Source organism: Triticum urartu, chromosome 4A (assembly GCF_056163025.1).
Source record: "Triticum urartu cultivar PI428250 chromosome 4A, HENAU_Tu73, whole genome shotgun sequence".
NCBI lineage: Eukaryota > Viridiplantae > Streptophyta > Magnoliopsida > Poales > Poaceae > Triticum > Triticum urartu.
In genome coordinates, this window is record NC_141876.1 from 488,396,892 (window position 1) to 488,468,980 (window position 72,089).

A 72,089-nucleotide genomic window follows, 5' to 3' on the forward strand; every position below is an offset into this window, starting at 1 on the left:
AGACGAGCTCATTTGAGAGGGGCTAAGGCCCGAACTGCAAAAATATATGCGGTGGTTATTTTCTCAGAAGAAAAAGATGGCATATCTGTACTATTAAAGTATTTCGGGTCACTTACGACTCACGGGAGAATTGATCCCCCCGCGGACTTTGTGCGGCAATAGCACCCCCCAAGGTAGGACCCTCTGTGGGAGACTTCTTCTCCCGTTTGGAAGCTTCGGCTTCCGAATCCCCGGGCGCAGTCCTTTTCCTCTTCTGGTCGTCTTCCTTCATGGAGACGCTCGCTCCCTCGGTTAGAATGGGCAGCATTGGGGCCCCGCGTCTGCCCGTATTATCCTCCACAGTATCTTCTTTCAAGGGCTCCGGGCAAGGTGCGGTCTGGAGCATCTTTTCCAATACTGGATTTTCCAAACCCTTAGGGAGGGGGGCCGAACACTGAATCAACTTCGCTTTGTTAGCCAGTCCTGGTCAAGAAGCGAACTCTTAGAAATAACTTCGTAACAAAGGAGAGATAGTATGTTTGGCCGGAAGATGCCTTACCTGTTCGGCGGCACGGTTACTACTCAGGCCCACGTCCTCGGTGATTTCTGGACACTCCACCTAAGGCCCGAAGAATGACTTGTACATCTCCTCGTGCGTCAGGCCGAGGAAATTTTGAATGACACGCGGTCCCTCGAGATTGAACTCCCACAAGCGAAGGGGCCAGCGTTTGCAAGGCTGGACTTGATGGACCAGCATAACTTGTATTACCGCAACCAAACTGAAATCTCCATTAAAGAGATCTCGAATGCGGCTTTGCAGTATAGGCACGTCCTTGGATGGACCCCAGCTCAGTCCTCTGCTAATCCATGACATCAGTTGTGGTGGAGGGCCCGAGCGGAAAACAGGGGCGGCCGCCCACTTGGCACTTCTAGGAGCCGTGATGTAGAACCACTCCTGTTGCCACTATTCAGACACCTCTGGAATGGAACCTTTGGGCCATGAAGCTCCCGTCATCTTGCGTATCGAGGCACCTCGATCATCTTCGTCTTTACTTCAAAGGTCTTGAGCCATAGGCCAAAGTGAGGGGTAACCCGGAGGAAGGCCTCGCACACGACAATAAATGTCGTGATATGAAGAAAGGAGTCCGGAGCTAGATCATGGAAATCTAGCCCGTAATAAAACATCAAGCCCCTGACGAAAGGATCCAGAGCAAGGCCTAGACCTCGGAGGAAGTGGGAGACGAACACGACGCTCTCGGTGGGTTCGGGGGAGGGGACGGCCTGCCCCCGGGGAGGCAGCCGATGCAAAATCTCGGCGGTCAGATATCTGGCCTCCCTCAACTTTTTGATGTCTTCTTCCGTGACGGAGGAAGGCACCCATCGGCCTTGAAGGCTAGATCCGGACATGACTGAAGGTTCGGAGCGCCTGACCTGAACTTTGGGCATTTGAGCTTGAGGCGGGGGAAGGATTCGATTGAGCATGGGAGGGAAAAATAAAAGCCTTGTCCCTTTATAAAGAGGGTGAATATCAAGCGTCCTCTCCATGTCCGTTTGGACTTGCCTATAATCTAGGAGTCCTAGAAGTGGTTGGGTTACCCACACTCGTATTGATGAGAATCCCGGAATAAGGGGACACGATCTCTTCTTTAACAGGACGTGCCAAGGAAACCGCCTCGCATGACGCGCTGAGGTGGGATAATGAAACGACTCGGATAAAGGCTTGGCCGTGGTGTGTCACACTACGGAATACGTCAGCAGATTAGATTTGTGTAAATATTATTCTCTCTATGGCAATATGTGGAAACTTATTTTGCAGAGCCGGACACTATCTTTGTGTTCAAAGTCTTCTATGAAGTACTTGGAGGAGGAACCCGCCTTGCAATGCCGAAGACAATCTGCGCGCCGGACTCGTCGTCATTGAAGCCTGGTTCAGGGGCTACTGAGGGAGTCCTGGATTAGGGGGTGTCCGGATGGCCGAACTATACCTTCAGCCGGACTCCTGGACTACGAAGATACAAGATTGAAGACTTTGTCCCGTGTTCGGAAGGGACTTTCCTTGGCTTGGAAGGCAAGCTTGGCAATATGGATATGTAGATCTCCTACCATTATAACTGACTTTGTGTAACCCTAACCTTCTCTGGTGTTTATATAAACCGGACGGTTTTAGTCCATAGGACGACATACACAACAACAATCATACCATAGGCTAGCTTCTAGGGTTTAGCCTCTCTGATCTTGTGGTAGATCTACTCTTGTACTACCCATATCATCAATATTAATCAAGCAGGATGTAGGGTTTTACCTCCATCGAGAGGGCCTGAACCTGGGTAAAACTTCGTGTCCCTTGCCTCCTGTTACCATCCGGCCTAGACGCACAGTTCGGGACCCCCTACCCGAGATCCGCCGGTTTTGACACCGACAGCCAGCATTCAAGTTTTCAGCAAAGATTATAACTAAGCACACTCGCAATAACGCTTAGGTCTCAAGTTTACTCATATCAATAGCATAATCAAGTAGCAAGCAATAATAATAAATCTCAGATGAACACTTTCTCAAAACAATCATAATATGATATAACAAGATGGTATCTCATTAGCCCTTTCTGAGACCGCAAAACATAAATGCAGAGCACCTTTAAAGACCAAGGACTTACTAGACATTGTAATTCATGGTAAAAGAGATCCAGTCAGGTCATACTCAATGTAAACTAACAGTAATGAATGCAAATGACAGTGGTGCTCTCCAACTGGTGCTTTTTAATAAGAGGATGATGACTCAGCATAAAAGTAAATAGATTGGCCCTTCGCAAAGGGAACCAGGGATTTGTAGAGGTGCCAGAGCTCGGTTTTGAAACAGAGGTGAATAATATTTTGAGCGGTATACTTTCATTGTCAACATAACAACCAAGAGATGGCGATATCTTCCATGCTACACACATTATAGGCAGTTCCCAAACAGAATGGTAAAGTTTATACTCCCCCTTCCACCAACAAGCATCAATCCATGGCTTGCTCGAAACAACGAGTGCCTCCAAATAACAAGAGTCCCAGGGGGAGTTTTGTTTGCAATTATTTTGATTTAGTTCGCATAAAGCATGGGACTGGGCATCCCGGTGACCAGCCATTTATCTCGTGAGTGAGGAGCAGAGTCCACTCCTCTTGAGAATAACCCGCCTAACATGGAAGATACAGACAGCCCTAGTTGATACATGAGCTATTCGAGCATACAAAACAGGATATTTATTTGAAGGTTTAGAGTTTGGCACATACAAATTTACTTGGAACGGCAGGTATATACCGTATATAGGTAGGTATAGTGGACTCATATGGAATAACTTTGGGGTTTAAGGGATTGGATGCACAAGCAGTATTCCTGCTTAGTACAGGTGAAGGCTAGCAAAAGACTGGGTAGCGACTAGCTAGAGAGCGACAACAATCATGAACATGCATTAAAATTAATCAACACCGAATGCAAGCATGAGTAGGATATAATCCACCATGAACATAAATATCATGAAGGCTATGTTGATTTTTTTTCAACTACATGCGTGAACATGCGCCAAGTCAAGTCACTTAAATCATTCAGAGGAGGATACCACCCTATCATACCACATCACAACCATTTTAATAGCATGTTGGCACGCAAGGTAAACCATTATAACTCATAGCTAATCAAGCATGACACAAGAAACTATGATCTCTAGTTGTCATTGCAAACATGTTTATTCATAATAGGCTGAATCAGGAACGATGAACTAATCATATTTACAAAAACAAAAGAGGTCGAGTTCATACCTGCTTTTCTCATCTCAGTCAGTCCATCATATATCATCATAATTGCCTTTCACTTGCACGACCGAATAGTGTGAATAATAATAATAGTGCACATGCATTGGACTAAGCTGGAATCTGCAAGCATTCAATAAACAGGAGAAGACAGGGCAATATAGGCTCTTTTGTCAGATCAACAAGTATGCATATAAGAGCCACTTCAACAATTTAATTATGGTCTTCTCCTATCGACCCCCAAAGGAAAGAAAAGAAATAAAACTATTTACACGGGAAAGCTCCCAACAAGCAAAAGAAGAACAGGAAATATTTTTGGGTTTTTCTTTTTAATTACTACTACAAGCATGAAAATTAAACTAACTAAAAGCTACAACTAATTTTTTGGTTTTTCTTAAGGTTTATTAAACACACAAGAAGAAGCATGGGAAGTAAACTAATTAAAAGCTACAACTATTTGTTTTGGGTTTTCTTAAGGTTTATTAAACACACAAGAAGAAAGCATAAAAAGGAAAATAAACTAGCATGGATGATACAATGAAAAAGTATGAGCACCGACATCTAGCAATGAGTGTGTGAACATAAATGTAATGTCGGTGGGAAATACGTACTCCCCCAAGCTTAGGCTTTTGGCCTAAGTTGGTCTATGGCCATGGCTGGCCTGGCGGATATCCATAATAGTAGTTGGGGTCGTACTGTGATGCAGCGGCTATCGCCTGCTGAGCTGCAGCGTGGCGACGAGCGGCCTCCGCTCTCCTCTCGTACCCATCTGCCTCCTCTCTGGTAATAGTATATCTTCCTTTTGCCTGATGATCAAAGAAGGCAGGAGCAGGGAGAGTAATATGGACAGCACGACGTCTGTCAAAGATTAGTCGATACTGGAGAGGTGATTCATTCCTGTCGACAAACTGGTGGTGAACCATAGCATTAAAGTCTAGGTAATCATGAGTTAATTCAATATCATCTTCGCGTATGGCTATACCAAGAAAATTAGCCATGCGGGTTGCATAAATTCCTCCAAAGAAATCTCCATTAAATCTATTAAGATGCAATCTACGTGCAACAATGGCTCCCAAATTATAAGATTTGTCTCCTAACACAGCACTCCTAAGAATACCGAGGTCAGGGACACACATGTGACATGCCTCATCTTTACCATTAATGCATCTACATATGAAGAGAGCAAAATAATGTATACAGGAAATTGAATGCTCCCTATAGTGGCTTGTGTTATATCTCTAGATTCTCCCACAGTTATACTAGCAAGAAAATCTCTAAATTCAGATTTGCGAGGATCCCTTATACTACCCCATCGTGGAAGTTTGCAAGCAGTGGTAAAATCCTCTAAGTCCATAGTATAAGAATTTTCATAAAGATCAAACAGGACAATTGGAGAATTACGTGAAGTTGAAAATTCAAACCTCCTCACGAAGGAACTAGTGAGCTGGTGATACTGGCTGCACTTCTCTTCCTCGAAGCTCACAAGATCGGCGTTACGCAAATATGCGTTGAATTCTTCTTTAATTCTTGCTCGATCCATAAAATTTTCAGAAGGCCACTCACAAGGACGCACTGGAGCGTCTCTTAGTGGCTCCTCATTAGCATCACGCATTGCAAGCCTGGGTCCTTGCTTCCTTGAGGAACCACCTTGGAACATTTTCCTAAGCATTTTTCTTCCTCTGAAAAATTCTGAAATTTTTTAGTAACTTCAAAATAAAAGTAAACCAAACTCAATAATATTGATAGCAACTACTCCTACAAGTGCCTAGGGCCTATATCATGCATCAAAACTACTTTTGACCATATAACTTTGACATGCAAGCTCAAGAACAGGGTCACCTAAGCAGCAAAATTTTGCAATGAATAAAGCACTAGAACAAAAACTAATTGGACCAATGGAGGAGTCACATACCAAGGAACAATCTCCCAAGCAGTTTTGTGAGAGGTGCTTTGAGCAAGGAGATCGAAAATGGCAGCAAGATGAGCTAGAACTCGTGCTTGAGATGGATATTCGTGTTTGTGGGAGGAAGAAGGAGTGTATGGGTGAAAGGATAAGTGGAGGAGGGCCACCATGGGCCCACGAGGCAGGGGGGCGCACCTAGGGGGGTAGGGCGCGCCCTCCACCCTCGTGGGCAGGTGGTTTACCCCCCTGTTGTGTTCTCAGTGCCAATACTCTCAAATATTCTAGAAAAAATCATATTTAAATTTCAGGGCATTTGGAGAACTTTTATTTTCGAGGTATTTTTATATTGCACGGATAATCAGATAACAGACAAAAAAATATTTATTTTTATTTTATTTAATATAAATAACAGAAAGTAAAAGTGGGATACAGAAGGTTGTGCCTTCTAGTTTCATCCATCTCATGCTCATCAAAAGGAATCCACTAACAAGGTTGATCAAGTCTTGTTAACGAACTCATTCTGAATAACATGGAACCGGAGAAATTTCGAATAACACTATGTTACCTCAACGGGGATATGCACATCCCCAATAATAAGAATATCATATTTCTTCTTGACAGTAGGAAGAGGAAATTCAAAACCTCCAAATATAATCGATGGAATTTTTCCAATATAGTTGATACTATGAACTTGAGGTTGTTTCCTTGGAAAGTGTACCGTGTGCTCATTACCATTAACATGAAAAGTGACATTGCCTTTAGTGCAATCAATAACAGCCCCTGCAGTATTCAAAAAGGGTCTTCCAAGAATAATAGACATACTATCGTCCTCGGGAATATCAAGAATAACAAAGTCCATTAAAATAGTAACGTTTGCAACTACAACAGGGACATCCTCACAAATACCGACAGGTATAGCAGTTGATTTATCAGCCATTTACAAAGATATTTCAGTAGGTGTCAACTTATTCAAATCAAGTCTATGATATAAAGAGAGAGGCATAACACTAACACCGGCTCCAAGATCACATAAAGCAGTTTTAACATAGTTTCTTTTAATGGAGCATGGCATAGTTGGTACACCGAGATCTCCAAGTTTCTTTGGTATTCCACCCTTAAAAGTATAATTAGCAAGCATGGTGGAAATTTCAGCTTCCGGTATCTTTCTTTTATTTGTAACAATTTCTTTCATGTACTTAGCATAAGGATTCATTTTAAGCATATCAATTAATCACATACGCAAAAAGATAGGTCTAATCATTTCAGCAAAGCGCTCAAAATCCTCATCATCCTTTTTCTTGGATGGTTTGGGAGGAAAAGGCATGGGTTTCTGAACCCAAGGCTCTCTTTCTTTACCATGTTTCCTAGCAACAAAGTCTTTCTTATCATAACGTTGATTCTTTGATTGTGGGTTATCAAGATCAACAGCAGGTTCAATTTCTACATCATTATCATTACTAGGTTGAGCATCATCATGAACATTATCATTAATATTATCACTAGTTTCAGGTTCATTACCAGATTGTGTTTCAGCATCAGAAATAGAAATATCATTTGGATTCTCAGGTGTTTCAATAACAGGTTCACTAGAAGCATGCAAAGTCCTATCATTTTTCTTTTTCTTCCTTTTAGAAGGACTAGGTGCATCTATATTATTTCTCTGAGAATCTTGCTCAATTCTCTTAGGGTGGCCTTCAGGATACAAAGGTTCCTGAGTCATTCTACCAGTTCTAGTAGCCACTCTAACAATATTATCATTATTCTTACTATTCAATTCATTGAGCAAATCATTTTGAGCTTTAAGTACTTGTTCTACTTGAGTGGTAACCATAGAAGCATGTTTACTAATAAGTTTAAGTTCACCTTTGACATTAGCCATATAATCACCCAAGTGTTCAAGCATATTTGAATTGTATTTCAATTGTCTACCAAAATAAGCATTAAAATCTTCTTGCTTAGCCATAAATTTATCAAACTCATCTAAGCATGGGCTAGCAAACTTAGTAAATGGGATTTCAGCTTTATCATATCTATAGAGAGAATTTACCTTTACTACCAGTGTAGGGTTATAAAGACCATGATTTTCTTCAATAGGTAAGGGATTAAGATGATATGTTTCTTTAACAAGCGGTAAATTAAGACCATGTATTTCTTCAATAGGAGGTAAATTCTTAACATCTTCAGCTTTAGTACCTTTTTCTTTCATAGATTTCGTTGCCTCTTGCATATCTTCAGGACTGAGAAATAGAATACCCCTCTTCTTCGGAGTTGGTTTAGGAATAGGCTCAGGAATTGGCTCCGGAGGTGTCCAATTATTTTCATTTGTCAACATATTATTCAATAGAATTTCAGCTTCATCCGGTGTTCTTTCCTTGAAAACAGAACCAGCACAACTATCCAGGTAATCTCTGGAAACATCGGTTAGTCCATTATAAAAGATATCAAGTATTTCATTTTTCTTAAGAGGATGATCAGGCAAAGCATTAAGTAATTGGAGAAGCCTCCCCCAAGCTTGTGGGAGACTCTCTTCTTCAATTTGCACAAAATTATATATATCCCTTAAAGCAGCTTGTTTCTTATGAGCAGGGAAATATTTAGCAGAGAAGTAATAAATCATATCCTGGGGACTACGCACACAACCAGGATCAAGAGAATTAAACCATGTCTTAGCATCACCCTTTAATGAGAACGGGAATATTTTAAGGATATAAAAGTAGCGAGTTTTCTCATCTTTAGTGAACAGGGTGGCTATATCATTTAATTTAGTAAGATGTGCCACAACAGTTTCAGATTCATAGCCATGAAAAGGATCAGACTCAACTAAAGTAATTATATCAGGATCAACAGAGAATTCATAAGCCTTATGAGTAACACAGATAGGTGAAGTAGCAAAAGCAGGGTCAGGTTTCATTCTAGCATTTAGAGATTGCTTATTCCATTTAGCTAATAACCTCTTAAGTTCGTTTCTATCTTTGCAAGCTAAAATAGCTAAAGAAGCTTCTTGATCAAAAACATAACCCTCATGAATAACAAGTGATTCTTCATCATCACTTTCATCAGTATTATCAGACTCAATATTTTCAATCTCTCTAGACCTAGAAATTTGTTCATCAAGAAAATCACTAAGTGGCATAGTAGTATCAGGCATAGAAGTAGTTTCATCATAAGTATCATGCATAGCAGAAGTGGCATCATCAATAACATGCGACATATCAGAACGAATAGTAGAAGCAGTTTTAGGCGTCGCAAGCTTACTCAAAACAGAAGGTGAATCAAGTGCAGAGCTAGATGGCAGTTCCTTACCTCCCTCGTAGTTGAGGGATAAATATTAGTTCTCGGATCTTTCAAGTTCTTCATAATGATAAGCAGATATAAATCCCAAGTGACTCAAAGAATAGGGCTATGCTCCTCGGCAACGGTGCCAGAAAATAGTCTTGATAACCCACAAGTATAGGGGATCGCAACAGTTTTTGAGGGTAAAGTATTCAACCCAAATTTATTGATTCGACACAAGGGGAGCCAAAGAATACTCTCAAGTATTAGCAGCTGAGTTGTCAATTCAACCACACTTGGAAACTTAATATCTGCAGCAAAGTATTTAGTAGCAAAGTAATATGATAGTAGTGGTAACGGTGACAAAAGGTAACAATAGTGAAAGTAATGTTTTTGTTATTTTGTAGTGATGATAGCAATAGCAACGGGAAAGTAAATAAGCGAAGAACAATATATGGAAAGCTCGTAGGCAATGGATCAGTGATGGAGAATTATGTCGAATGCGGTTCATCATGTAACAGTCATAACATAGGGTGACACAAAACTAGCTCCAGTTCATTGATATAATGTAGGCATGTATTCCGAATATAGTCATACGTGCTTATGGAAAAGAACTTGCATGACATCTTTTGTCCTACCCTCCCGTGGCAGCGGGGTCCTTACGGAAACTAAGGGATATTAAGGCCTCCTTTTAATAGACTACCGGAACAAAGCATTAACACATAGTGAATACATGAACTCCTCAAACTACGGTCATCACTGGTAAGTATCCCGATTATTGTCACTTCGGGGTTAACGGATCATAACACATAATAGGTGACTATAGACTTGCAAGATAGGATCAAGAACACTCATATATTGATGAAAACATAATAGGTTCAGATCTCGGGCCCTAGTGACAAGCATTAAGCATAGTAAAGTCATAGCAACATCAATCTCAGAACATAGTGGATACCAGGGATCAAACCCTAACAAAACTAACTCGATTACATGATAGATCCCATCCAACCCATCACTGTCCAGCAAGCCTACGATGGAATTACTCACGCACGGTGGTGAGCATCATGAAATTGGTGATGGAGGATGGTTGATGATGACGATGGCGATGGATTCCCCTCCCCGGAGCCCTGAACGGACTCCAGATCAGCCCTCTCGAGAGGTTTTGGGCTTGGCGGCGGCTCCGTGTCGTAAAATGCGATGAATTCTTCTCTCTGATTTTTTCTCCCCGAAACACAATATATAGAGTTGGAGTTGGAGTCGGAGAGGCACCAGGGGGCCCACGAGGTAGGGGGGCGCCCCCCCACCCTCATGGAGAGGTGGTGGGCCCCCTGGCCTTCATCTTTTGTATGTATTTTTATCTTTTCCAAAAAGTTGCTCTGTGGAGTTTCAGGTATTCCGAGAACGTTTGTTTCTGCACATAAATAACACCATGGTAATTCTGCTGAAAACAACGTCAGTCCGGGTTAGTTCCATTCAAATCATGCGAGTTAGAGTCCAAAACAAGGGCAAAAGTGTTTGGAAAAGTAGATATGTTGGAGTCGTATCATGCCCCACAGACAGAAGGGGTCACTTTATCAGGTGGGCAGAGCCGAAATATGGCGCATCGCCGAGACTGGATACCTATCCGGCACTCCGAAGAAGACGTCCGAAGACTGGCCTTCGGAGTGGTTTTATATGGAGGACGTCCCCCTTCCAGACCCTGTTCGGCGGGGTCTTCCTGAGTTCAACAATGCTCCTCTGAAGAAACGCCGAAGCTGGTGCCCACGGAGCCCCCAGGAGGAAGACAACGGAGAAGTCCTTTACCTGATGAACCGGATTAAAGTGCTGGCTCAATCAGGTTTGACAATAATCGAGGTTATGTCAATATGCATAATGCGGGGAGTGCAACCACTTCAATATCGAGGGCACCCCATGTGGTGTTTTAACGGGGAAGATGATGCCACCCGTTGCGGGCGTAACGGACCGGACTCCGCTGCTGCTTTAGCAAAAATTCTGCTTGAGTTGTTCAAGAGAGAGGAAGAGGAGTTCATCCGTATCAAGCCACGGGATGGATTCTCATGTACAACCCTCCAAGCTGGGTGAGTTATACCTCTTTACTCCCATTCTTCCCGCATTCTTCGTCGTAGGTACTCACCTTGCCATTTTACGGCAAGAACTGCGAAAAGCTGTAAGGGAGGTCAACAGCCCATCTCCACAACCAGAGGACCCTGGTCGGGCCCTCGGTCCCGGACTCGAAGAGGCTCCGGACATATTCATGGAGCTGATAGATAGGCAATTCTTTCAATTGAGCTGCGATGACGCCATGGTGGCCATAACGGCCGACTATCCCGGACTGCTCCATGCGTCGCACATAAGAAAAACCCAAATCCCAACTCCAAAAATAGGATCCGCTTTTAGACACTTCACCTACCGTACACATATGGTGTTTTACAGGGAAGGCATTTGGGACGCCGTGCCGAACCCGTAGCAACTCGCCAACAAGAGGCACCGAAGCCGGGTAGGCCAAAAAGGAAGGCGATCAGGACGGAGACGCCGGCGCAGAGGTATGACACAAAACCTCGCTCCGTGGTTGTCGTCTTTCTCAAAATGTAATGATGTGCATCTTTCTTTAATAGAAAAAACACTTGCCGGACTATATCCGGAGAGGCTGCCGATCACGCCTCCACCAGTCGGGCTCCAGGGCCGGATATAGAGGCGGAAGCCAACATGGGGCGGATGTCGGATGCTCCTCCTACAGAGGATGCGGATGGACTATCCGCTACAAATTCAGAAGTGGAGAGCGCCATGAATCACAGGCGTCGCCGGGCCATACTCCGTGACGCTTGTTTCTCGCTAGAGGCATTTGATGCCTTCAATTCCGGAGACGGGTACATCCGTGCTGCTCAAAATGGTCTAGCCAGAGCCATGGACCAGTATGTAAGGGATATACAGGTAAGCAAATCTGACGATTATATGTATCAGTAGCTCCTGAGACTTGAAACAGTTGATGCAACTGATTTAAGGATCATTATTTGTGCAGGTTCTTACGGAGAAGAATTCCCAATTGTCTCAAGAGCTGGACGAGTGCAAGTCCCAGCAGGAAGCCTCTATTGCCGCATTGAAGGAGTCCAAAAAGGGTCCCCCTGGTAACACTTTTGTCTATTGCAAAGAATATGGGTACCAGGTAGTATGCGACATGTATCCACACCTAACAATAGATGTTGCAGGTGGCCCCGGAGTGAATCCGGAGGCCATGGAGGCGGATACGGCACGTGATGATCGACAGCGAAATGTTGGCGAGCGCGTGCTGACGCGAGTCAGGCAGGAGAAAAATGATCTCCAAGATGCCAATATCTGGCTGGGCGTGGAACTGAAAGATTTCCGAGCCCAGCTTGCAGACTCCGTGAAGGAGAATAAACGGCTTCGGCGCAACATTTTTAGTAAGTGCTTGAACGAACTTTTTAAAGGAGTTCAGCGAAGAAGCCTGCTAACAGCGTTATGTCTGCAGGTATGCTGACGGGTCATCCCGCGGAGGAGATGCCCGGGTCTTCGGGTGATCTTCTACCAGAGCTCTCACAACTGGACGAACAAGTTTGACAGGTGATGCAGAGTATTCCCCAAGCCTTATGGCCATCCGCGTCCCCGCCAGGAGGCATGGGGGAGCTTATAGAGAAGCTCAAGGGAGCGCGGCAGCGCTTCCGATTATGGAAGATATCACCATGCCGACAAGGTGCAAGGGAAGCCTGGGCTATGGTGAAGACACGATATACCAAAGCTGACCCGAACCACATGGCTGAGGTTGGACCTGTGGGGCCCGATGGGAAAGAGATCCCCGTCAGTTTAGTGTATGATCAAGTAGGATTAGCCGCAAAGTATTCCCAATAGGATTGTAGGCTAGACAGCCTGTTGGATGGTATAGAGGAAGATTTTGATCAGTCTTAGTGACTATGTACTTCAAGTGACATATGTAATGTCCCTAGCCGGATTGTAAATCATTTGTCATGGCGGACCTTTTCGCTTCGACCTCTGGACCCGATAGTCCGGAGTGTATCCGAATACCCACCCGGTTATGTAAAAACCGGGGTATGCATGGAAACCAGGCGTAGGGGTCATAAGTGCTTGAAAAGACAAGTACCCAACTAGCTATGTTATATTACATGGATAGTAAGAAACATCTTCCAGGGAGAATAGTTCCGTTAAGGGTTCCTTTCCCTGGGTACGCATGCCCTAATGTGCATGTTCGAACTGCGAGACGCAGGCTAAAAACATCTGGGGGCGTGTAGTAAATTAAATGAAAGTCGTCTTTTATTCACCGACCGAATATTCCCTTAAGAACGCTAGCTTTCGGCTTCACCCAGTCTGAGGTACACATCCGGCTGACCCGTCAGTAACAATCGCAGAGGTGCTCCCCTTATGCCCTAGCCGAATTAACGGGAACGTAGGGCATAAATACAAGAGCCAGGCAACCCAGCTTGGCCAAAACTTATGTCATATCGATGCATATAATGGCAAAAAAAGGTACATGCGGAAGAATAACACATGTGCGGGACATAAATCCCGGAAAGATAATTAGATTAAGCTTTTGTATAAGAAGCCCCTAGGTATATTGAGTGCGGTTAACGCGTCAAGATTGTGTAACCAAGACACAAGTATAGCCTTGAAGGGCCTTGAAGAGAAAAAAAGAGAAAGAAAGAGAGAAAAAACAGATGTGCAAAAAATTGACGGAGGTAAGGAGACGAACATAGAGTCCGGCGCTAGGCGTAGAATCTTCGGAGTCTGGCTGCGTTCCATGGGTTTGGCTCGAGTCGATTATCCGATGCATCCCGCAGACGGTACGCTCCACCGGTCAGAACCTGGTCGATAATGAAGGGACCTTCCCATTTGGGCTTGATCTTGTTCTTTTTCTTCTCCGGCAGGCGTAGAACTAGTTCGCCAACGTTATAGGTTTTGGCCCGCTCTTCTCTGCTCTGATACCTTCGAGCCTATTGCTGATAGAATGTGGAACGAGCTTTTGCCACGTCGTGCTCCTCCAGGGCATCCAAACTGTCCTGCCGATCGAGCTCGGCCTCTCTTTCTTCGTACATGCGCACTTGGGGTGAGTCATGAATTATGTCGCAAGGCAGCACCACCTCAGCGCCGTACACCATAAAAAACGGTGTGTATCCGGTAGTGCGATTCCGCATGGTCTGCAGCCCCCATAATACGGAGTTGAGCTCCTCTACCCAATGCGTGTCTGATTCCTTTAAGGACCGCACTAATCTGGGTTTAATGCCACTCATGATAAGACCATTCGCTCGTTTGACTTGACCATTAGTTTGCGGATGATAGACAGAAGCATAATTGAGCTTGATGCCCATGTTGCTGCACCAAAGTTTCACCTCGTCGGTTGTAAAGTTCATGCCGTTGTCAGTGATGATGCTGTGGGGGACGCCATAACGGTGTACAACCCCGGACATGAAGTCTATCACCGGTCCGGATTCAGCCGTTTTGACAGATTTGGCTTCTATCCATTTGGTGAATTTATCCACCATGACCAGTAAGTATTTTTTCTTATGGGTTCCCCCTTGGGTCTGACCATATCAAGCCCCTATACCGCAAAGGGCCAAGTAATGGGGATTGTTTGGAGGGCGGTAGGTGGCATGTGGCTTTGGTTTGCAAAAAGCTGGTGAGGGAGTCCTGGATTAGGGGGTGTCCGGATCGCCGGACTATACCTTCAGACGGACTCCTGGACTATGAAGATACAAGATTGAAGACTTCGTCCCGTGTCCGGAAGGGACTTTCCTTGGCGTGAAAGGCAAGCTTGGCGATACAGATATGTAGATCTCCTACCATTATAACCGACTTTGTATAACCCTAACCCTCTCCGGCGTCTATATAAACCGGAGGGTTTTAGTCCGTAGGACAACATACAGAACAACAATCATACCATAGGCTAGCTTCTAGGGTTTAGCCTCTCCGATCTCATGGTAGATCTACTCTTGTACTACCCATATCATCAATATTAATCAAGCAGGACGTAGGGTTTTACCTCCATCAAGAGGGCCCGAACCTGGGTAAAACTTCGTGTCCCTTGCCTCCTGTTACCATCCGGCCTAGACGCACAGTTCGGGACCCCCTACCCGAGATCCGCCGGTTTTGACACCGACATTGGTGCTTTCATTAAGAGTTCCTCTGTGTCGTCGCCGTTAGGCTTGATGGCTCTTACGATCATCAATGGAGATGCAGTCCAGGGTGAGACCTTCCTCCCCGGACAAATCTTCGTCTTCGGCGGCTTCGCACTGCGGGCCAATTCACATGGCCATTTGGAGCAGATCGAAAGCTATGCCCCTGGCCGTCAGGTCAGATTTGTAAGTTTAAACTACATGGCTGACATCCGCGGGGACTTGATCTTCGACGGATTCGAGCCACTGCCGAGCGCGCCGCACTGTCATGATGAGCATGATCTAGCTCTGCCGCCTAACAGTGCCCTGGAGGCCGCACCCGCATCGGCTTCGACCCTTAATTCGGAGCCAACTGCGCCGATCGAGGACGGGTGGTTGGATGCCGCCTCGGGGGCTGCGATCCCAACGGCGATCGAGCCGAACACCAGCCCCGCACTCCGCGAGACTCGTGACTCCAAGGAGCCGGACTCCTCTCCGGACTCTGAACCCTCTGCGCCCCTGCCGATCGAATCCGATTGGGTGCCGATCATGGAGTTTACTACCATGGGCATCTTTCAGCACTCGCCTTTCGGTGATATTCTGAAGACACTAAAGTCTCTCTCTTTATCAGGAGAGCCCTGGCCGGACTACGGTCAACAAGGTTGGGATACGGACGATGAAGAAATTCAAAGCCCACACACCACCCACTTTGTAGCCACTATCAACGATTTAACCGACATGCTTGACTTCGACTCCGAAGACATCAACGGTATGGACGCCGATGAAGGAGACAATGAAGAACCAGCGCCTATTGGGCCTTGGAAAGCCACCTCGTCATATGACGTATACATGGTGGACACACCAAAAGATGACGACGAGGAGCGGAAGGACGCACCGAAGGCTTGTTCCCTCGAGAAGCAGTCAAAGCGGCGATGCAAGCCCCGCCCCAAATCCTGCCTCGACAGAAATAACGATCACACAGACCCAGCGCTGGAGCAGGGCGAACCGCCACCGGACAACAGCAATCCAGATAATCAAACCGAACAAACAGAATCTATCAAGGATAATGGTCCGAACGACATAACGCCGGACAGGCACCCAGAGCAGCAGACTGCCCGTAAAAGGCTTGTTGCCACCGCGAGGAGTCTTAAAAAGCAGAAGCAAAGCCTCAAGGCTGCGCAAGACACACTCCAAATCAGATGGAGTAAAATACTCAACACAACAGCGAGGTACGGCGACAATCGCCCCTCCAAGAGCTACCCAAAGCGGAAACTGCTACCTGAATTCAATGAGGAGGTCTCAGACCCCCCACAACCAAATATCAAAGCAGCCACCTGGCCGGATAGATGACCCCTCTACCAACACAGAGCGGCATACAATGCCACTCACAATACAACACGCGACCCATGCGAGGGCTCGCACCCAAAGGACGGCGCAACAAGATCCATCTATGGACCACGCAAGCGCGCCCCAGCATACAATGCAACACAACAAACATCCGAATAAGGCGGTACACCCGGCTACAGGGGTGCCGCACACCCTCTATGTTTCACCGATGAGGTGCTGGACCATGAATTTCCAGAGGGATTTAAACCCGTAAACATAGAGACATACGACGGAACCACAGACCCTGGGTTCTGGATTGAGGACTACATCCTTCATATCCATATGGCTCGAGGAGATGATCTCCATGCCATCAAGTACTTATCCCTCAAGCTTAAAGGGCGAGCTCGTCACTGGCTTAAGGGCCTCCCCGAAAGCTCCATTGGAAGTTGGGAAGAGCTCAAAGACGCCTTTCGGGCAAATTTTCAAGGGACTTATGTCCGACCTCCGGATGCGGACGATTTGAGTCATATAACTCAACAGCACGGAGAGTCAGCCCGAAAGCTTTGGAACAGGTTTCTTACTAAAAAGAAACAGATTGTCGACTGTCCGGATGCCGAAGCCTTGGCAGCTTTTAAGCATAGCATCCGTGACGAATGGATCGCCAGACACCTCGGCCAAAATAAGCCGAGAATGATGGCCGCGTTAACAAACCTCATGACCCGCTTTTGCGCGGGTGAGGACAGCTCGCTAGCCAGATGCAACACCAGCGACCCCAGTACATCTGAAGTTAGAGATGGAAATGGAAAATCACGGCGCAACAGCAATAACAAACGCCAGAATAAAGAAGACAGCATGAAGGGCACGGCAGTAAACGCCGGATTCAAAAGCTCTCGGCCAGGTCAAAAGCCGCCCTCTAAAGGCACCAGGGATGAACTGTCCAGCCTCAACAAAATTCTGGACCAAGTATGTCAGATCCATAGTACCCCTGGTAAACCTGCTAATCATACCCACAGAGAATGTTGGGTCTTCAAGCAGTCCGGCAAGCTCAACACCGTACACAAGGGGGAGGATACACCAAGTGAAGACGAGGACGAGCCTCCCAAGCAAGACACTGGGGAACAAAAAACAATAAACGTGTTACACGTGATCAAGGGAAAAAACAATGCGGCACTCCCAGGAAAATACACCGAAGTGCCTGTCACCGCGAAGTCCTGCCACTGGTCGTCTCAACCAATCACTTTCGACCATCGCGATTACTCAGCAAGTATCCGACGCGCAGGATGGGCTACCCTGGTATTAGACCCAGTAATTGGTGGATATCACTTCACACGAGTCTTGATGGACGATGGCAGCAATCTAAACCTAATATATCAGGATACAATCCGCGGGATGGGTATAGACCCAACAAAAATTCGCCATAGCAATACTACCTTTAAAGGAGTAACGCCAGGCCCAGGGGCTCGTTGTACGGGCTCCCTTCTACTACAAGTTATATTCGGCTCCCCCGATAACTTCCGTCGCAAGCATTTAACCTTCCACATCACTCCGTTCCAAAGTGGCTATCAAGCACTGTTCGGACGCGAAGCTTTCGCTCGCTTTAATGCAATACCACACTATGCCTCCCTCACACTCAAGATGCCCGGTCCACGCGGCATCATTTCAGTCAATGGAAATATCTCGCGATCTCTGCGCGTCGAAGAGAGTGCGGCTGCCTTGGCAGCCGCACACTAAAGGCGCCCGGACCAGTGAAAGCATCCAATAGGTCGTCAAGACCTCAGACACAACTAATCAAGTCCGGTGCTGCTATTTATACCAAATAAATGGTCACACCCCTATTTGTCCATACAAGGGGCTCAACGCATGCAGACAAATGGCAATTTCTTTTCATCTTGAATTATAGATGGTTTCTTTAAAAACTATCTTTTTGCACGACAACTTTTTCACCTAAATTCCTCTCTTTTACAGACGATCATCATGCTACACCCGTCCAGGATACGGCACAACGGAGACACAGGCACAGACGTGCAGCAGGGTCCCGCTCCAAGGATTCTTTTTAGATTAAGACCCTGCATAAACCTTTTTTACTGTCTCTTGTTGATACATATCCGCCGTTGAGAAGGATGCTAGCGTCTTGGCATGTGGCCACGCCAGAACAATGCACGTACCTGGACACAAGGGGCTTCTTACAAAGGCCATTATTTAGGCCCGATTTATACCACAAAGACCGAATACCATAGGGAGTGTTCGGCGTCGCGAGTTTTGCCCTATATGCATCAGCTCCGAATCATTATCTTTGGTCAAATGTTGGGTTTGCCCGGCTCCTATGTTTTGGTGCCTTACGTTCTGCTTTACCGGCTAAGGTAGCACCAGGAGAACTACTGCGATTGTGCCCTGGTTCATTCGGACGAGCACCTCAGTAGAGAAAGCCGAAAACTGACTATCATGATATAGCGTGAGACTGGTCAACCACTCGATGACCTGTTGGAATGTTAGAATTCCTCCGCCTTAACGAAGGGCCGTTTCCCGGCCAGGCATGTATGCACCCCGGGATCGGGAGAGTGTGGAGCCACCAGGGGCTATCAAGTAGCCCCACTGTCAAACTCCTATGGCTAAGTGAAAGTGCTAAAGCATTATAGTCCAGTTGCCTCGCTCGCTTTGCTATCACCTCCTTAATAGGACCAAGACGTTGGGTTAAGTGTGAACACGTGTGTTTTGCGAGCACCTCCGCATTATATGCATGGGGGTTGAAGCCGACGACTGCGATCTTTCAGGTTATACACATGTATACATAAACGGCCGCCCAGGAGGCATCATATTACTTTGAGGCAAAAGTATAAAAATAGCCTTATAAAAATTTATAAACGCATTTCGCTTACAATGAGATTACATATCACTCAAACATAATAATTTTTGAGCACTGGGTCTCTATCAAACGAGCACCCTCAAGAACTTCTTCAAAGTAGTGCTCAGCAGCCATTCGATGTAACACCCCAGATGTAATTTACCTAATATGTACTCCAACTCTTGCTGTTTCTGGCGCTAAGTTATTTTATTTCCTCGGGTTTGGGTTTTTGTCTCCGTGTGTTGTTGTCATTGTCATGCACCTCATATCATGTCATCATGTGCATTGCATTTCCATACGTGTTCGTCTCATGCATCCGAGCATTTTCCCCGTTGTCCGTTTTGCATTCCGGCGCTCCTATCTCCTCCGGTGGTCCTTTCTACCTTTATTTCGTGTGTTGGGATTAAACATTTCCGGATTGGACTGAGACTTGCCAAGCGGCCTTGGTTTACTACCGGTAGACCGCCTGTCAAGTTTCGTACCATTTGGACTTCATTTGATACTCCAACGGTTAACCGAGGGACCGAGAAGGCCTCGTGTGTGCTGCAGCCCAACACCCTTCCAATTTGGCCCAAAACCCACGAAAATTCTCTCCATCATCTAGAGCGTTCGATCACAATCGCGTGGCCAAAAACCGCACCTCATTTGGACTCTCCTAACTCCTCCTATGTATAAATAGGCATCTCCCCCAAAATTCCCGGATCAAACCACCCTAACCCTAGCGTTCGTCCTCCTCCCGCCGCCGGACGCGTCCGGATCGGACCGGACACACCCACACCGCCGCACCCAGCCTGTCACCGCGCGCCACGTGGCAGGCCATTCCCGCCGCCGCCGCGAAGGCCCGCCGGCCCGAAGCCGGCCCTCCCCGCGATTCGCTCGGGCCAGAGGCGCCCTCCCCGCGAGCCGTCGTCTTCCTCCTCCACGGCGCCCGGCTGCCGCCTTCCTCCGCCCGGCGCCCCGCCTCTCGCCGGCAAGCCGCACTCCGGCGAGCCTCCGCGCCGCCCGACGACCTTGTCCGCCGCACCTCCGCCTCGCCGTTCCACCGCACCACGCCGCCCCGACGAGCTCCCTCACTGGCCGGCCTCTCCTCCCCTCAAGTCCCTCTTCGGCCTCCTCCACGGCGACGTCTCCGGCGAAGCTCCGGCGACCTCGACATCCGCGCGTGAACAGTACCCCAGCCAGATCTAGATCTGAGAAATCCGGACGGTTGACTTTCTCCCGAAACCCTAGATAAATTGCATTTTTCATCATGCTATATCTCCGCATCCGTAGCTCCGTTTTGGGCGTGTAGGATATCAAAATGTTCGGCTCAGAGAGCACATCATTTCATCTCATTGCATCTTTTTCATTTGAGCTCGTCTTGATGCCCGAAATGCTGTTGGAAGAGTGCTATTTGAGTTAATTGTCAGATCTGCTGCACCAAATAGCTATTTGTCATTTTTGCCATGATTAATGTGTGCATGATATGCTCATGAGCTCTACATCTGTTTTGTTATATGCCATGCCATCTTTCCAGAGGTGCCTACCATGTATTTTTGTGATATGTGTGGTGACTAGCACAAGCTTTCAAAGTAGTGCATTCGTTAATGCTGATTTCAGGGACTTAGGATTTCTCCAAGTCCTTGATCTATTTTTATCAATATGCCATATGTTCATGTTGTTTCCTAGTGATCCGTGCCTCTTTTGAGGATGATCAGTAAAGATGATTTGTTAATATTGTGGTTCTATATCCATCCATGTCTTTGTTTGCATTTATGGAGCACCCTAGCATAAGTCAATCGAGCTCTACTTTTGCTATTTCGTGAATCTGGGCAGATTGTCTACTTGTTAGCAATTTTGCCGAGGATATTGTTGTTGATCCGTGCATGCTATGTTGTTGTTCTTGCCATGTCTAGCTTATACAATGTGTATTCTTGATGGGTGTATGCTTAGATTGCCATGCCTTGCTCTGTAGTGAGTGCATCGAGCTCGTGAACATGCCTACTCGTTAACATATTTGCATGCTCCAGTTTTTCACTAAGTCTGAGATCTGATTATGTTTTTGCCATGTTCACATGCTTGCAATTGTATTTTCTGATCCCGTTTGGCTCAAGGTCACTAAGGGACTTTTGTTACGCTCTTTGAGTAGCTCCATTCCATGCCTTGCTTTGCCATGTTAAGTTCCTGTAACATCTAGTTTTCATGCTTCAAAGTGTGCTACCTGATCTGAAATTCCAGGCTTGTGTTAATTTCACTAGGTCTGAAATATGTTTACCAATTGCTCTTTTGCCATGCTTGCTTGAACCTGTTAATGGATGAATTGGCCGTAGCTCAGTGTTCATCTTTTGTCAAGCATTACGAGTGCACACTTGGATTTCCAAGTTGAGGCCAGGTTCAATCATTCCTCGTCAAATCTTGCATATGCATCACATACCACATCCCGCATAACATACCATGTTTGCATCTTGTTGTTTGAGCATTGCACGTGGCTGATTGTGTTCCTTTTGCTTGTTTGTCTTGTTTGGGTAGAGCCGGGATACGAGTTCGCTAACGAGGAGCCCGTTGAGTTTGCTTTCGAGGATCCAGTCAACTCTGACGACTTTGCAGGCAAGATAATCATACCCTCGAAATCACTTCTATCTTTGCTTTGCTAGATGCTCGCTCTTTTGCTATGCCTATGCTACGATGCCTACCACTTGCTTATCATGCCTCCCAAATTGCCATGTCAAACCTCTAACCCACCATGTCCTAGCAAACCGTTCATTGGCTATGTTACTGCTTTGCTCAGCCCCTCTTATAGTGTTGCTAGTTGCAGGTGAAGATTGGAGATCGTTCCTTATTGGAACATTATTTTCTTGTTGGGATATCACTATATTATCTTGTTATCTTAATGCATCCATATACTTGGTAAAGGGTGGAAGGCTCGGCCTTTTGCCTAGTGTTTTGTTCCACTCTTGCCGCCCTAGTTTCCGTCATATTGGTGTTATGTTCCCGGATTTTGCATTCCTTACGCGGTTGGGTAATAATGGGAACCCCTTGACATTCCGCCTTGAATAAAACTCCTCCAGAAATGCCCAACCTTGGTTTACCATTTTCCACCTAGCCTCTTTTTCCCTTGGGTTTCCGGAGCCCGAGGGTCATCTTATTTAAACCCCCCCGGGCCAGTGCTCCTCTGAGTGTTGGTCCGACTAAGCAGACTGTGGGGCCACCTCGGGGCAACTTGAGGTTTGGTTTTACTCGTAGGATGTCTCATCTGAGTGTGCCCCGAGAACGAGATATGTGCATCTCCTATCGGGATTTGTTAGCACATTCGGGCGGTGTTGCTGGATTTGTTTTGACTTGTCGGAGTTGTCTTGTAGAACCGGGATACCGAGTCTGATCGGAATGTCTCGGGAGAAGGTATATCCTTCGTTGACCGTGAGAGCTTGTCATGGGCTAAGTTGGGACTCCCCTGCAGGGATTTGAACTTTCGAAAGCCGTGCCCGCGGTTATGGGCAGATGGGAATTTGTTAATGTCCGGTTGTAGATAACTTGAACCTTAACTTAATTAAAATGAATCAACTGAGTGTGTTACCATGATGGTCTCTTCTCGGCGGAGTCCGGGAAGTGAACACGGTGTTGGAGTAATGTTAGCCGTAGGTTGTTCTCTAGTTTTTCGTTCATGCATTGCCTTCTCTTCTCGCTCTCTTTTGCGAACAGGTTAGCCACCATATATGCTAGTCACTTGTTGCAGCTCCACTTATTACCTTACGTTACCTATAAGCTTAAATAGTCTTGATCGCGAGGGTGCAAGATTGCTGAGTCCCCGTGGCTCACAGATTACTTCCAAACCAGATGCAGGGCCTGAAGATTCCGTTCTAGAAGATGCGTTTGAGCTCAAGTGGGAGTTCGACGAAGACTCACGCCGTTACTATGTGTCTTTCCCTGATGATCAGTAGTGGTGCCCAGTTGGGGCGATCGGGACCATGTTGCTTGTTGGGTTTGATCTTTTATTTTGGTACCATAGTCGGACCATGAGTGTATTGGATGATGTAATGCTATTTATGTACTTTGTGTGACGTGTCGAGTGTAAGCTAACTATGTACCTTTCCCCTTAATATGTATTACATGGGATGTTATGAAGATTACCTTACTTGCGACATTGCTTTCAATGCGGTTATGCCTCTAAGTCGTGCTTCGACACGTAGGAGATATAGCCGCATCGAGGGCGTTACATTCGACCTATGGCCGAATCCCGCGTGCAACAGTGGTAGCATCCATCTCCGCCCAGTATGCTTTAACACGGGCAAAGGCCATCCGTGCGCCCTCGATGCACGCCGACCTCTTCATCGCATTAATGCGCGGCACCACGTCAAGGAACTGTTGCACCAAGCTGAAATAGCTGTTTGGCTTTGGCCTTTCCGGCCATAGCTGATCCACAACAGACCTCATGGCGAGTCCGGACAACCTATTCAGTTCGGCCCATTCTGCTAATTGGTCAGTCAATGAAAGAGGACGCTCGGGAGAATGGAATTGTCTCCAAAACAGCTGGTCTACTTCACGGTCCGTCTGACCCTGGAAGTACTTGGCCGCATCGGCAGCGCTCGCCGCCAAATCCATATACACATCCTCCGAACTCCACAGCTGATCCAGAGGGGCATACCGTGGATCTCCGGACTTCCTCCGCAACATAAAGGATTTCCCAGCTACAATATCCCGGCTTCCCGCAGCTCCTCCTTCTTTGCCCTCATAGCAGAGCAGAGGTCTTTTCTCGTCGCAGCAGCCTTCTCAATGTCTGATGCCTTCGCTTGGTTTTCCTTTTCAAGAACCCGGCAACGGTCGGCAGCGGCTTTTAATTCTATGGCCATCTTATCTCGGCTCTCGCCATGCGCGGCCTTCTCGGCTTGCAACTCTTCGGCCGCCTTCAAAGCAGCCGCATTGTCAAACCTCGCTTGTTCCTTGGCTCGGGCAAGTTCTGCCCGCAAGGCCTCAACAGTGGCAGCTCCATCTGCAGTCACAACATATTAAAGATACTGGCATCATGCTGCTCTTACTATATGGCGTTTACCAGATAATGACACTTACCCTATGCCTCATCAAGCCTTTTGTTAACAAGCTCGATGTCGGCGTCTGCCTCATCCAACTGCCGTTTTAAATGGGCAAACTCGCTAGTCCGGCTAGCCACCGGAGATTCCATCACCTGCACATAGAGGCAGTATGGTTATTACCTGGGAATATGATCCTTTGTTTGTCGTCGTTTTCGACGACAACCAGAGTCTCAGGGGCTACTATATACACAGGGCACACCTAGCATGTGCAGGACTATTATACATTCTTTTACGTACCTCAAAACCTCTCAGTAGACTCATAAAAGCTTCATGCAATCCGCTTTCGGCGGATGAGATTCTTTCCATCACCGTATTCATCAACACATGGTGTTCATCTGAGATGGCCGCTCGCCCCACCAACTCCCTCAGAACATCCGATCGCACACCAGACGGTGCCGGACTCTTTTGTCTGCTCTCTTCGGGAGCCGGACACTGGGAGCTTCGGGGTCAATGGGATTATCTTCTGGCCTCACCGGACTCGGAGAGGCCCTCCACGACGACACTTCGGGGTCGCCCACTTCCAGAGCGGAGGAGTCCGGAGGACGCGTTTCGCTCTCCATCATCTTTGGAAGAAGATCCCCCGAAGACGAGCTCATTTGAGAGGGGCTAAGGCCCGAACTGCAAAGATATATGCAGAGGTTATTTTCTAAGAACGAAAAGATGGCATATCTATACTATTAAAGTATTTCGGGTCACTTACGACTCACAGGAGAATTGATCCCTCCGCGGACTTTGTGCGGCGAAAGCACCCCCCAAGGTAGGACCCTTTGTGGGAGACTTCTTCTCTCATTTGGAAGCTTCGGCTTCCGAATCCCCGGGCGCAGTCCTTTTCCTCTTCATGTCATCTTCCTTCATGGAGACGCTCGCTCCCTCGGTTAGAATGGGCAGCGTTGGGGGTCCGCGTCCGCCCGTATTATCCGCCACAGTATCTTCCTTCAAAGGCTCCGGGCAAGGTGTGATCTGGAGCATCTTTTCCAATACCGGATTTTCCAAACCCTCAGGGAGGGGGGCCGAACACCGAATCAACTTCGCCTTTGTTAGCCAGTCCTGGTCAAAAAGCAAACTCTCAGAAATAACTTCGTAACAAATGAGAGATAGTATGTTCAGCCCGGAAGATTCCTTACCTGTTCGGTGGCGCGGTTACTACTCAGGCCCACGTCCTCGGTGATTACCGGACACTCTACCTGAGGTCCGAAGAATGACTTGTCATCTCCTCGTGCGTCAGGCCAAGGAAATTTTGGATGACACGCGGTCCCTCGGGATTGAACTCCCACAAGCGAAGGGGCCGGCGTTTGCAAGGCTGGACTTGACAAACCAGCATAACTTGTATTACCGCAACCAAACTAAAATCTCCATTGAAGAGATCTCGAATGCGGCTTTGCAGTATAGGCACGTCCTTGGCTGGACCCCAGCTCAGGCCTCTGCTGATCCATGATATCAGTTATGGTGGAGGGCCCGAGCGGAAAACAGGGGCGGCCGCCCACTTGGCACTTCTAGGAGCCGTGATGTAAAACCACTCCTGTTGCCACAATTCAGACACCTCTGGAATGGAACCTTTGGGCCATGGAGCTCCCGTCATCTTGCATATTGAGGCACCTCCACACGCTGCATGTTGCCCCTCGATCATCTTCGGCTTTACTACAAAGGTCTTGAGCCACAGGCCAAAGTGAGGGGTAACCTGGAGGAAGGCCTCACACACGACAATAAATGTCGTGATATGAAGAAAGGAGTCCGGAGGTAGATCATGGAAATCTAGCCCGTAATAAAACATCAAGCCCCTGACGAAAGGATCCAGAGCAAGGCCTAGACCTCGGAGGAAGTGGGAGACGAACACGACGCTCTCGTTGGGTTCGGGGGAGGGGACGGCCTTCCCTCGGGGAGGCAGCCGATGCAAAATCTCGGTGGTCAGATATCTGGCCTCCCTCAACTTTTTGATGTCTTCTTCCATGATGGAGGAAACCACCCATCGGCCTTGAAGGCTAGATCCGGACATGACTGAAGGTTCGGAGCACCTGACCTGAACTTTGGGCGTTTGAGCTTGAGGTGGGGGAAGGATTCGATTGAGCACGGGAGGGAAAAATAAAAGCCTTGTCCCTTTATAAAGAGGGTGAATATCAAGCGTCCTCTCCGTGTCCGTTTGGACTTGCCTATAATCTAGGAGTCCTAGAAGCGGTTGGGTTACCCACGCCCGTATTGATGAGAATCCCGAAATAAGGGGACACGATCTCTTCTTTAACAAGACGTGCCAAGGAAACCGCCTCGCATGATGCGCTGAGGTGGGATAATAAAACGACTCGGATAAAGGCTTGGCCGTGGTGTGTCACGCTACGGAATACGTCAGCAGATTAGATTTGTGCAAATATTATTCTCTCTATGACAATGTGTGGAAACTTATTTTGCAGAGCCGGACACTATCTTTGTGTTCAAAATCTTCTATGAAGTACTTGGAGGAGTAACCCGTCTTGCAATGCCGAAGACAATCTGCGCGCCGGACTTGTCGTCATTGAAGACAATCTGCGCGCGCGTAAGTATTTCCCTCAGTTTTTGAGAACCAAGGTATCAATCTAGTAGGAGCCCACGCTCAAGTCCCTCGTACCTGCACAAAGCGATAGCTACTCGCAACCAACGCAATTAGGGGTTGTCAATCCCTTCACGGTCACTTACGAGAGTGAGATCTGATAGATATAATATTTTTGGTATTTTTGGTTTAAAGATGCAAAGTAAAAAGTAAAAGCAAAGTAAAAAAGCAAGGCAAGATTAAAGTGATGGAGATTGATATGATGAGAATAGACCCGGGGGCCATAGGTTTCACTAGTGGCTTCTCTCAAGAACATAAGTATTCTACGGTGGGTGAACAAATTACTGTTGAGTAATTAACAGAATTGAGCATAGTTATGAGAATATCTAGGCATGATCATGTATATAGGCATCACGTCTGTGACAAGTAGATCGAAACGATTCTTCATCTACTACTATTACTCCACTCATCGACCGCTATCCAGCATGCATCTAGAGTATTAAGTTAAAAACAGAGTAACGCCTTAAGCAAGATGACATGATGTAGAGAGATAAATTCATGCAATATGAAATAAACCCCATCTTGTTATCCTCGATGGCAACGATACAATACGTGCCTTGCTGCCCCTTCTGTCACTGGGTAAGGACACCGCAAGATCGAACCCAAAGCTAAGCACTTCTCCCATGGCAAGAACTACCAATCTAGTTGGCCAAACCAAACAGATAATTCGAAGAGACTTGCAAAGATAACCAATCATACATAAAAGAATTCAGAGAAGATTCAAATATTATTCATAGATAGACTTGATCATAAACCCACAATTTATCGGTCTCAACAAACACACCGCAAAAAGAAGATTACATCGAATAGATCTCCACAAGAGAGGGGGAGAACTTTGTATTGAGATTCAAAGAGAGAGAAGAAGCCATCTAGCTACTAACTATGGACCCGAAGGTCTGAGGTAAACTACTCACACTTCATCGGAGGGGCTATGATGATGTAGAAGCCCTCCGTGATGATGGCCCTCTTCCGGCGGAGCTCCAGAACAGACCCCAATATGGGATCTCGTGGATACAGAAAGTTGTGGTGGAGGAATTAGGTTTTTGGCTCCTGTTCTGATCGTTTGGGGTACATGTGTATATATAGGAGGAAGAAGTACGCCGGAGGAGCAACGAGGGGCCCACGAGGCAGGGGGCGCGCCCTAGGGGGGGCGCCCCCCACCCTCGTGACCGCCTCTTTTGTTCCTTGGAGCAGGGTCCAAGTCTCCCGGATCACGTTCGGTGAGAAAATCATGTTCCCGAAGATTTTATTCTGTTTGGACTCCGTTTGATATTCCGTTCGATATTCCGTTTACCTGAAACACTGAAATAGGCAAAAAACAACAATTTTGGGCTGGGCCTCCGGTTAATAGGTTAGTCCCAAAAATAATATAAAAGTGGAAAATAAAGCCCAATATAGTCCAAAACAGTAGATAATATAGCATGGAGCAATCATAAAATTATAGATATGTTGGAGACGTATCAGTGCTTTTCTTATAAAGCTCTCCCTCGTGGACCTTGTAGCACTACAAAAAAATACACTTCCGTGATGATACGTGTTTGTAACAGTAGGTCGCATTTTTTGTCATGCATGTACCTCCATGACAAATTTATGACAGAATCAAGATAGTCATACCTGTGCTGTCGTAGAAGTGTTCCATGACATTACCAAAATTATCATCACGGAAGTGTCCACTTCCAAGACGATAAATCGCGCATCACAGAAGTGCTTTCGTCAAGGGTGACCGACACGTGGCATCCACCGTAACGGAACGCCATTAAGCTATTGGGTCGGGTTTTGGATCCGATAACCCGTTAACAACCCCGACCAATGGGAAATTTCCACGTGTAAAATTCTTATTGGCCGGACGAAACACGTGTCAGCTCGTCAGTGGGTCAGATAGGCGCCTATGATATGTCGACACGTGGCACGGCCCAACAGTGGCCCATTTAGCTTACAAAGACGGCCCGTTTGACTTGGTCAAAAGTTAACGGGCTGGCCCATGAAAAGCCTGTTAACGTTCTCTTCGCAAATAGCCCATTTTATGACCCGTTAACTCACGGCCGTTAGGCCCTAAAGGAAATCGGCCCAACAACGTCATGTGGGCCGTCGAATATAATACCGGCCCATTTCACTTTCGGCCCATGTATGGCCCACGACGTCTTTCAGCCCATATGAGGCCTTCGTATCTTTCGGCCCATTACAGGCCCACAGTGACTCTAGCCCATAATGAACAGTAATTTTCTTTATACTCGTTAACGACCCGTGATTTACATGGGCCGTTTCCAGCCCATGTTAGCTTTGGGCCTATTGGCGGCCCATACGTTCTTGGGCTCCTTTTCGGCCCTCGATTACTTCCGGCCCGTTACTGGCCTGTTCCCCTAATGGGCCAAATTCAGCCCATGGCAAGACTCGGCCCGTTACTGGCCTGTTCCACTAATGGGCCAAATTCGGCCCATGGCAAGAGTCGGCCCGTTACTGGCCTGTTACTCTAATGGGCCAAATTCGGCCCATGGCAAGAGTTGGCCCGTTTCTGGCCTGTTAACCCGTTGCGCCGTTTCCAGCCCGTCCTATATTCTGGCCCATTAACGACCCGTTATGCCTGTGACAGAATTAAGCCTTTGCTGTCCTACGGCCTGTTAACAGCCTGTTACCGTGCTGGGCCGATACCAATTACGCCCGATTATGGCCCATGTAGACCCATTGATCCGACGGCCTGAGGCCCACCGATTACAGGCCCATTTATCGATGGCCCGTAGGAGACCCATGGATCCTTGGTAGTTACGGCCACTAGCAAACCAGGGAAAAAGAAGACTAGGAAATAAATAAGGCCGAAACTAACGCTAGGCTATTAAGGCGATTGCATAGATTACATCCACTCGGCATCAAAGATCGCCACCAGTGCAAATATAGGGAACACCCTACACTATATAAAAATGGCTTGCTGTTTTCTTCAGGCGGTGGCTGCATGTTAAGAATAAATTTTGTATCGCACCAAAACAAATTACAACTATATAACAAAAGGAAGGTTGGCATAAAACTTAACAATCTAGCAGATAAATGCACCACCAGAAGTTCAGAAGCTCAGTTCATTTGACCTGACTGTTACGTTTTCATGCTGTATTGTCCGATGGAGCACCATAACCCTCGCCTTCATTTCCCCTAGGCTCCTGAACAACATAGCAAATGTCTGATAGTCTGGTTTCAAAACCATGCATATCTTGATGACATTGAGCAATGTTTCTCCTTGTTTCACAAAGGGTCTCTGTTAGGGAATGGACTTGTGTCTGGAGCGTAGATACAACATTGCTTTGAGCTTGCATATCTTGATCATGAGGCAGTTTGGACGATATTGCCTTAACAACCAACCCAGTATTACGCAGGAACGTGCTTTTGGCACTGTTAGTGGACAGGTACTGACCCACTGCAGCAAGAGCTGACATTGCGGTTATAGTTGCCTCGCCACCTTCAGAAGGTGGCGGTTCCACCATTTTTTCCATAGCTCGCTGAAAAGTTGAGGTTTTACATTAGTAGTACCAGAACAGAAGATATTAAGGAGGCAGCAAAACCAAACAAAATAGCTTTGGTCTATATACAGAACTTATTCTGGTGAACCCATGTAAAATATTAGTTGTATTTTATTGCAAAGTACATAATAAAACCAGGTTCCAAACACATGACCATGTACCATCGCTAATGTATAGTCTATTTATTCACATTGTATTGAGGGCTAAGGATAAAGAGACGAAGTTTATAATACAGTAAGCATAGTATGACCTCATTCATATCACAAAACAACTGAGAACAGACAAACAGGCAATTGTAATGTTGTGTGGGCAAGTCCAGCACGGAACTAGATTACGGGTCAAGATCAAAGGAACATCACTCCTCTCTTTTAAACCTTGTAAGGTGCAATATATGCTAAGACAATTGTGTATAAAATTGAAAAGAGTAACAGACATTGGCTGCAAACCATGCAGTTTGAGGCACAAGTCAGAGTAAGTAGTAGTTAAAAGGCATGAGGATTAAGGACTTACAACAGCGGCTTTGACTGGTGTAGTCATGCCCTTCTTCTTGCTGGTGTGACAGTCCTTGAAGATTTCCACAACATTTGGTTCAGGTACTTTTTGGTCCTTGCGGGCTTTCCTCTGCATTTGGAACAAGTCAATATAGATCTGATAATATGGTACAACGAAAAGAGTGAAACAACAGCTAATTACAAGAGCCTCGCAGTGTGCAATATAGCTACGAGATCCCGTCGTCTGTTGGAATTTCACTTTCGTACGGTTGGCCTTGTTCTTTGAACAGTTCACCTACAAGAAGATAGATTTGTGTGGCACATGCGTAAATAGGACTTCAACATGTGATCTGATGACATATATATAATGTACCTGATACTTCGGATCGGACAAGTCTTCATCAGATATATTTTCAGTGTTTAATGAGGCCTCTCCAGTCTTCATCAGACATATTTTCCACTGGAGATGTTTGGGCAAGTTCACTGTTAGCCTTGCCTTCAAAGTGAGTTTTCCTCAAGTTATACCGATACTGTCACAGAGCAGGCTTGAAAACATGGGTGCAAGATTGTCTGGTTGCATCATCTTGGCTATCCAACTTGAACCTCATCTGTTGAAAATTATGGGAGTCTCATTATCAGCAACCTAGAAAGTATTGGACAGAGCAAGACGATATTACTAGTTTCCATACATAACCATACTTACAGATAAATGGTCGAGGAATATGTTGAACTGGGTTTCGTCTTTGTCATTCCTGTACAGAATCCATGTTGGGAGGATACGTACATGACATCTAACAGCAACCGAAGCCTCTGATACTAACTTGGCTAACTCTGTAGCATCACGTGACCTTTTTAAACCTGCCTCAAAACGGATCTCCATTCTTCCTCCTCTAGATTTAGTTAACCTATCGAGCATTATCCCTGATGTTTGTTTCCTCTTGCGCCTAGGTGCTAGTCCAACAACAAACATAGGAAGTGTTAGTGTACATCAAACTGTGAGACTACATATAAAGAAGCATGCAACTGTAACTTGACTCTAGCAACTACCTTCTTGCTGTTGAAGCTCACAAGGTTCATCTGATATTGCCAACTCGTCTTGTGTCAAGAGTGCTTGGGAAGTGGTGTCAGGTGGGAAGGGAGCTTGGGAACGTGCTGCTAGCTCAGTTGACGCACAAGTACGTCGTGCAGCTGGTAGTACTATGGTAGGTGTTGCAAGAACTAGGGTTGTCTCTGCTTGTTTGGTGGCAGCTATTTGTTTCTGTTTGTCTCTTTTTGCAACTCGTGTAGCATGGGATGTCGTGTTTGTAGAATTTTCTGCTGGACTTTGACCTTCTACTGCACCATCAGTACGAGCAGAATCTGCAAGATTCATCCGCTTCTCATTACCTGTCATTCTGTGTTTCTTCCTCTTTCTCTGTGCCATGTTAAGTCAAGCCGACAAGAAAAACAAATAACAATTTAGTTCTTCAGAACAAATTGATGCGTGATGCAGACGAACTGAACTTTGATGTTAGACAACCACATGATAGGAGGATGTAATATGTATGAAAAACAGGACGGAAGAGATAACCAGAACTATGATGTGTAAACTAAGAAGAAGACATTTCACCAAATTAGAAGCAATGCAATGGAAGGTAGACACCATATGAAAGATGCTACAAATATCGCTCTGCCAAGTTAACAGTGTCTCATCATAAATGGCGTTTAAACAAATTTGAAGCAGTTAAAGAAATAAATCATATGCAAGATGCAAATAACATCACAGTACCATGTTAGAGGTCTCTCGTCATTAGTGCCATTGCATATTCACAGCATTGCATATTCACAGCTTATGATGTATAAACTAAGGAGAAGGCATTTCAACAAATTAGAAGCAATCAAAGCTAGACACCATATGAAAGATGCAACAAATATCACTCTACCAAGTTAAAACTGTCTCGTCGTAAGTGCCATTTCAACAAATTAGTAATACAAGCTAGAAAAGAATGTGAGATGTAACCTATATCACACTCCGAAGTCAAACGTGTCTTATGATAAGTGATTGTTGCATGTTACACAACAGTAGTAATTTGATGTAAGAACATGGTGTGATAGATAGATATTGTATGTTCTAGAAACAGGAACACGTGTCTTATTTAAGTATAATGTGTAAAGTAAGCAGATGGAATTCAACAAAATTAGAAGCAATACAAGCTAGACATCACACATAACATGCAACCACATATAACAGTGCCAAGTTAGAGGGAGCACCGGTGATGCTGCACTAGGGGAGACATGCTCATCATAAACATAGCTTTGTTGAGTGTCTATGCATGTGTTGTCTTGGAAATCATCTTGGGGGTGTGGAGGAGTAGAAACTGTAGAGGCCCTCCGTTCAGAAGGAGCACCTTTATCCGCTGCCTTGGTAACTTCCTTCCGCTTTATTGATTTTGAATTGTCAAGTAAAACTGACAAGAAAAAGCAATAAAATTCTCTCATCAGAACTCATTCATGCATGATACTGACAATCACTACTTTGATGTAAGGCAAACACATGATACCAGGATGGAATATGTACGAAAAACAGGACGGCATGGCATGTTCACAACTGTTTGTGTAAACTAAGTAGAAACCATTCCAGCAAATAAGAAGCAATGCAAGCTAGACACCACATGAAAGATGCAACCAATATGACTCTGCCAAGTTAAAAGCGTCCCATCATAAATGGAACTTCAACAAATTAGAAGCAGCGCATGCTATAAATCATATGAAAGATGCAACTAATATCGCACTGCATATACTAAAGGTGTCTCGTCATGTCGATTGATGCGGGATACAAAAAAACAATAGTTTTATGTAAGGACATGCTTAATAGACAGACGTACTATGTATTAAATACAGGAAGGCAAGTCCCATTAATAGGTATAATGTATAAGCTAAGCAGACTAGCACATGCAGTTTAACTAGATTGGAAGAATTACAATCTAGACACCATATGCAACATGCAACCACATATCACGCTGCCAAGTTAGAGCAAGCACCTGCAATGCTAGTGTAGGGGAAATGCTGTAATCAACTACAGAGCTACGTTCACTATCTTCATCTAGCATTTTTGTTTCTTGAGAATCATGTCGGGAGGTTGACGCTGCATTCTTTAAATGAGGAGTAGTCCCCTTGCCTGCCTGCCTCGTCATAAGTGATTGATGAGGGATACACAAGAACATCAGTTTGATGTAAGAACATGGTTAATACATAGATGTACTAGTATGTACCAAAAACAGAAAGGCATGTCATATTCAAAGGTATAATGTGTAAGCTAAGAAGATGCAATTTAACCAAATTGGAAGCAATACAAGCTAGACATCCGGCTGGAGTGGTGAGCATGATCATCTAGGACCTGAGAGCCTGGTGGGAGGCGGGATGCTTCGCCACCATCGCAGCTTTTTAGTTGGCTTCTAGGTGATGCCTATCTTTGCTGGGCTTGTCATTGGCTCGCCCGGTGCCCTAACTAGCTATTTGTCTTCTGGTGCTCATGGGATGGTGGTTCATGTAAAAATAATATCTTTCCTTATCTTACCGACTTCGGCCTTTCGAATACAAGCTAGACACCATATGGAACATGAAACCACATATGACACCGCGAAGTTAAAGTAAGCACCTGGGATGGTGGTTCATTGCGAGCGAGGTCATCAACTCCAGAGCTACGTTCCCCATCTCCATCTGCTGACACTACACCCTTTAAAGCGTTGAAACGTGTCTTGCCTAGCCGCACACCAAACTGGAGCGACTTCTCTCTTTTCTTTTTGGCTTCTCTCATGGCAGCAGAGTTTAAAATACCCTTGCATAAAAACACAACAGTGAGAGTAAGGGTGAAGTGTGTGCAGAACTAGTGCACTGTAAAAGTAGTAGATAGCAGGTGGCTGAAAAATAAATGAGAGGAGACATATGATAGATCTACAACATTGCATGGCAAACAAAATTAGATTCTACTTTGTATGATTTTGTAATATATGAGCACAGGAAATGCAGGTACTCCTTCAGCACACCACCACATGTGGTCATATCTAAGATAATAATCGACTGAAAATAAATAGGTCAGTCGATTTTTTTAATGAACCGTCCGATCTATAAGGAACGGGCAGATGGCCTTCGTCTACCTCCCGCCAGTCACTGTTGACGATCTTTCTCGAACCGCCAGCGACCACCGGCCCAAACCCCTGCCTCCGCCACCCCGCCCTCCAATCGACCTCACACCACCGCCGTGCTTGGCAGCGCCCCCAGGCCATCCCTTTAATCCCGGCCGAACTGCAGATCGGGCGCCAGTAGCTCTAGGCCGCACACGCCCCTAAGATAAACACCAAGGCGCTGCTTCCCCGGTATAAAAGGCGTACTAGCGCTTGTTACGCTGGGGAATGCTTCCGTTAATTGGGAATCAAGTGGCCAGAAATTGAAATTCAGGGGGGCGACGGACCTCTAGCTGTTGGGGAACGTAGCAGAAAACAAAAAAAATTCCTACGGTTTCACCAAGATCCATCTAGGAGTTCATCTAGCAACAAGTGATTAGATGCATCTACGTACCTTGTAGATCGCAAGTGGAAGCGTTCAAAGAACGGGGATGAGGTAGTCGAACATGACGTGATCCAAATCACCGGAGATCCTAGCACCGAACGGACGGCACCTCCGCGTTCAACACACGTACGATCAGCGTAACGTCTCCTTCTTCTTGATCCAGCAAGAGGGAAGGAGAGGTTGAGGAAGATGGCTCCAGCAGCAGCACGACGGCGTGGTGATGGTGAAGCTGCAGTACTCCGTCAGGGCTTCGCCAAGCACTATGGAGGAGGAGGAGGTGTTGGAGAGGGAGAGGGAGGCAACCAAAGGCATGGATGAAGAGCCCTCCTTCCCCCACTATATATAGGAGGGCCAAGGGGGGGCTCCGGCCCTAGGAGATCCAATCTCCTAGGGGGGTGCGGCCAAGGGGGAGGAATCCTTCCTCCCCAAGGCACCTAGGAGGTGCCTTCCCCTCCTAGGACTCTTCCTCCTTGAAACCCTAGGCGCATGGGCCTCTTGGGGCAGGTGCCCTTGGCCCATGTAGGCCAAGGCGCACCCCCTACAGCCCATGTGGCCCCCCGGGACAGGTGGCCCCACCCGGTGGACCCCCGGGACCCTTCCGGTGGTCCCGGTACAATACCGATGACCCCGAAACTTGTCCCGATGGCCGAAACAGGACTTCCCATATATAAATCTTTACCTCCGGACCATTCCGGAACTCCTCGTGACGTCCGGGATCTCATCCAGGACTCCGAACAACATTCGGGTTACTGCATATACATATCCCTACAACCCTAGCGTCACCAAACCTTAAGTGTGTAGACCCTATGGGTTCGGGAGACATGTAGACATGACCGAGATCGCTCTCCGGTCAATAACCAATAGCAAGATCTGGATACCCATGTTGGCTCCCACATGCTCCTCGATGATCTCATCGGATGAACCACGATGTCAAGGATTCAAGCAACCCCGTATACAATTCCCTTTGTCAATCGATATGTTACTTGCCCGAGATTCGATCGTTGGTATCCCAATACCTCGTTCAATCTCGTTACCGGCAAGTCACTTTACTCGTACCGTAATGCATGATCCCGTGACCAGACACTTGGTCACTTTGAGCTCATTATGATGATGCATTACCGAGTGGGCCCAGTGATACCTCTCCGTCATACGGAGTGACAAATCCCAGTCTTGATCCATGTCAACCCAACAGACACTTTCGGAGATACCCGTAGTATACCTTTATAGTCACCCAGTTACGTTGTGATGTTTGGCACACCCAAAGCACTCCTACGGTATCCGGGAGTTACACGATCTCATGGTCTAAGGAAAAGGTACTTTGACATTGGAAAACTCTAGCAAACGAACTATACGATCTTGTGCTATGTTTAGGATTGGGTCTTGTCCATCACATCATTCTCCTAATGATGTGATCTCGTTATCAATGACATCCAATGTCCATAGTCAGGAAATCATGGCTATCTGTTGATCAACGAGCTAGTCAACTAGAGGCTTACTAGGGACATGTTGGTGTCTATTATTCACACATGTATTACGATTTCCAGATAACACAATTATAGCATGAATAAAGACAATTATCATGAACAAGGAAATATAATAATGATGATTTTATTATTGCCTCTAGGGCATATTTCCAACAGTCTCCCACTTGCACTAGAGTCAATAATCTAGTTACATTGTGATGAATCGAACACCCATGGAATTCTGGTGTTGATCATGTTTTGCTCTAGGGAGAGGTTTAGTCAACGGATCCGCTACATTCAGGTCCGTATGTACTTTACAAATCTCTATGTCTCGATCTTGAACATTTTCATGAATGGAGTTGAAGCGACGCTTGATGTGCCTTGTCTTCTTGTGAAACCTGGGCTCCTTGGCAAGTGCAATAGCTCCAGTGTTGTCATAGAAGAGTTTGATTGGCCCCGACGCATTGGGTATGACTCCTAGGTCGGTGATGAACTCCTTCACCCATATTGCTTCATGTGCTGCCTCCGAGGCTGCCATGTACTCCGCTTCACATGTAGATCCCGCCACGACGCTCTGCTTGCAACTGCACCAGCTTACTGCCCCACCATTCAAAATATACACGTATCCGGTTTGTGACTTAGAGTCATCCAGATCTGTGTCGAAGCTAGCGTCGACGTAACCCTTTACGACGAGCTCTTCGTCACCTCCGTAAACGAGAAACATTTCCTTAGTCCTTTTCAGGTACTTCAGGATATTCTTGACCGCTGTCCAGTGTTCCTTGCCGGGATTACTTTGGTACCTTCCTACCAAACTTACGGCAAGGTTTACATCAGGTCTGGTACACAGCGTGGCATACATAATAGAACCTATGGCTGAGGCATAGGGGATGACACTCATCTCTTCTATATCTTCTGCCATGGTCGGACATTGAGCTGAGCTCAATTTCACACCTTGTAACACAGGCAAGAACCCCTTCTTAGATTGATCCATATTGAACTTCTTCAATATCTTATCAAGGTATGTGCTTTGTGAAAGACCTATGAGGCGTCTTGATCTATCTCTATAGATCTTGATGCCTAATATATATGCAGCTTCTCCAAGGTCCTTCATTGAAAAACTCTTATTCAAAGAGGCCTTGATGTTGTCCAAGAGTTCTATATCATTTCCCATCAAAAGTATGTCATCTACATATAGTATGAGAAATGCTACAGAGCTCCCACTCACTTTCTTGTAAACGCAGGCTTCTCCATAAGTCTGCGTAAACCCAAACGCTTTGATCATCTCATCAAAGCAAATGTTCCAACTCCGAGATGCTTGCACCAGCCCATAAATCGAGCGTTGGAGCTTGCACACCTTGTTAGCATTCTTAGGATAGACAAAACCTTCCGGCTGCATCATATACAATTCTTCCTTAAGGAAACCATTAAGGAATGCCGTTTTGACGTCCATTTGCCATATCGCATAATCGTAGAATGCGGCAATTGCTAACATGATTCGGACGGACTTCAGCTTCACTACCGGTGAGAAAGTCTCATCGTAGTCAACCCCTTGAACTTGTCGATAACCCTTAGCGACAAGCCGAGCTTTATAGATGGTCACATTACCATCCGCGTCTGTCTTCTTCTTAAAGATCCATTTATTTTCTATGGCTCGCCGTTCAACGGGCAAGTCAGTCAAAGTCCATACTTCGTTTTCATACATGGATCCTATCTTGGATTTCATGGCTTCTAGCCATTTGTCGGAATCCGGGCCCGCCATCGCTTCTTCATAGTTCGAAGGTTCACCATTGTCTAACAACATGATTTCCAAGACAGGGTTGACGTACCACTCTGGTGCGGAACGTGTCCTTGTGGACCTTCGAATTTCAGTAGGAGCTTGCTCAGAAGTATCTTGATCATCATCAATAACTTCCTCTCTAGTTGGTGCAGGCACCTCAGGAACATTTTCTTGAGTTGCGCCATTTTCTGGTTCAAGAGGTAATACTTCATCAAGTTCTACTTTCCTCCCACTTACTTCTTTCGAGAGAAACTCTTTCTCTAGAAAGAATCCATTCTTGGCAACAAAGATCTTGCCTTCGGATCTGAGGTAGAAGGTATACCCAACAGTTTCTTTAGGGTATCCTATGAAGACGCATTTTTCCGACTTGGGTTCGAGCTTTTCAGGTTGAAGTTTCTTGACTTAAGCATCGCATCCCCAAACTTTCAGAAACGACAGCTTAGGTTTCTTCCCAAACCATAATTCAAACGGTGTCGTCTCAATGGATTTCGACGGAGCCCTATTTAAAGTGAATGCGGCAGTCTCTAAAGCATAGCCCCAAAAAGATAGCGGTAAATCGGTAAGAGACATCATAGATCGTACCATATCTAATAGAGTGCGATTACGATGTTCGGACACACCATTACGCTGAGGTGTTCCAGGCAGCGTGAGTTGTGAAACTATTCCACATTTTCTTAAGTGTGTGCCAAATTCGTGACTCAAGTATTCTCCTCCACGATCTGATCGTAGAAACTTGATTTTCCTGTCACGTTGATTCTCAACCTCACTCTGAAATTCCTTGAACTTTTCAAAGGTTTCAGACTTGTGTTTCATTAAGTAGATATACCCATATCTACTCAAATCATCAGTGAGGGTGAGAACATAACGATAGCCACCTCGAGCCTCAACACTCATTGGACCGCACACATCAGTATGTATGATTTCCAATAAGTTGGTTGCTCGCTCCATTGTTCCTGAGAACGGAGTCTTGGTCATCTTACCCATGAGGCATGGTTCACACGTGTCAAATGATTCGTAATCAAGAGACTCTAAAAGTCCATCTGCATGGAGCTTCTTCATGCGTTTGACACCTATGTGACCAAGGCGGCAGTGCCACAAGTATGTGGGACTATCATTATCAACTTTACATCTTTTGGTACTCACACTATGAATATGTGTAGCATTACGCTCGAGATTCATTAAGAATAAACCATTCACCATAGGAGCATGACCATAAAACATATCTCTCATATAAATAGAACAACCATTATTCTCGGATTTAAATGAGTAGCCATCTCGAATTAAACGAGATCCCGATACAATGTTCATGCTCAAAGCTGGCACTAAATAACAATTATTAAGGTTTAAAACCAATCCCGAAGGAAAATATAGAGGTAGCGTGCCGACGGCGATCACATTGACCTTGGAACCATTCCCGACGCGCATCGTCACCTCGTCCTTTGCCAGTCTCCGCTTATTCCGCAGCCCCTGCTTTGAGTTACAAATGTGAGCAACTGCACCGGTATCAAATACCCAGGAGCTACTACGGGTACTAGTAAGGTAAACATCAATTACATGTATATCATATATACCTTTTGTTTTGCCGGCCTTCTTGTCCGCTAAGTATTTGGGGCAGTTCCGCTTCCAGTGACCACTTCCCTTGCAATAAAAGCACTCAGTCTCGGGCTTGGGTCCATTCTTTGGCTTCTTCCCGGCAGCTTGCTTGCCGGGCGCGGCAACTCCCTTGCCGTCCTTCTTGAAGTTCTTTTTACCTTTGCCCTTCTTGAACTTAGTGGTTTTATTGACCATCAACACTTGATGTTCCTTCTTGACTTCTACCTCTGCTGATTTCAGCATAGCAAATACTTCAGGAATGGTCTTTTCCATCCCCTGCATATTGAAGTTCATCACAAAGCTCTTGTAGCTCGGTGGAAGCGACTGGAGGATTCTGTCAATGACCGCATCATCCGGGAGATTAACTCCCAGCTGAGTCAAGCGGTTATGTAACCCAGACATAGTGAGTATGTGCTCACTGACAGAACTATTTTCCTCCATCTTACAGCTGAAGAATTTGTCGGAGACTTCATATCTCTCGACCCGGGCATGAGCTTGGAAAACCATTTTCAGCTCTTCGAACATCTCATATGCTCCATGTCTCTCAAAACGCTTTTGGAGCCCCGGCTCTAGGCTGTAAAGCATGCCGCACTGAACGAGGGAGTAGTCATCGGTACGTGCCTGCCAAGCGTTCATAACGTCTTTTTTTGCAGGGAGAACAGGTGCGTCACCCAGCGGTGCTTGTAGGACATAATCTTTCTTGGCAGCTATGAGGATGATCCTCAGGTTCCGGACCCAGTCCGTATAGTTGCTGCCATCGTCTTTCAGCTTGGTTTTCTCTAGGAACGCGTTGAAGTTGAGGACTACATTGGCCATTTGATCTACAAGACATATTGTAAAGATTTTAGACAAAGTTCATGATAATTAAGTTCATCTAATCAAATTATTCAATGAACTCCCACTTAGATAGAGATCCCTCTTCTAGTCATCTAAGTATAACATGATCCGAGTCAACTAGGCCGTGTCCGATCATCACGTGAGACGGACTAGTCAACGTCGGTGAACATCTTCATGTTGATCGTATCTTCTATACGACTCATGCTCGACCTTTCGGTCTTCTGTGTTCCGAGGCCATGTCTATACACATGCTAGGCTCGTCAAGTCAACCTAAGTGTTTGCATGTGTAAATCTGTCTTACACCCGTTGTATGTGAACGTAAGGATCTATCACACCCGATCATCACGTGGTGCATTGAAACAACGAACTGTCGCAACGGTGCACAGTTAGGGGGAACACTTTCTTGAAATTATTATGAGGGATCATCTTATTTACTACCGTCGTTCTAAGTAAACAAGATGCAAAACATGATAAACATCAAATGCAATCAAATAATAATAGTGACATGATATGGCCAATATCACATAGCTCCTTTGATCTCCATCTTGGGGCTCCATGATCATCTTGTCACCGGCTTGACACCATGATCTCCATCATCATGATCCCCATCATCGTGTCTCCATGAATTTGCTCGCCAACTATTACTTCTACTACTATGGCTAACGCGTTTAGCAATAAAGTAAAGTAATTTACATGGCGTTTCTCAATGACACGCAGGTCATACAAAAAATAAAGACAACTCCTATGGCTCCTGCCGGTTGTCATACTCATCGACATGCAAGTCGTGATTCCTATTACAATAGCATGAACATCTCATACATCACATATAGATCATTCATCATTGATCACAACTTTGGCCATATCATATCACAAAGCACTTGCTGCAAAAACAAGTTAGACGTCCTCTAATTGTTGTTGCATGTTTTACGTGGCTGAAGTAGGGTTCTAGCAAGAACGTTTTCTTACCTACGTGAAACCACAATGTGATTTGTCAACTTCTATTTACCCTTCATAAGGACCCTTTTCATCGAATTCGCTCCAACTAAAGTAGGAGAGACAGACACCCGCCAGCCACCTTATGCAACTAGTGCATGTTAGTCGGTGGAACCGGTCTCACGTAAACGTACGTGTAAGGTTGGTCCGGGCCGCTTCATCCCACAATACCATTGAAGCAAGATAAGACTAGTAGCGGCAAGAAAGTTGACAACATCTACGCCCACAACAAATTGTGTTCTGCTCGCGCAAGAAGAACTACGCATAGACCTAGCTCATGATGCCACTGTTGGGGAACGTAGCAGAAAACAAAAAAATTGCCTACGGTTTCACCAAGATCCATCTAGGAGTTCATCTAGCAACGAGTGGTTAGATGCATCTACGTACCTTGTAGATCGCGAGCGGAAGCGTTCAAAGAACGGGGATGAGGTAGTCGAACACGACGTGATCCAAATCACCGGAGATCCTTGCACCGAACGGACGGCACCTCCGCGTTCAACACACGTACGGTCAGCGTAACGTCTCCTTCTTCTTTATCCAGCAAGAGGGAAGGAGAGGTTGAGGAAGATGGCTCCAGCAGCAGCACGTCGGCGTGGTGATGGTGAAGCTGCAGTACTCCGTCAGGGCTTCGCCAAGCACTATGGAGGAGGAGGAGGTGTTGGAGAGGGAGAGGGAGGCAACCAAAGGCATGGATGAAGAGCCCTCCTTCCCCCACTATATATAGGAGGGCCAAGGGGGGGGGGCGCCGGCCCTAGGAGATCCAATCTCCTAGGGTGGTGCGGCCAAGGGGGAGGAATCCTTCCTCCCCAAGGCACCTAGGAGGTGCCTTCCCCTCCTAGTACTCTTCCTCCTTGAAACCCTAGGCGCATGGGCCTCTTGGGGCAGGTGCCCTTGGCCCATGTAGGCCAAGGCGCACCCCCTACAGCCCATGTGGCCCCCCGGGACAGGTGGCCCCACCCGGTGGACCCCTGGGACCCTTCCGGTGGTCCCGGTACAATACCGATGACCCCAAAACTTGTCCCGATGGCTGAAACAGGACTTCCCATATATAAATCTTTACCTCTGGACCATTCCGGAACTCCTCATGACGTCCGGGATCTCATCCGGGACTCCGAACAACATTCGGGTTACTGCATATACATATCCCTACAACCCTAGCGTCACCGAACCTTAAGTGTGTAGACCCTACGGGTTCGGGAGACATGTAGACATGACCGAGATTGCTCTCCGGTCAATAACCAATTGCGGGATCTGGATACCCATGTTGGCTCCCACATGCTCCTCGATGATCTCATCGGATGAACCACGATGTCGAGGATTCAAGCAACCCCGTATACAATTCCCTTTGTCAATCGATATGTTACTTGCCCGAGATTCGATCGTCGGTATCCCAATACCTCGTTCAATCTCGTTACCGGCAAGTCACTTTACTCTTACCGTAATGCATGATCCCGTGACCAGACACTTGGTCACTTTGAGCTCATTATGGTGATGCATTACCGAGTGGGCCCAGTGATACCTCTCCGTCATACGGAGTGACAAATCCCAGTCTTGATCCATGTCAACCCAACAGACACTTTCTGAGATACCCGTAGTATACCTTTATAGTCACCCAGTTACGTTGTGATGTTTGGCACACCCAAAGCACTCCTATGGTATCCGGGAGTTACACGATCTCATGGTCTAAGGAAAAGATACTTTGACATTGGAAAACTCTAGCAAACGAACTATACGATCTTGTGCTATGTTTAGGATTGGGTCTTGTCCATCACATCATTCTCCTAATGATGTGATCTCGTTATCAATGACATCCAATGTCCATAGTCAGGAAATCATGACTATCTGTTGATCAACGAGCTAGTCAACTAGAGGCTTACTAGGGACATGTTGGTGTCTATTATTCACACATGTATTATGATTTCCAGATAACACAATTATAGCATGAATAAAGACAATTATCATGAACAAGGAAATATAATAAGAATGCTTTTATTATTGCTTCTAGGGCATATTTCCAACACTAGCTAAGGTGAAATAGTATATGAGGAGAAACCTTGTGCATCGCGAGTTACTAGGAACATCTAGTATCAAGAAGAAGCGGTCTACTAGTGTCTTCTGTGGGATGAATACCGTGCAAGAAGAGACGTAAGATTTGCACGAATAAGGGAAGAGGAGTACCTTTTTCAGTTACCGGTGTGGTCACCTCCACAAGTCGCGCCGATTTTATTCTTTTTTACCGGGGAAACCGATGTTCTGGAGGGTGCAGGCTTGGACAAACCCATGGCCAAATTGTTGATTGTGTTGCTGTGGCCGTATGTCGGCGGAGGGGAAGCAGATCTAAGGCGGCGAAGGACGGCGTAGCAGGAACAACTCCGGTGCGGTGGAGGGTGGCGAAGTTGGAGCGGCAGCGGTGAGGCGCAGGACGACGTGGTTGAACTGGCTCGGGTACGGACGGCTCGGCCTCGGCTTCAACTACTAGCCGTGGAGGGCGTTGCGGTTGAGGTTGCGGTGGACGACGACGTCAGGGTATCGGCTCCGGCGTGATGGAGGAGGGTGGCGGTTGATGGGTGGGATGGGGTGGCAGACGGAGGACGCGGAGGTTTCGCGGCTGGTGGAGAGGTAGTTTTGGCGCCCACGGAGTACGAATGGGGAATCGGACGGGTGGGGGGGAACCATGTTTCGGTCTGGGACACGCTTGTTTTTGGCTTTTTTGAACAGAAGGTGGGACGCGCTTGTTTGAAATTTGGGGAAAGTACAAACTTTGCCCCCCTCTTAAATTTCGGACCTACTGCGGGTCGGGGGTAGGATGGTAATCCCCGGTGTCCCAAATAGTGGGCGGGGGCGATTTCGGCCGCGCGCATGTTTGCTTAGGTGGCCATTGTGTATGAATGTTTTTCGGATGCGGTTGCATGGCGTCTAGATGAAGCTACAAACCTACCCCTGTTTAGACCTTTGGACGTCGGGCCGATAGGTTTCATGGGTCGGAGTTATTAGAAAAGTAATATCCCTGTACTACCAAACATTGGTCTCACACGGTTTCGGGCGAGTAGAGGCTCTTTTGGCGATTCGTTCGAAATTTTGAAACACAATCATTCACGTTTAGAGTACTCTTGAACTATGAGGATTGACCTAAATATACAACGTTATATTTGACCTTGTATGTTTGAAAACCTCATTAAATTATCCGCTTCTTTTTGAAATTTTGACACTTGAAAATCCTATAACTACGATTATTTTGGAATGGAGGAGCTAAATTTGAATCTATTTTGTACACGACTACATATGCTATTATGTACAAAATCAGAGCAAAGATTGGTGCCCCCATAATTTAGGTATGGTTTACAAATGCCATGATATCAAATTCAAATAATTGAATGGACTTCATGTTGAATTCGATTTTTTTTAAAACCACCTTAAGTTGAATTCAAATGTATGCTAGTTCATAGGTAGTAGCTATTTATCTATTGTGTAACTTTCGTATGTATAATGTGCTTTACACACACAACATGAACTATACTCACATTTATATTCGATTGCTAAAGCGATGCATTGTCTGGAGTTCAAAATACTAACTATGTGGATCAATTGTGTCGAATAATAACATAGACATGCTCAAATTCGATATAATCTAGATGTCTGATGGATCAATGACTGCTCCTTACGCGAATTGCAAATATCATGATCCCATCCTAATATTTGGATACAATTTATATCTTTAATCAATGTGTAGAGCAGTCTTTTATGTGTAGCTTCACTCTCCATCGGTGGTCTCTCACACATGCTCACACACTCTCTCCCGAGGTGTCTTTCTCGCACACATGCCCTAGATATAACCCTCCATCCCTCTCGTAACCATTTACAACTGTTTTCACTAACCTTTATCACAAGCACTCTTCCTCTCGCAAACATACACACACACAATCCTCATCGACCCTTTCTATATACATGGACCTGCCTACGTGTCTCATGTACGCACATTATATTTACGCCTGTCTCTCACACATTGTCTCACACCTCTCTTCCTAATCGACGAGTATGATTCTAGCAGAGCATTCTGTAGGATGCCCCTTAAAGTTAGGTTGGATGAATAGTAATATCAGAGATAAAGGGGTTACCTTAGTCCGAGAACCTAGGGTTACAAATCCTAGCCGGCTTTGTCAGTGGACACAGAGCCCTTCACAATTCTGCTATCTTTGTCTTGTACGACTAGTCATCCATGGGTCTTCCTAAATGCGTCACGGGCCGACCAATGTGGCGTAGGATGGACAGAACGAAGGGCCTCACCTTGACCCACCGGACCTCACGCGGTGACACACCCTCTGCCCCCACGTCTTATTTTCTTCTCACACCCACACATACCAACACAAACACCACACACACAGAAAATTTCTCCTGGTGCCTCTATTCCCTCCCCCTTGCATATACACACTCAAGGGAATGGAATCTCTTGTCGTGACGTCATATTCATCTCTCTCTCTCTCTCTAGACCACTCTCATTTCTCGTGCTATCTCTCCCACACACCCCGGTCGGCCCCTCTATCCATGCCTCTCTCGAATACGTAATACACACACATACCTCTCTAGGCCCCGCCAAATGCATCAACTACACATTCACACATGTTACATCACGTACCCCATTGATCTAGAAAGCCCTCTCTTCACGTTTATTTCGCATACAACATTCCTTTTGAATAAAGTGCGGCCAAAAATTATTTTAGAGTTTCTACATATATACAACATTACAAAGTTATATGGAGGAGTACGAATGCTAATTTGCATTGCATGGTGCCCACAATGATATTTATTCCGCACTGTGAATTTGTATATTTTTATACTATATACAAAGTTAGTCATAATAAAGAGAAACGAAGAGCATCTCTCTCTCCACCGCATACCCCCCTGTACGCCCCTTTCACGTATGCACACAAAACTATCTCCAGGTCCTCTAAAAGTAAGCCCTCAGAAAATTCACGCGTGTTTCATCTTTCTCTCGCGATATATGCAATGACTATCATTGTATTTGAAGAGAAAGCACGATACATACATTGGACTTCAGAATCCACTCATTACGGTCACCATTTACGTTTAGTGGTTATTATGCAGTCACGGGCTCACCGTACAACTCTGTATTTGCTCATGACATGACTAGTTGACCAGTTAAATGCTCCACGTGGCACGTCTAGTGTTGCATCACATTATCTCACTACCATCGTGCCCACCTGTCGACTTGTATCTACTCTACATATACACTCTTATAAAATACATAAAATACACTCTTATAAAAAATAGAGTTGGTGATGATGGTGTGCCTGCCATCCTGCAATATAGGCCATCCGATTTATATCTGACGGATAGGAAAGAAACTATGGCAATTTTGCAAAAAGGTACCCACACACCTCTCCACATTTGCAAATAAGGCCTTCCCTCGTTCATCCTTTTCTCTCACAAGATAAACAAGTCATACAAATGCATCTTGATGTTACATGCAATGCACGGGCATCTTGCTAGTAAGAATGAAAACAGACGACAAAAATATATTTGGATGGTGGTTCGAAGTCATGACCGCGGGCACAACGGACAAGGTGGCCTTGTATTGGTATGTTGAGCCGTCTGTTTTAACACACAGGAGCTGGTGTGGTGATTATACACACATGCACGCATGCACACGAAATGCATCCACGCAACACTCACACAAACACATGCACCCACGCACGCATGCAACACTCACACGTACACACGCAGCCACGCACGCACGCACGCAACACTCACACGCACACACGCACGCATGCATGCACACACCAGCACACCACATGACCAACACACACTCTCACGCTCAAGTGCTCAACCTACACGTGCATGCACACACATCAGGCCCTGACAGACACATACACAACCAGGTGATTCCCGCGCACGGGTTGGAGCCTTGTCGCGCCTGCGTAAATTTGTGTTTATCTGACCTTTTGCCTATGCGAACTGACAGGTGGGACCCACAACGAACATGGTCAATTTAACTAGTCAACATGGCGCCACGCAGACTATTTGGCCGGTCAACAGAGTGCAATCCGATGCTGAGCTGTGAGCAAGTGACCGTATAATCGCCGCAAAACGTATATAGTGACCGTAATCAGCTTATTCTGAAGTTCGGTGACCGTATTACGCTTTTCTCTCTATAGGCCCTCCAAAACTACATCTCTACACGTTCTCCCATGTTACATCTAACAACTATGCAATACAGCACTACTACTACACTCTAACACAATAAATCATATGTGTTTTTAGTTTTGATAGATATCATATTGTTACTTATAATTATTCAGTTTGCATACATTAAAATTGCCTTTGAAATGTATGGCCAGTATCATCTACCGCACGGGAAAAATCCCGCCCTTTCCTGTTTAATCGGGTTTGTATCGATGGATCATGCGAAACAGCAAAACTATAGTACTATACAGTACAAGTGATAGTTCACTTGGCCGTCGATTCGTCTACTCCTCCGTGGTAAGAGTGGAGCGCTCGCTTTCATAAATCTTCTAGTCCCTTTCGCCGACATGTGGGACATCAAGCTACCGGGTCCACGTGCCATACTGGAATACAGTGCAGAGCAGTCGGGGTGAAGCACCCCAGCCATGGCGCCGGCGTAGTAATGAGCAATGAGGCGCCAAATCACAAAGCTTCACCTTTCCCGCAGTTAAGTTGGAGGGACGAAGCAACCATCATTTCACTCATTGCTGAATCCGCTTCTCCCTCATCTTCTTCAACTTAACCGCGTGTTGCTTCTACCGTTGTTCTGCCTCATGTGGGATGCGGATCGGCTTGGTAAAGCACTGACACGTGGGACCGCATGTTAGCAAACCGCCAGGACAACGTCCTCCAAAAATAAGAAGCCTAATCCTAGACTTACAAAGGGCTACGTAGCTGCTACGTATACTTTCCATCTAATCTATATATGCCCCCCTGATTTTCAGGTGGGGTGGGCCTAATCCTCTCCTTTAATCCAATCAAATAGTCCCACATCACATCAGTTTGTAACTTTACGTAAACCATTACGTGGATGTAGCATTGCTCAAATAAGAAACCTCCCCCGCCATCCGCGCGGCAAAATCACCTTCTTTTTACTAATCTCGATTCTATAATTTTTTAGATCAATATAATTTAGATTTGTATAGATAGGACACATGAGCAAAACCAAGTGGTACGGTTAAGGGCATACACAATGTGTAGACAAATGTGAAAATAGCTTTTGGCATCGTGGGAACCATTGTGGACAGTGTTGCCAAAGCCAAAAAGATGGAACCGAAGCTCCCTGATTGATTGATTGAAGGAATAGAAAAATGCAACGTCTCTCCTCTTTCTCCCATGCTTGGACGCATGTAGTACAGTATAGAGCACATAGTCTACTCCCCTGTCCCTTCTATCACAAATCACAAAGCAGTGAGGCGTCAAATCACAAAAGCATGGACGAAGCAACCATCATTTCACTCTTCGCTGACTCTACTTCTCCATCGTCTTCTTCGAGAAGCCATCTCACCGCATTAGTTACTCCTAGTAGTACTAGTAAAGGACTTCCTGGATGAAAATAAGGCGGTTGTCTCGGCTTGCAGGCGGCAATTGCGAACGACTTACCGTGGTCTCCCTCAATGGTGTTCTCCGTCGAACGTACTTCGCCAAACCACCAAAAAAAATCGTCGACGTTCCCGCAATGGTGAAGGAAGTCAAATATAGTTACTACCTCCACTTTTTTGTACACAAGGCCAGTATATCAAAATTACAATTTGCAAAGGGCCACTAACACTAATCGAGGCAAAATTGATGGGGTTAGCAACCAAGGACATTAATATCCCATGCATGCATGCGGAAGTGAGATGGTTGGTTTGCATGGCGCTGCATTAATCAAGCGATGAGGAGTGAGATGGTTAGCTCTTTGGTATTTGGATTAATTGACATGGGAAACGAGGATCTGTATCGATTAAATCCCGCGAAGGAAATCCCAGCCTTTCTTTTTTAACACTAGTACTCCTAGTACGTACGTACTTATCCTGTTTGGGTCTAGGCCTTGCATTGCCAAAATTTGCCACACATTTTTGCCAAGATTGCCTAAAGTTTTCAAAATGAGAAGGAGGTACACTTGCGCACGGCTATCGCGGTCGCACCGCATCCTCACACGGTCGCTCCTGCACGCCGCGGTCACACCGCACCCTCACACAGTCGCTCCTGCACGCCGCAAACCCAACCAAGGGAACGCACCCTCACTGACACGTGCTGTCGCATGTGAACACGCCAAACTCAGCCATCCTATCGCTGACACATAATTTTCATTCATAGAGTATGTTTATCCAACTGCATGTTGGGGAGTATCCGTACGGCCCGTGCGGTGGTCTGTTGGGGAAGAAGAAGAGGTGAGGAAGAAGGAAAGAAGGGTTAGGAGACGTAGGATATTCATCCAACCGCCTGAAATGGTAGACTGACCCAAGTTAGGCGACTTGCATAACAAATATATGTTTTTACATAGCAAAAGATCCATAAAAACAACAACATAAAGAAAAACTATCACTGCTCGTGGAAAGAGACGACCTCGTCGTCTTTGGCTGCCGGCGCGAACCAGTCGTCGCTGCCGACGTGTGTCTCCGCACCGTGGTTGTCCTGGGCCTCCAGCTACTCATTCAAGCGGAGCATGCGGGCGCTCTGCACGGACGAGAGCACAGCCCGGTTCAAGTCGAGGACGTCCGGTTCCGCCTGCAGGAGGGCCTCGATGGCAGCGGCATCTGCGTGCTCCGCGTCGAGTCGAGCCTCCGCCGCCCGGTTCAAGTCCAGGATGTCTGGTTCCGCCTGCAGGAGGGCGTCGATGAGAGCGGCATCTGCGTGCTCTGCGTCGAGTCGAGCCTCTGCCACCCGGTTCAAGTCCAGGACGTCCGGTTCCGCCTGCAGCAGGGCCTCGATGGCAGAGGCATCCGCGCGCTCCGCCTCAAGTTGAGCCTCCGCCGCCTGGTTCACATCCACGACATCCGGTTCTGCCTGCAGGAGAGCCTCGATGGCAGCGGCATGCGCGTGCTCCGCGTCGAGTTGAGCCTCTTCCTCCTGGTCCTCCTTTAGTATCGCCATGTTGAACCGCTGGTCTTCCTGCACCATGGGGGCCTTCTGCGCCGCGACCTCCGCCATGAACATTGGATCGACTTCCTCCTCCTCGTAGCTTGGCTCCAGAGAACTCGGGGATTGGCCCGCCGCAAAGCGAGCTTGGGAACGGAGGTCTGTGGCGCCGACCGCCGCCGCGATTTCTGCGCGGTGCTCCGGCGTTAGCATCTTGTAGTAAGTGATCTTGCAGCGCACCATGGATTTCCGGCAAACTAGGGGACGCTTGATGCGGGCTAGGGGATCGAAAGGTGGGGGAATGGGCTGGAGATTTGGTGTGGTTTTAGGGCAGTGGCTGGCGTAGGCCGAGCAGTGAAGGTTCTGCTGTGAATAGTGGTTCCGGTGATGACCGGTCAATCGGTTTTGACTGTACATCGCTCTTGTCGCGTTCGCGTTGCAGCCCGGCACGCTGGACCCTCCACATCGCTCACCGAACGGAACGTGCTTCGTCTTGCGTTTTCGCTCGCTTGTGGGACCGCAGTTGAGAGCAAACGGACGTCCCTCCCCTCCCCCGCCCGCGTCATTTATTATACCACCACTCCCTCCGTTTTATGCGGAGTAAATAAAAATAGAGGGAGTATACTACGGATGAGGATCCCCTGACGTGGCCGAACCCATTGAGTAACTGACATGCGGGGCCTAGCAAGCATGGGGTCCGCCAGTAAGTGACCGAAAGGGAGGGTAAGGCAGGGATACCTACGTCAGAGGATCCACTTCCACTATACTAGTTTGACCAAATGTTAGAGTAATAATATATGGCATGCAACTTACACAAATGTTAGAGTAATATATATGACATGCAACTTACACAAAGCATACAGGGTCTAATGCGTTTTTCGTGGCTAACTTTGACCAAATGTTAGAGTAATAATATATGACATGCAACTTACACAAAGCATATGATCAAATTCGTATGTGAAAGGAGTTTCCAATGATATAATTTTCACATTATACATCTCATGTGCTATTAATCTTGTCAACAGTCAAATTGGAAACCATCTCGAGTACAAATCTTGGAGTACGTACGAATCTAACAATATTGATTGGGCGTTGTTGAATGTTGATACCTTTTTGATCAAAGTAGATATACTTTGACTACACATAAAACTTATATGTAAACTAGAAAGGATAGGAGGGAGTATATTGTACGTTCAAAAACGAAACGAACATTGAGTACCCTTTATATATGATTTGCGGATGCTATGATCACCGGTTCAAAATTTTGAATCTGCCTTAGGTATCACGTGCCCCCACTCGTTCCCTCTCGATTTCATCTCGGGGTCCGGAGATCTACTGAAAGAGGACTAGGGTGGGTACATGCGAATGATACTCGGCGGAATGTTCAAATGAGGCATGCGGGAGGATGGACTCGACTGGAGGGCGACATGATCGATGGAGAAGAGGGTTGGAGAGGAATGAGAAATAAGCAAATGCCACATGATTATACTTGAACGGCTCAAATAAACAATAAGTTGTCTCGCTTGGCCTACATAGTGAAGGGCCTAATGCGCAACGCGGAGCACTGACGCTCGAGTATGGCCGGGAAAACAAGGAAACAGACATGTGGGGCACACCCGTCGGGACGACGTAGCGCAGACTAGTCCAATGGAGGAGCTGGCCCACGACCTCCTCGCCACCGACAACCGTTCATGTGGGTCGTTGGGGCCAACAATGCGGCACAGCTCCAGCACCGCCTCTGGACACGGCGACCGCGGTGAGCGACACGCTCATATCGTTGCTAGACACGATCGGTTTCAGTTTGCCGAGGGTGGTGTTAGTGCTGTGGCACGACCAACGGTATGTTTGGTTTGTGCCCAAGGTTGCCCCATCAAAGCATTGTGTAGCCAAAATTTTGGTTGAGGTATTGGTTGCCCATGATTTGGCCAACGATGGCAAGAAAAATGAACTTGAGTTGGCTAGAGTTCATTGGCATGCCAAAGAAATGGCAACCATCCAAACAAAGACCAATCTTTGGGTCATGACCAAAATTTTGGTTGAGGTATTGGTTGCCCATGATTTGGCCGACATTGGCAAGAAAAATGAACTAGAGTTGGCTAGAGTTCATTGGCATGCCAAAAAAATGGCAACCATCCAAACAAAGACCAATCTTTTGGTCATGACCAAAATTTTGGCAAGGTGCACTTTGGCCACAATCCAAACACACCCCAACACCCGGCTCGTCGAGGATGCACGGGGCGCCGCGACGCGTCCGCTGAGTGGTGTCGGGCGGCCAACTGCATCCTCTGGACCTGAGACCATGCCGGGTCGTCTAGCTTTTTCAATGACATGCGGGGATCGCATGTGAGCAAAGGGCATCTCCAACGTTGCCACGACCGCAGCTGACTACCCTGGCACACCAAAACCCCCGTCCCTCGCGTCGTCGCGTGGTGCGTTCCCAGCCGGCGCCAGGTGCCCGCATTCATGCCGTCCATTCGTATGTCGTCATTAAGAGGCTCGGTGCCCGTGGAACCAACTCCGGCGACTTAATGACGCACCCGGACGCTTGGCCTCACCGGAATGCGCTACTTAAAGCCGCAACGCCCAGCTAACCTCCACACCATAGCGCATCATCCTCCTACCTGGAACCACATCCTCCATGACCGCAAGCGCGAACGCTCTGCGGGAGAGCTTGTCTTTGGGGATGGAGCTCGAGGTCGCCGCCCTCGCTCAAGTCACCGCACAAGCGGTGGCCACGCTGGCGGCCAATGATGGGAGCACCGTCAGCCATGCGTCCTACTTGCCGCCGTCTAATGTCCGGCACAGCCGAGGTCGGGGACTCCTCCGAGGATGAGTAGGACATGGGAGGCGGTAGGGCATGGTGTGCCAACTGGCCGGTCCGTCTCCCGTGTTCTACTTTTCCTCGCTGGAGACCGCACCTTCACTTCACGGGTCTTGAACCCCGCCCCCGTACATGGAGATCAGAGATGGAGGACGTCGGTCGTCGCCGTAGAATAGGTTTAGGGTCGGGTTTCTTTTATTTTTTTTGTCCTATAGAAGTTCGAAATGTAATGAAAATCTGCCGTGTTTGTATTAATCTCGGCCGGTGTATATGAACTTTCACAATAATATACATATTGTAGGAGTACTAGCAAGATGCCTGTGCGTTGCACGGAAGATCAAGATCTTGTGGGAGAAAAGGATGAACGAGGGAAAGCCTTATCTACAAATGTGGAGAGGAGTGCGGGTAAATTGTCCTAGTTTCCTTCCTATCCGTTAGATATAGATCGGGCGACCTATATTGCAGGATCGGACACATCTTTCTACATCTACGGGAACCTATGAAAGGGTTAACGTAAATTGCCTCTCTCTCTCCTCCCCTGATTTTCATGGTGGTGGGCCCCTCCCCCCCAATCTACAATCAACAGCTCACACGTTTCACATTATGCTAATTACGTAAATGGGATTACGTAGGTGTAGCATTACTCGTCCTAAAAAACCCAACTAATCCAACCTCCCAGCATATCACGCGGGAAAAGACCCGGCCCCGCCGTTTTAGTCGGGATTACCGGATTACTAGTAGTAGTATTGATGGATCGTGCAAAGCAACAGATTTTTTTGAGGGGGCGAAGCACCTAGTTTAAAAAGAAAAAATGCGGTACACTCACAACACTCCTGTCGCGGTCGCATTGCACCCCACACACGTTCGGTCCTGCACACGGCTCACGCAAACGGAACGCGCTTCGGCTTGCCTCTTCACTGACACGTGGGACTTCACTTGGAGAAACCGACCATGCGCTAAACTCCCCCCGCCCATCGCGCGAAAATCCTCCCCCCCCCCCACACCCAAAAATTCCCCCCAAATCCGATTCAACCGTCCTTCGGCCAACTAGCCAATAATATTCCCCAAACCCCCTCCCCCTATCCCCCTCCACTCCATTCGCTCCGCCAAAGCCGCCCTCCCCGCCGCGCTGATACGTCGGCGCCGCGGTTCGGCGATCCTCTCGGTCCCACAGTATGCTTCTCGTAGACTGCCGTCCTCTAGCCGCGCCGCCACCTCTGGCTACATTCTTGTGGAGGCGCATGGCGGTCAGCGCCGCCACCGCTGGCGACGTTCATGTGGAGACGCATGGCGGTTAGATTCTCCCACGGTACGCGCATTCTAGACTGAGGCCCCGTTCATGTCAGTGTAGCGCTGAATGTTAGCTTATAGACGTTGTTAATCTCACTGTTTGCCGAAGTAGTTTACTATCAATATGCTCTGCTTAAGAAGCTTCCTTGCCCTGTTCTGCACTCAATCTGCTTAGCTGAGATGGCATGCCAAGGCCGATTAGTTGCTAAAATATCCTGCCATATATTTATTGTGACGTAGATTGCCATGGTCTAGTAGCCAATCTGTTAGCTGAAATAGCTCTACACCGTTTTATACTCAATCTTTGTTGTTGCGATGGCCTTTGATAGTTTGATGGCTGTGTGCTTGGCCTCATTGACTGCTGAAACAGCCTGCCATAATTTGGCACTCAAATCTGTTTGCTGAATTAGCTTTACATATATTTCGTTACTTAGATCTGCTCGTCCAAATATCTTGCCATAGCTTTAGACATCGACCTAGGTATTTTTTTCTGGACTTCATAAAAAAGCATATATGTTTTTCCTGTAATATCTAGTAGAAGAACTAATTTGTATGTCTAACAGATGGACATGACTTGGATAACTTCTGCTCGAAGATTTCTCCGCTGCATATGTCGAGGGGGTTGAAAACTTCATGAACTTTATCAGAGCTGAGTATGGTGGTCCGAAATCAGATGTGCTCTGCCCGTGTAGCAGTTGTATAAATTCAGTTACAAGACCCCAGTCAACTGTGCAAAATCATCTACACTTGTATGGGATGTCGGTCACATATACTAGGTGGGTTCATCATGGTGAAGCTGTGAACGTCAATGTTATTGACTACGTGGAAGCAGCAGATCACCATCTTGATCTGCCTGATGCTCAGGTGGAAGAGGAGGAGGAGGTGGTGGTGGCGGAGCCAGTGAGTTTGACCAACATTGAAACAATGCTACGAAATGCTCGTGCATTCCGTGAACTTTCACCTGCAGAAGAAAAACGGTGGGCCCGGATGTTGAAACAATGCAACGTTGATGTCACCCCAGGAAATAAGCTGTCAGTATTCTCAGCTATGGTCACTGAGGGAGTCTGGGATTAGGGGTCTCCAGACAGCCGGACTATATCCTTTGGCCGGACTGTTGGACTATGAAGATACAAGATTAAAGACTTCGTCCCGTGTCTGGATGGGACTCTACTTGGCGTGGAAGGCAAGCTAGGCAGTACGGATATGGATATCTCCTCCTTTGTAACCGACCTTGTGTAACCCTAACCCTCTCCGGTGTCTATATAAACCGGAGGTTTTTAGTCTGTAGGACACAATAACACACAATCATACCATATGCTAGCTTCTAGGGTTTAGCCTCTCCGATCTCGTGGTAGATCAACTCTTGTAATACTCATATCATCAAGAATAAATCGAGCAGGACGTAGGGTTTTACCACCATCAAGAGGGCCCGAACCTGGGTAAAATATCATGTCCCCTGCCTCCTGCTACCATCCGCCTAGACGCACAGTTCGGGACCCCCTACCCGAGATCCGCCGGTTTTGACACCGACATTGGTGCTTTCATTGAGGGTTCCTCTGTGTCGTCGCCATTAGGCTTGATGGCTCCTTCTATCATCGATAGCGATGCAGTCCAAGGTGAGACTTTTCTCCCCGGACAGATCTTTGTGTTCGGTGGCTTCGCACTGCGGGCCAACTCGCTCGGCCATCTGGAGTAGATCGAAAGCTACGCCCCTGGCCATCAGGCCAGGTTTGGAAGCTTAAATTACACGGCCGATATCCGCGGAGACTTGATCTTCGACGGATTCGAGCCCCTTCCTTGTGCGCCACGCGGTCACGATGAGTACGATTTAGCTCTACCATCGGACCGTATTCAGGAGATCACACCGGCAGCCGCTCCAAGCCTCAATTCGGAGCCAGTTGCGCCATCCATGGACGGGTGGATAGACCCCATCACGGAGGCCGTATCCTCAACGGCGATCGAGCCGAATATTGACCTTACCCTTCACGAGAGCCGTGTTGCCAAACTGCCGGATCCTTCCCCGGCCACGGACTCCGAACCGCCTGCGCCCGTGCCAACGAAATCCGACTGGGTGCCAATCATGGATTCACCTCCGCGGATATCTTTCAGCACTCACCCTTTGGCGACATACTGAATTCATTAGTCTCTCTCCTTGTCAGGAGAGTCCGGCCGAACTATGTCCGGCAGGATTGGGATGCGGATGACGAAGAAATTTGCCGCCCACCCACCACCCACTTAGTAGCCACTATCAATGACTCAACCAACATGCTCGACTTCGACTCCGAAGACATCGACGGTATGGACGACGATGCAGGAGACGAACAGCAACCACTGCCCACAGGGCACTGGACGCCCACTTCATCACATGACGTATACATGGTGGACACACCAAAAGAAAATGACGACGAGGAACGGAAGGACGCAACGAAGGGTTGTCCCCTCGAGAAGCAGTCAAAGCGGCGGCGTAAGCGCCTCTCCAAATCCCACCTCGGCAGAAAAAATGATCATATAGTCCCAGCGTTAGAGCAGGGTGAACCATCGCCGGACCACGGCAACACGGAGAATCAAACCGAACAACCCGACTCTGTCAAAGATAATAGTCCGAACGACATCACACTGGACAGACACCCGGAGCAACAGAATGCCCGTCAAAGGCTTGTCGCCACTGCGAGGAGTCTCAAAAAGCAGAAGCAAAGGCTCAAGGCTGCGCAAGACACACTCGGAATCAGATGGAGTAAAGTACTCAACACAGCAGCAAAGTACGGTGGTAATCGCCCCACCAAGAGCTACCCGAAGCGGAAGTTGCTACCTGAATTCGATGAGGAGGCCTAGATCCCCGGCAACCAAAAATTAAAACAGCCATCTGGCCGGATAGACGACCTCACAACCAACATAGAGCGGCAAACAATGCCGCACATAAGCCAATACGCGATCCACGCAAGGGCTCGCATCGAAAGGACGACGCAACCTGATCCATCTATGGACCACGCAAGCGCGCTCCAGCATACGATGCAACACAACAAACATCCGAACAACGCGGTACACCCAGATACAGGGGTGTCGCACACCCCCTATGTTTCACCGATGAGGTGCTGGACCATGAATTTCCAGAGGGATTCAAACCCGTAAACATAGAGGCATACGATGGAACAACAGACCCTGGGGTCTGGATTGAGGACTATATCCTCCATATCCATATGGCTCGAGGAGATGATCTCCACGCCATTAAGTATTTACCCCTCAAACTCAAAGGGCCAGCTCGGCAGTGGCTTAAAAGCCTCCCCGAAAGCTCCATTGGAAGCTGGGAAGAGCTCAAAGATGCTTTTCGGGCAAATTTTCAAGGGACTTATGCCCGACCTCCGGATGCGGACGATTTAAGTCATATAACTCAACAGCCCGGAGAGTCAGCACGAAAGCTTTGGAACAGGTTTCTTACTAAAAAGAACCAAATAGTTGACTGTCCGGATGCCGAAGCCTTGGCAGCTTTTAAACACAGCGTCCGAGACGAATGGCTTGCCAGACACCTCGGCCAAGAAAAGCCGAGAACAATGGCAGCATTAAACAAGCCTCATGACCCGCTTTTGCGCGGGCGAGGACAGGTGGCTAGCCCGATGCAGCACCAGTGACCCAAGTACATCCGAAGTTAGAGATGGAAACGGGAAATCACGACGCAGCAAAAATAATAAGCGCCAGAATAAAGAAGACAGCCCGAAGAGCATGGTGGTAAACGCCGGATTCAGAAGCTCTCGGCCAGGTCAGCAAAAGCCGTCCTCTAAAGGCGCCAGAGATGAACTGTCCAGCCTAAACAAAATTCTGGACCAAATATGTCAGATCCATAGCACCCCCGATAAACCTGCAAATCATACCCACACAGAATGTTGGGTCTTCAAGCAGTCCGGCAAGCTCAACGCCGAACATAAGGGGCAGGATACACCAAGCGAAGACGAGGATGAGCCTCGCAAGCAAAGCACTGGGGAACAGAAGAAATTTGCACCAGAAGTCAAAACAGTAAACATGTTACACGTGATAAAGGGGAGAAACAAAGCGGCACTCCCAGATAAATATGCCCAAGGGCCTATCACCGCGGAGTTCTGCCACTGGCCGTCTCAACCGATCACCTTTGACCATCAGGATTACTCGGCAAGTATCCGGCGCGCAGGATGGGCTGCCTTGGTATTAGATCCAATAATTGACGGATACCACTTCACACGATGGTGGCAGCAGTCTAAACCTGATATATCAGGACACAATCCGCAAAATGGGGATAGACCCAACGAAAATTTGCCACAGCAATACTGCCTTTAGAGGAGTAATGCCAGGCCCAGGGGCTCATTGCACGGGCTCCCTGCTACTAGAGGTTATATTCGGCTTCCCCGACAACTTCCGTAGCGAAAATTTAACCTTCCACATTGCTCCGTTCCAAAGTGGCTATCAAGCACTACTTGGACGTGAAGCTTTCGCTCACTTTAACGCAATACCGCATTACTCTTCCGTCATGCTTAAGATGCCCGGTCCACGTGGCATCATTACAGTAAATGGAAATATTGAGCGATCCCTGCGCGCCGAAGAGAGTGTGGCTGCCTTGGCAGACGCACACTAAAAGGCCTGACCAACTTAAGCATTCGATAGGTTGTCAAGACCACGGACACGGTTAGACGAGTCCGGCTCAGCTATATGTAATTCATACAGGTTTGATAACCACACCCCTATTACAAATACAAGGGGCTCAACGCGCGCAGACAAGTGGCAATTTTTACTCATCTTGAACTATACATGGTTTCTTTAAACCTACCTTTTTGCACGACAACTTTTCACCTAAGTTCCTCTCTTTTACAAATGACCATCGTGCTACACCCGTCCAGGATACGGCACAACAGAGACACAGGTGCAGACGTGCAACAGGGACCCGTTCAAAGGATTCCTTTTAGATTAAGACCCTGTGTCAACCTTTTTTAATGTCTCTTGTTGATACACATCCCTCGGATTCTTAGTACAATTGAGAAGGATGCTGACGTCTTGGCATGTGGCCACGTCAGAATAATGCACGTACCAGGACACAAGGGGCTTCTTACAAAGGGCACTATTTAGGCCCGGTTTATACCATAAAGACTGAATACCTTAGGGAGTGTTCGGCGTCGCGAGTTTGGCCTTATATGCATCAGCTCCGAATCATTGTCTTTGGTCAAATGTTGGGTTTGCCCGGCTCCTGTGTTTTGGTGCCTTACGTTCCGCTTTATCGACTAAGGCAGCACCAGGAGAACTACTGCGGTTGTGCCCTGGTTCATCCGGACGAGCACCTCAGTAGAGAAAGCCGAAAACTGACTATCATGATATAGCGTGAGACTGGTCAACCACTCGATGACCTATCGGAATGTTAGAATTCCTCTGCCTTAACGAAGGACCGTTTTCCGGCCAGGCATGTACGCACCCCGAGATCAGGAGAGTGTGGAGCCACCAGGGGCTATCTAGTAGCCCCACTGTCAAACTCCTATGGCTAAGTGAAAGTGTTAAACCATTATAGTCCGGTTGCCTTGTTCGCTGCGCTATCACCTCCTTAATAGGACCAAGACGTTGGGTTAAGTGTGAACACGCGTTTTTTGCGAGCACCTCCGCATTATATGCATGGGGGTTGAAGCCGGCGACTGCAATCTTTTAGGTTATATACATATATACATAGACGGCCGCACAGGAGGCATCACATTACTTTCCGGCAAAAGTATAAATACAGCCTTACTATATTTCATAAAAACATTGTGTTTACAATGGGAATACATGTCACTCAAACATAATATTCTTCGAGCACTGGGCCTCTATCAAACGAGCACCCTCAAGAACTTCTTCAAAATAGTGCTCCGCGGCCACTCGGCCTATGGCCGAACCCTGCGCCGCAACAGTGCTACCATCCATCTCCGCCCAGTATGCTTTGACACGGGCAAGGGCCATCCGCGAGCCTTCTATGCACGCCGACCTCTTCATCGCATTGATGCGCGACACCGCACCAAGGAACTGCTGCATCAGGCTAAAATAGTTGTTCGGCTTTGGCCTTTCCGGCCACAGCTGATCCACGACAGACCTCATGGCGAGTCCGGACAATCTATTGAGTTCGGCCCATTCGGCAAGCTGATCAGTTAGTGGAAGCGGACGCTTTGGAACGTTAAACTGTGATCAGAATAGCTTGTCCACTTCACGATCTGTTTGATCTCGGAAGTATTCGGCCGCATCGACAACACTCGCCGTCAAATCCAGATATGCGTCTGCCGAACTCCACAGCCGATCCAGAGGGGCATACCTCGGATCTCCGAACTTCCTCCGCAGCAAAGAGGGCTTCCTAGCCACAATATCACCAGATTCACGCAGCTCTTCCTTCTTTGCCCTCATGGCAGAGCGAGTGTCTTTGGCCGCCATCGTGGCCTTTTCGAGGCCCGTCGCCTTTGCTCGGTTTTCTTCTTCAAGGAACCGGCAACGGTCGGCAGTGTCTTTTTACTTTACAGCCATCTTGGCCATTTTCTCTTTGCTCTTGCAATGCGCGGCCTTCTCACCTCTCAACTCTTCGGCCGCCTTCAAAGCAGCCGCATTACTACTCCTTGCTTGTTCTTTGGCTCGGGCAAGTTCTGCCCGAAGGGCCTCCACGGTGGCAGCTCCATCTGCAGTCACAGCATATTAAAGATACTGGCATCATGCTGCTCTTACTATGTGACATTGACCGAAAAAATATCACTTACCCTGTGCCTCGTCAAGCCTCTTGTTAACAAGCTCAATGTCGGCATCCGCCACATCCAGTTGCCACTTTAGTTCGGCAAACTCATTAGTCTGGCTAGCCACCGGAGCTTCCACTACCTGCACATTAAAGCGGTATGATTATTACCTGGGACTACGATCCTCTATTTGCCGCCGTTCTCGGCGACAACCAGAGTCTCAGGGGCTACTATCTACACAGGGCACACCTAAAAATGTGCGGTACCATCACAAATGTACATCATTTTACGTACCTCAAAGCCCGTCAGTAGACTCATAAAGGCGTCATGCAACCCACTTTCGGCGGATGAAATCCTTTCCATTACCGTACCCATCAACGTACGGTGTTCTTCCGAGATGGTCGCCCGCCTTAGCAGATCCCTCAGTGCGTCCGACCGCATACCAGACGGCGCCGAACTCTTTTGTTTGCTCTCTTCAAGAGCTGGATGCTGGGGACTTCAGGTGACTATAGGATTATCTTCTGGCCTCACCGGATCCGGAGAGGCCCTCCGTGACGACACTTCAAGGTAGCCCGCTTCTTGAGCGGGGGAGTCCGGGGAGGCGTTTCACTCTCCATCATCTCCGGAAGAAGGTCCCCTAAAGACGAGCTCCGTTGAGAAGGGCTAAGATCCGAACTGCGAGATAAACGCTTCGGTTATTTTCCTCGAAAGTAAGGTAGAATATCTTTACTATTAAGTATTTTTGATCACTTATGGCTCGTTAGAGGGCTGATCCCCGCGCGGACTTTGTGTGGCAAAAGCACCCTCCAAGGCAGGACCCTCTGGTGGAGACTTCTTCTCCCGTTTGGAAGCCTTGGTTTCCGGATCTTCAGAGGCAGTCCTCTTCCTTCCCCGAAGCGAGAGAAGGTCAGATTCTTCCCCTTGGTTATCCTCCTTCATGGAGGCGCTCATTCCCTCGGTTGGAATTGGTAGCGATGGGGTCCCGCTTTCGCCCTCATTATTCCCCCCTTTATCTTCCTTTGAGGGCTCCGGGCAAGGTGCTAGCTCGAGCATCTTTTCCAGTACCGGATTGTCCAAACCCTCAGGAAGGGGGCCGAACACCGAATCATCTTCGCCTTTGTTAGCCAGTCCTGGTCAAAGAGCGATTTCTCAGAATGACGTCATGATAAATGAAAGACGGTGTGTTCGGCTAGAGGATTACTTACTTGGTCGGCGGTACGGTTGCTGCTCAGGCCCACGTCCTCGGTAGTATCCGGACACTCTATTTGGGGTCCGAAGAATGATTTATAAATCTCTTCGTGCGTCAGGTCGAGGAAATTATGAATAGTGCGTGATCCTTCTGGGTTGAACTCCCACATGCGAAGGGGCCGGCGTTTGCAAGCTAGACTCGATGAACCAGCATGACTTGCACCACCATAACCAGACTGAAATCTCCTTCGAAGAGATCTTGAATGTGGCTCTGCAGTATAGGCACGTCCTTGGCTGGACCCCAGCTCAGCCCTCTGCTAATCCATGACATCAGTTGTGGTGGAGGGCCCGAGCGGAAAGCAGGGGCAGCCACCCACTTGGCACTTCTGGGAGCTGTGATGTAAAACCACTCCCGTTGCCATAATCCGGACACCTCTGGAAAGGAACCCTTTGGCCATGGAGCTCCAGCGATCCTTCTTATTAATGTGCCTCCGCACGCTACATGCTGCCCCTCGACCATCTTCGGCTTCACGTCAAAGGTCTTGAGCCACAGGCCAAAGAGAGGGGGAATGCGGAGGAAGGCCTCACATATGACAATAAATGCTGAGATGTGGAGAAAGGAGTCCGGGGCTAGACCGTGGAAATCTAGCCCGTAATAGAACATCAAACCACTAACGAAGGGATCCAGAGTGAGGCCTAGACCTCGGAGGAAGTGGGAGATGAACACAACGTTCTTGTTGGGTTCGGGAGTAGGGACGACCTGCCCTCGGGCAGGCAGCCGATGTGAAACCTCGGCGGTCAGGTATCTAGCCTCCCTCAACTTCTTGATATCCTCTTCCGTAACGGAGGAGGGCATACATCGGCCTTGAAGGCTAGATCCGGACATGATTAAAGGTCCGAAGCACCTGACCTGGGCTTTGGGTGTTAGAACTCGAGGCAGGGGAAGGATTCGATTGAGCACGGGAGGGAAAAAAGTAAAAGCCTTGTCCCTTTATAAAGAGGGTGAATATCAAGCGTCCTCCTAGTGGTCGTTTGGGACTTGCCTAAAATCTAGGAGTCCTAGGCATGGTTGGGCTACCCACGACCGTATTGATGAGAATCCCGTAATTAGGGGAACACGATCTCTGCTTAGACAAGACATGTCAAAAAACCGCCTCGCATTATGTGTGGAGCTGGTTGAAGAAATACAGTTCGAATGATCACCGAGCCATGGCCTGATGTCATGTTGCCAAAATGCGTCAGCAGATTAGATTTGTGGAAATATTATTCTCTCTGCGGAGGTATGTGGAACTTGTTTTGCAGGGTCAGACACTATCCTTTTATTTAAACTCTTCTGTGGTATATCCGGAGGAGGAACCCGCCTTGCAATGCCGATGACAACACTGCGCGCCAGACTCATCGTCATTGAAGCCTGGTTCAGGGGCTACTGAGGAGTCCGGGATTAGGGGTCTCCGGACAGCCGGACTATATCCTTTGGCCGGACTATTGGACTATGAAGATACAAGATTGAAGACTTCGTCCCGTGTCTGGATGGGACTCTACTTGGCGTGGAAGGCAAGCTAGGTAGTACGGATATGGATATCTCCTCCTTTGTAACCGACCTTGTGTAACCCTAACCCTCTCTCGTGTCTATATAAACCGGAGGGTTTTAGTCCGTAGGACACAATAACACACAATCATACCATAGGCTAGCTTCTAGGGTTTAGCCTCTCCGATCTCGTGGTAGATCAACTCTTGTAATACTCATATCATCAAGAATAAATCGAGCAGGACGTAGGGTTTTACCTCCATCAAGAGGTCCCGAACCTGGGTAAAACATCATGTCCCCTGCCTCCTATTACCATCCGCCTAGAAGCACAGTTCGGGACCCCCTACCCGAGATCCGCCGGTTTTGACACCGACAGTCACCTTTCTTCAGGTGAAGACATCTAAGCGGATGACCAAAAAATCATTCGATGCGATATTGGCTGCTTTCCGCGAATCTTTCCCAGATGCGTCTGAGCTGCCACACACCTACAGTAAAATGAAGAATTTCCGTCGTGCAGCTGGAATTGGATATGATATGATCCATGTTTGTAAGAATAATTGTGTTTTGTTCCGGAAGGATTATGTGTCACACCCTAGCTAGTCCATGCATTAGAGTGTGCATCATGTTTATTTTTCATCAGAAACTTGAAATGGGGAAGGTAGAACCCCCAGCACCCCTCTTGAAATCAACTAGGGTTTACTAAAAATAATTTCAATGAACCTGAAATGCCCTTCTAAAATGTTCACCCTCTTTGCCTTGGGTTAGAACCTCTGGCAAAATAGGTGCACAATTTTCTAGGTCAACAAAAGGTCACTGGATTAAATCATATGTATGTTGCCTTTGGACATTTAAATGCTAATAAATATTTTAAATGTTCAAATAATTCTGGAATTAAGTCAGGGCTGTTAGGAATAATCCCAACAGAGCCCACAATTATTTTTAGGATTTTAGAAAGTGCCTAGGTATTTTAAATAAAGCCCTAAAGCTACAGAAAAAATAGAAAAGAAAACAAAAAAACAGAAAAACTTACCTGGCGCCACCTACCGGGCCCACCTGCCGGCCCAGCCACCCCGCCAGCGAGCAGCTTGGCTTGGCCAAGCAGGTAGGTGCTCGACGGCGAGCACCGCATGCGCGCCACGCAGCTGCCGCCGCCTCGCCGCTCCCCTCGTCGACCTGTCGACGTGGGACGAACTCCCTTGCATCCCCCGACCTCGCAGACACCGCACTTTCCCCCTGGTCCCTCTCCATCGCTCTTCCTCTGCCATGGCCGACGCTGCCGTGCTCGCGCCACCGTGAAACCGCGTCCACCGTCGTCCCCCTGTTGCACCACCGTGTCCATCCTCTCCGCCATCGTCGACTCCGTCGAGCAGCTGAGCCCCGAGCGCTCACACGCTCTGCAACATCTTCTTCGACCTCATCGTCACCAAGCATTGCCGGAGATCCCTTTCGACGTCGCCGCCGCATCGACTCGTCCCCGACCGCGCCGTCTGCCTCTACGTGATCGCCGTGAGCTGCTGCACCTCCCCATCCTCCCCGTTCTTCTTCTCGTGCACCACAACAAGCACATGAAGCTCACCTGCACGCGCCGCCATGGAGCTCGTCGCCGACGTGTCTCCGGCCAAACACCGGCCACGCCACCTAGTCTAACTACTTCACTGCATCCCTAGGGGCACAAGCACCTCACCACACGCCTCGCCGTGCCCCGTAGCCTCGGGCTCACTTTCGCCCGACACCGGCGACCGCAAGGCTCGCCGCCGGTGACGTTTCCGGCCACCCCGAGCCCAACCACCACCACCAAACACCGCGGTTCGTTCCCAGCTACCCGTAGCTGCTCTCCGCGCATCAATTGGTGCCCTGTGGGCGATTTCCGCAGCGCGCCGCCGCGTCTGGCCTCGCCGGCGGCTAAACGCCGGCAGGTTTTGACCCGCTGACCGGCGAGGTTGACCTGCTGACGTGGGTTGACCTCCCCCCTCTCTCTCACCGACATGCGGGCCCCGCCCGACTAATTACTCTGTTAGTGCTAACTAAATAGGTTAGTTAATTAGTATAGTCACTGACTAGTGGGCCCTGCCAGTCAATTAGGCTAACTAAACATAGTTAGTGCACAGAGACACTGACTAGTGGACCCCACCAGTCAGGTTTGACCTAGACTGGCGCCTTTGACCTGCTGATGTCACACTGACGCAGTGCTGACGCAGTAATTGATTTTCTGGATTTATTCTTATTCAAGAAATTCCAGAAAATAGTTCAAACTTCAAAAATTCATAGAAATTCAACCATAGCTCCAAATGAGATAAATTATATATGAAAAATTATCAGAAAAATTCAATCTATCCATCTGTAATGGTTTCATGCATGGGAAAACAAGTTTACCTTTCTGTTTAAGCAGAATAAGGAAATGCGCTATAAATGCCATGTTTAATGAGCTAGTATTTGAATCTTTGATTCAAATGGGTTCATCCCTTCCTATTTTAGCTTGCATTAGGCCAAGACACAATCATATTGCCATGTCATAGCATGCATCATATTGTTGCATATCGTCATGTGTTGATTGTGTTCCGATGTGTTCTTCGTGGTAGGTTCTGCGTCCGAGGATATTCTCGAGTATCCAACTGAAGGGCAGTATCCCGTTACCACTCTATCAGGCAAGCAACCATTGATAATTCCGATACAACCCATGTTCTCGCTCCTGCTCTTGTTTACTGCATTAAGACATCGCGATTCAAGCTGCTGTGTGCTACGGTAGTTGAACCCTTATCCTCTGCATGACCTGTCATTGCCACAGTAACTAGATGAAACCCACTAGCATGTGTAGGAGTTGATTGAGCCATGGATGTGATTCCTACCTTTCTATGCTTGCTATGCTTAGAGCTGAGTCAGGTCTGGTTCATCTGGGTGATGAGCTAGAGTGAAATGCTTATGTCGGTAATATGAGGGATGTACTGAACATGTTTTGGTAAAGGTATCGATGAGAGGCCATGTAGGAGTACATGGTGGGTTGTTTCATTGAGGCCGTCCGTAAGAACTGAGATCTGTATGTGTGATTTAAGATGCAGTTACTACCGTACATTGGGCCCGAAACCAATGGACCCTCTCGGCTTCTTAATCACCCTAGTACTCTGTCCAGGAGTTGCAATTAGTTTCTGGTGTTTGTAGGTTATGTGTTGGCGGCCGTGCGTAGCGCTGACCCTAGGGGTGGGCTATGTTGCGGTAGATACACCGTGGCACGGTGTACCGAGTCACCCATTTGGTGTCTCGGGAACCCTGTTCACATCGTTCGGGGCCGTATGTGGAAACCTCGGCCGGACTCCCTGCGGATGGAACCTGGATAGGCGATAAACCTAGACTAGAGACTTAAGTGTTTAGGTAGGCCGTGGCCGACACCCTCGCTGGGCTTCCGCTTGAAGGTTGCCGAGTACATGTCGTGTAAACGGCGTAAGTGGTGAAAGCGTGTATGACGAAGTACACCCCTGCAGGGTATAAACTATTCGAATAGCCGCGTCCGCGGTAAAGGACTACTTGGTTGCCTATACAGTTCATAGACAAGTTAATGCATACTACTAAAAGACTCAAGATAAGTGTGAGTACCGAGGATGGCCCTCTCGTAGGATGACGAGGGAGGATCCCCGGTGGAGTATTGTGTTGGTGAGTAGTGGACTCGTGTGCGAAATCTATTTTTACTGGTGAAGTTCTGTAGGATAGCTTAGCCAAGAGTCAAAGCTGGCTTGCTGCATCAACCCCACCGCCTTCTTGAGAATAAGCATGTATAGTAGGTTCTGATGTAAGACTTGCTGAGTACCTTTGTACTCATGTTTGCTTATTTATTGTTTTCAAACGACAACACTGCCCCCTCCGATGGGTTTTATGTAGACCTTGACGTCGACGAGTGACTAGCCACCCAGGTGGATCCTGGCCATGGAGGGCCCTATGTAGATAGACAGGCTCGAGAAGCCTTCTTTCTTTCTAGAGTCTGTACTCAGACTAGTTGCTTCCGCATGTGCTTGTATGTTTGTATGACTTGAGTGTCGGGTCATGTGACCCCTATCTGTATGAACATGTTATGTATGGCTCCCTGGAGCCTTTAAATAAAGTACTTGAGTTGTAGAGTTTTGTTGTGATGCCATGTTGTATGTACTCATATCGGGCATATTGTGTGTATGATTGAAATGCTTGGTATGAGTGGGATCCGACAATCTAGTTGTTTATCCTTGGCAGCCTTTTTTTATGGGTAAATGTAGTCTAGTGCTCCTCGAGCCATAGTAGTCCGCTACAGCCCGGTTCACCGGAGTCCTGCTAGCCCAGCACTACTGTTCAGGACACTTGACTGGCCGGCATGTGTTTCACTCCGTTCCTATGTCTGTCCCTTCGGGGAAATGTCACACGGTGATTTCCGGAGTCCTGCCTAGCCTGCTACAGCCCGGGTTCCCCGGAGTCCTGTTAGCCCAGTGCTACAGCCCGGAATCACTCGCTGATGACCTACATGCTCGATGTGATTCATGTATGCCTGTCTCCATAAGTCTGTGCCGCTTTGGGTTCACGACTAGCCATGTCGGCCCGGGTTCTCTGTCATATGGATGCTAGCGACACTATCATATAAGTGAGCCAAAAGGCACAAACGGTCCCGGGCCATGGTAAGGCGACACCCGTGGGGTACCGTGCGTGAGGCCGCAAAGTGATATGAGGTGTTACCGGCTAGATTGATGTGACTCGGAATCGGGGTCCTGACATTGTTGGCATCAGAGCCGGACTGCCTATAGGTTCGTTGAGCCAAACTGGTCGATGTCGAGTCTAGAAATGCTCTAGTTATATGTAGGGGAATTGATTGTGGGAGGGAACGTAAGGTTCTTTTACTCCTTTGCCTATGCCTCTGATCTGAGTCATTCTCTCCTCATTCAATGTGGGTTAAGGACTAGGCTCTCTTCCTCTATCAGGTTCACGTGTTACTAATCCGTAGTAGCTTATAGGATTGTTGTTACAAGTCCCAGTTCAGTTTCTACTATTCTTAGTATGTTGCTAATTGAATCAGAACCTTGATATGATGTTGTTGAGTGGTATTGTGAACTGTTGTGGATGTCTCAAATCTTTTTCTGAGCATTTACAGCCGTTATGCTGTCCAATTTTCCCTAGAAATTCTAATGTCTTTGCATTGTGGTTGTGCTTTCAGATGGCCAACCGTCCTCAAAACCAAGTGGTTCGCCTGACCAGGTGCCTCGACGTGCCCGGTCATACTGCTATGTTAGTCTGGGTCATGATCGAGACAGGTTACCGTTGGTATCCCGAATACACTGTCGAAGAGCAGTTCCGCGAGTTTAACCAAAGCTAGTATTTCTGCACTGTCAGGATATTTCCTTCTTATCCTGGATCTACCGAGCCCCTTCACTGTTCCTATGGACTCGGGGTTACCGTTGAGATGGCTGTGTAGGATGCTGCCTATTCCATGATGACCATCATGCGAGTCCAGACTGGCCTGCTTCGGAACACCGACTTCCGTTACATGCCAGCTTCACTTCCGGGAGCGCAAGGGTATCTTCAGGCCATCTATGCTGACTCCACTCAGGAGGACTCATTAACTCGTACCACTGCCGAGATGCTCGAAGATAAGGACCGAGAGAATCGGGCCTTGAGGTTGGAGCTTTTCAATACCCGTGCTGATCATTGGGCCACATTGACTCGGTTTGCACCTGCGGTGCAAGCTGGATGTATGGATACAAGGGATCTGTATCCTATGAGATCATCTCTGCCAGACATGGTGGATTGGCGTGATGTGGGAGGCATCACCCACCCCGTGGTCCCCGCAGGCCACCGTTAGTTGGTCCAAGACCTCATCCTAGCCCCTATGGTCCATAGGCTCCTCAGGACCGTCTGTTTCCGGATGGTCACGTTGAACTTCCAGGCTATGGAGGTGACTTCTATGAGGACTACTATGGAGCTGTCTGAGTTAGTAGTAATACCACTAGTATTGTAGTAGTTGTATCTCCACTGTCCTGCGTGACTTGTGGAATATGACTTGGCGTGTAATCGATTCCGGAGGTGTAGACAAATAACGTATAGGAGCTTGGAATGCCTCCGATGAGATGTAACGTCTTTCATCATAGTTGTACTATAGCCTGGGCTTGTACTAAACTATGTATGATGTGTATGACCGTTGGTATATATATGGCAGTTTTATATTACCATGACATACGGATGAACATCTCTGCATTCCGTGTTATCCATTACATTCTGCACTTCCTTGCTAAGTTCGAGCCATCCTTGTCTAAACCGTTGTCTTGTTTTCTCCTAGGATGGTCAACACCCGCGGCAACCCTGCTGTCCCGGAGCAGGGGGAAGCCAGTGCAGCTAGAGGTGAAAATCTGCCTCACCCGCCTTCTCTGGCCGAAGTGATGCTAGAGGCGGAAATAAACAAGCGTGAGACTAACCGCCTGCTGGAGCGGATTGAGCAGAACACTGCACGCCACCCGTGAAATGACTTGGTGTCAATCAATGACTTTATCAAGCCGTACCCACCAAAGTTCAACCATTCCGTCGAGCCCCTCGACGCGGATGACTGGCTTCACAACATCACCCACAACCTACGTTCTGCCAACGTAGCCGAAGCCGACAAGGTTACTTATGCTGCCTATCACCTCGAAGGCCCTGCTAGCCTTTGGTGGGAAACTTCGAAGCTATGCGCCCGGTCGGTCAAATCACTACTTGGGCTGAATTCAGTGAGGCTTTCCGTGAGCATCACATTCTGGAAGGTCTCATGGATCGCAAGAGGGAGGAGTTCTGCAACTTCACCCAAGGAAGACTGACCGTGGATGCTTACAGTCGTGAATTTGGGAATCTGGCACGTTATGCTCCTGAAGAGGTATCTGCTGACGCTAAGAAGCAGGCAAGGTTACGCAAGGGACTTAGCCCTGAGCTTCGCCGCGATCTCCATCTGCACGAGTGCACATCCTTTCAGAAGTTTGTCAATAAAGCCATCAGTGCTGAGACAGGCCAGACTGATTATGACGCTTCACGCAAGCACTCCCGTGATTTTGGCTCTTCATCCGGCTCTGGGGCTCAGAAGCGCCGGGTGTGGATTCCAAGCACGGCACTGCCACCCAGGTTCATTCCGAGGCCATCCTTTGAGGCGCCTCGTCCCAACCAACAATTTGCACCGCCCAAGCCCTATGGTGGCCCCGCTGCTAATGCTGCTCCACGCCCCAATGTGGTGACATGCTTCAAGTGTGGACAGCCGGGTCACTATAGCCGAGAGTGTCCCCAGAACAACAACCCCAATCAAACTGGAAAGTCCGTTGACCATGGTAAGCCAGCGGGGAAGACTTTCTACGCCAAGCCGGCCACCACTGCACGTGGCCATGTCAATTATGTTTCAGCCGAGGAGGCTCATGAGGATCCTAACGTCGTCCTTGGTAC